The sequence below is a fragment of the Camellia sinensis genome, chromosome 7, assembly GCF_055761805.1.
Source record: "Camellia sinensis isolate YWXY chromosome 7, ASM5576180v1, whole genome shotgun sequence".
In the NCBI taxonomy this organism is placed as follows: Eukaryota; Viridiplantae; Streptophyta; class Magnoliopsida; order Ericales; family Theaceae; genus Camellia; species Camellia sinensis.
The window spans coordinates 189,005,616-189,077,704 of NC_138967.1; the positions used below are offsets into that span (position 1 = coordinate 189,005,616).

General features: G+C 37.3%; 2 protein-coding genes, 1 long non-coding RNA gene and 1 pseudogene across 8 annotated transcripts in view; 3 read left to right on the forward strand and 1 right to left on the reverse strand.

Moving 5' to 3' along the window:
• LOC114275886 (uncharacterized) overlaps positions 1-2,118 on the forward strand; it is a 22,227-nt gene extending 20,109 nt beyond the window's left edge. For all 4 annotated transcript variants that reach the window (XR_014334842.1, XR_014334841.1, XR_014334843.1 and 1 more), the window contains 2 exons: positions 22-108; positions 1,969-2,118. This is a non-coding gene — a long non-coding RNA (uncharacterized LOC114275886). The remainder of the gene's footprint in view (positions 1-21; positions 109-1,968) is intronic.
• A 4,822-nt stretch (positions 2,119-6,940) lies between these two features.
• Positions 6,941-12,526, reverse strand: LOC145794878 (inositol diphosphatase DSP2-like). The gene is made up of 5 exons (XM_082877214.1): positions 12,222-12,526; positions 11,846-11,879; positions 9,228-9,285; positions 9,089-9,132; positions 6,941-7,353 (listed from the first exon to the last, which is right to left on the reverse strand). Exons 2-5 carry the CDS (start codon positions 11,861-11,863, stop codon positions 7,249-7,251), a joined length of 225 nt encoding a protein of 74 aa, XP_082733340.1. The 5' UTR covers positions 11,864-11,879; positions 12,222-12,526; the 3' UTR covers positions 6,941-7,248.
• A 9,038-nt stretch (positions 12,527-21,564) lies between these two features.
• Positions 21,565-53,634, forward strand: EMB2729 (Alpha amylase family protein). 2 transcript variants are annotated; one of them, XM_082880211.1, is made up of 21 exons: positions 21,565-21,965; positions 22,823-22,894; positions 23,162-23,226; positions 24,023-24,700; positions 25,409-25,581; positions 25,694-25,783; positions 26,287-26,362; positions 26,575-26,682; positions 39,763-39,853; positions 40,055-40,156; positions 40,305-40,407; positions 46,474-46,611; positions 46,738-46,809; positions 46,930-47,034; positions 50,369-50,446; positions 50,523-50,630; positions 51,223-51,303; positions 51,581-51,709; positions 51,910-51,995; positions 52,124-52,178; positions 52,917-53,634. In XM_082880211.1, the coding sequence occupies exons 1-21, from the start codon at positions 21,670-21,672 to the stop codon at positions 52,947-52,949; spliced, it is 2,739 nt and encodes a 912-aa protein (XP_082736337.1). In that variant the 5' UTR covers positions 21,565-21,669; the 3' UTR covers positions 52,950-53,634. The 2 variants fall into 2 exon arrangements, with proteins under 2 accessions (XP_082736337.1, XP_082736338.1); XM_082880212.1 differs by having other exon boundaries at positions 51,605-51,709.
• Positions 53,635-54,945: 1,311 nt separating this feature from the next.
• On the forward strand, positions 54,946-55,515 carry LOC145795534 (aquaporin PIP1-3 pseudogene; annotated as a pseudogene). The gene has a single exon (XR_014336610.1). The product of XR_014336610.1 is annotated as an aquaporin PIP1-3 pseudogene (transcript).
• The last annotated feature ends 16,574 nt before the right edge of the window (positions 55,516-72,089 follow it).

The window sequence follows — 72,089 nt, forward strand, 5'->3', positions numbered from 1 at the left end:
TTTGATGGGTTTTATTCGCAGAAATCTGTAGAAATTCGAAGTCGTTTCGCTTGAGACATCATCCCCGGGAACAAGTTTTCCAGCTTCGGTGCTTTCCGGCACATCCCCGTGAGTTTACTCTCTCTATCTCTCCTAGAAATGTTTATAGATATATGAATCTATAAACATATGAATTTGTGATCAGAAATGGTATGCTCTCTCTGTGTCTCTCTCTTATTTTGCTTTCTATGAATATCTATGAAAAGCCATGAAATTATTGTTGTATTTTTGTTATCAAAATCAGACCAAATTGAATAAAAGATTCTGCCATGAATACTTTTATCCCATGAATACTTAAACTTCCATCAAATTTTAGATTTTAGATTTTAGATTTAGATTTTAGATTTTTCAAACTTTCCATTGTTTTTTCAATGTGTTGGGTTAGTTTTTTTTTTCAATGTGTTGGGTTAGTCCATCATAAATCAGATTTTTAAGGCAACTAACTATCAAGTATTCCAAAAATGGCATTAGATTTTTATCAGCCCATAAATCATTAGTTTATACTAAAAAAATTAAGTCCTGTTTGGTTGGTGAGAAAGTGTGGGAAATTGTAAAGAAAGTGAAATTTGGGTTTCCTTTGGCTAATAATTGGTTACTATGTTTAGTTGCTTTGAAAGTTGGGATTGTGTTTACTTTGAGTCTTATGGGTAGCTTTTTGATAATGAAAAGATTTGGACTCATCAAGGCAACTAACTATTAGAGTGTTGATGATCTTAATTGAATTGGGTTGTTGGACTATTTGTCGATTTGTTCAATTTTTAGGTATTTTTCTTAATTGACTTGGGTTATTTGTTCGATTTGTTCTTAATTAACTTGGGTTATTTTTAGGTATTTACATTGTTCTGAAACACACAAGTTTGGTTCAACTTGATGCCATTTTAGTTTATGATATCCTCTTTCTGTAATTTTGATTTTTAGTTTTATTTTGTGGAGAAATTGTATCATTTTTTTTATTGTTATTGGATTAAATGGAATTGTATCTCTTTCAATAAGCCTATGTTCTTTTGTCTAATCTTTTGTGATTATTTAGCAGTAAGTGTTAAACTCAAGAATTTTAGTTTTATGATTTGGGTTTGGTGTGATTTTAGGGAGAGGATCAGGGTGTGATGTTTTTACTGGGGCATTTTTTAAGTGGTTCTTTTGGGACTCTTTTTAGGTTGCCAAGTTGCAAAAGTCACCCGCAGTTTGGCCCTCATTTTGATTTTTGTTTTTCTAAACCGTAAATCAAAACACCTAGAATATATTGGAATCATGTTGTTGTGCAGTTTATACATAACCCATTTGGTTTAGCCAATATCTATTGGTCCAATTTGAGTTAGAATTTGGTTGAATTGAGCCAAATGTTTTAAAATGGCTAACTTGGAAACACTCACAAGTCTACTATGGTTAACACTCTGGTTCTCTCTTTCATTTATTCATCTAATATCTACATTTGTATCATTTGGTGGTAATATTTGCTATGGAGTTTTGTAGGTATTCAAGGTGATTCTCAATCATTGTGATTCTCTATCATTTGTATCATTTATTCATCTAATATCTACATTTGTGTTTCTTTTGTCTAATCTTTTGTGATTATTTGGCGATCAAAATAGATGTGTGTGTGTTATATTTTCTGTAGTCAATTTCTTAGTCTCTACCATTTCTATATCCAAAAACTAATCTCTTTTTTTGTTTCTCTAAAAAATAAAAAATTAAATGATGAGCTTATCTGAGATTCTACTATTCTCTCTTACCCAATTCGAAAACAACCTCAGAACAGAATGATTATGTAGTTTTATCTGTTTGGTATATTTCCACTTTTTTTTTTTTTTTTTTTTTTTTTTTTTTTTTCTATTCAATTTTTTTTTTTTGTTTGGCCCAATTATGATATATCTTAAGGCATGGGTTATATTCTAATTCTAACGATAGCCAAATTTTTGTTTGGCCCAGGAGTGATATATCTTCAAGTTTGTTGGTGGAATTGAGGTCTTGATCATCATTTCTGTTGGTGGAATTTATCTTGCAATTTATGTGTTAAGCTTTATTAATCTGGGTTTGAGTTGTTTGAAGTGTGATAAAATTACCGGTTTTATTTGTACATATCAGCTCCAATTTTGTCATTTTTGTTGCATTTGTGTTTGTGTTCATAAAAATTAATTCAAAAACTTGGCAGAAAGGTTTATGTTTATTTATGTGTGTAAGAATATGTATTTTACCTTTCAAGTTTTATTTTCCCCTTTTTTGATAAATTTCTTGACCCACAACAATGGTGGAAACAGTGTTAGAGAATACCCTAAAAGTTCCATGGTCATCTTCTCCATTTATTCATCAGATCCAAAGCTCACAGACCCGTGGGACTAAAGGAGGGGTGGATTTTGCGAAGGTCCTCTCAGCTTTTTAAATTTTTTTATTTTATTTTTTATTTTTACATAGCCGTATTGTTTTTTTTTTTTGGATAGAGGATATTCACTCTCTTCAGCTATATTGCTGGATGGATGTTGTTGTGGTCGTTGCTTTATTGTTCCAGTCCCTTGATCTAATTTCATGGTGTGTTCATCTGAGCAAACCAAATGGATAGTTGGAGTTATTTGATATATATATATATTTTTATCAGTTGTTCATAGCATTTTAGTGCACAACGTCAACTTATTACAGTCTTTGGGGGAGAGAGATTGAGGTAATAGAGAAGAGGGGAGAGAGTGGGTGAGAAAATTGAGAGATTGTAATTTGGGGAAGTGCAATTTATCTTGGGAAGATTTTTTTTATTAAAAATATAAAAAATGCTACATATTCTTAAAAAAAATACAACTTTATAACTCTCACTCACCTATGATTGATCCAGGAAGGAAAGAAAAAAAATAAAAATATATGATTGGTTTACATCATTTTGGGAGTCATGGAGGTTCCTAATTTTGGGGATTCTTGAAATTTATTTGAGTTACTAATAAATTGGTGTTTCATTTAAGTTTCATGTCTTTATTTAAGAATTTTTCTCCTTCCTGTGAATTCATTACCTACTCTTTGAAAAAAAAAACAAAAAACAAAAAACAAAAAATTTGAATACATTCTTCTTTAATTTTGATTTATATTTTAATCTCATAATTAATTATATCGTGCCTTTAGGTACGGGCATACGCCAGAACCCATATAAAGAAGGAGAAATAGCATTTCAATGGTAATTTTAAAAAATATTATTACTTTCATGGGAAAGTTTATACATTTATTTTTTAATGTTGCAAAGTTTTTTATTAACTTAAAAATGTTTTTCTTAGTTTCCACTTTAATGATATTTCCCTTATAAAGAGTACCATGTCTGAATTATCAGTTTAAATCATAATTAGTGTGTTTGATTTTAGTTTTCTGAATTCAATTTTTCAAATTAAACTTTTTATTTTTCGTTTTTTTTTTTTGTTTTTAGTGAATATTTTTAAAATTTTAAGTAATTTTTTTTACTTTTTTAGATGTACCTTACTTAAATGTATCCAAACTAGCGTATGCCCGTGCCTAAAGGCACGGTGTAAATAATGTTGTGATCAAAATACAATTGTAATTCATACGTATCATTTTATAATTTAAAATTTATGAAGTTTGTAATATTTGTTGACAAAAATATTAAAAAAAATAAAGAAATAGTATTCTTTTTAAAAAATTGTAACAATTTTACTTGTATCATACGCTTTATAAAACTCGAATAAAATAACAACGAAATAACCCAAAACTCCAGTGAAGCAGCTCACAGAGAAGCACTGAAATACTCCCACTGCCGACAAACAAATAATTATTCTGTTGTTCATACCCATTGATATATAAAATACTACCAAATAAATAATTATTATGTTGTTTCAAAATTTAAATTTTGTAGTTTGTTCAACAAACAATAAAAGCTAAATAAATTAAGATTCTAAAAATAAAAATAATAATAAATACAGTATTGTGATTTCCCAATAGATTCGAACCAGGTAAGTCCCCAGGGTTGGTTTGGAAGTTTAAAAATATATTACTCATAAAAATAATGTGTCACCTAGTGTATATCCATTTCTAAATTAATTATAAGATTAAAATATAATTAAATTTAAAAGTACTGATTTAAAATGTAATTTATCAAATTTATTGAGTTTGAAGTGAATTTTGTAAAAGTACTCAAACATAAATACACCCCAATAAAATTAAAATAAAAACTGAAAAATATAATTTATTATAAGAATTTGAAGTCAAAATTCTATTAATAAAAAAACTCTTCTTTTTAGTTTTTTCACAAATCACACAACTCCCATTATTTCTCCTCTCTTTCTCAAAATTCACTTTTATGATCGTTTTTTTAACATAACCCAATCTATAGCGATCCCGGGTTTACCCTTGTTATACCGTGATCCGGACATGTGTCCGTGGATGTTGGTAGTTGTTTATTATCTTGTTTACATCCTTTCTTACTTTGTATTTGAGTTATAGGATGTGTTGGGCGGGTTGGTTACAGGTTGGTTGAGTTAGAAACCAAAACTAGTTGCCCAGATTTTTGGCCTGTCCGCTCGAGCGGAGGTGTTGGCGCTCGAGCGGGGAATACATCCATCCAGTATCTTGTTGTGCAGTGTTGTGAGCTCGAGCGTAGGGTTGGGAGCTCGAGCGTAGGCCTGGTTCTGCAAAAGTGCTGGGCGAGTGCATTTTGCGCTCGAGCGGGAGGTTGGCCGCTCGAGCGGAAGTCTGTGAGTGGCCGCTCGAGCGGGGTGTTTTACGCTCGAGCGGAGACCTGGGTTAAAGTCCCGAATTTGTGACTTTCCAAATCACTTTTTCACTTTCTCTTCTCTCTCTTACTTTTCCAAAAACACCATTGTTGAGTCTCTCACTCTAGACTCTACCTTCTCTCTAGGTTTTGATCTAGTAGGAGTGATTTACTCACCTTTGGCCTTTACAAAAAAGTTGTTGATCGTCGAGGGCTTCATTTTAATCTGAAAATCTCGGGTTTTGGAGCACGTTGGGTTTTGTCGTCTTCTCCTTTGGGACTCCGAATTTGAGGTAGGGATAACCTACTCCTCTCTATGGGTTTTGTCTTTAAATTTTGGTATTTTGAGATGTTGGGCTTGGTTTGGTAATTTTGTGAAAGTTTGGGGCTTTTGTGTAATTTTACAAAAGTTGGGGTTTTATTCATAATAAACCTAGATGCATGTTTGGCATAGAGAAATGGAATGAATGTTAAATCATTGATGAAAATGGGACCTAAGGGTTGAAATGGTAATTATGGAAAATGGCCTAATTACATTGTTTAATTAATTGGGATAATTAATTGGTGAGAAATGAGGAAATGAAATGTTGATTGAATATCCATTTGTGCATTTATTTTCTGTTTTAGAAATAACTGCTTTGGGCTATCGGTGGAGGATAGTCGAGATTGTTGTAGACAATGCATGATGATTAGGTAAACGGAAACTAATCAATGGAATGTGTCATGGAACTTGACGGTTGATAGAATACATCAATTGTGTGTATTGTGTGATTGTATATAGAACCAATGTGTTTATATACGTTATGTGTAGAGGAGGAGATAGGGGATGTACTCCGCGGTTTAGGGGAAGATAGGGGATGTACCTCTAAACCGGATAGGTATTGGGAGGAGATAGGGGATGAACTCCGTAGACAGAGCTCATATGCTTGTCTAGAGAAGTGAAGATAGAGCTCATATGCTTATCTTTGTGAAGTGTGGATACAGCTTGTATGCTTATCTGTGGATATTGTTGATATACATATCTGTTGTAGAATGTGGATATAGCTTGTATGCTTATCTGTGGATATTGTTGATATACATATCTGTTGTAGAGTGTGGATACAGCTTGTATGCTTATCTGAATGTGAGATATAGTTTTTATACATATCTGTGGAAATGATGATAGAGCTAGCATGCTTATCTGTTGAAAAAGGGAAAATGAAAAGTAATTGGGACTTGTAAGTCGTTGACATAAATATGTAATTTATGTGATTGTATCAGCGTTGACCAACTATCAATTGCTAATGTTTTAGTCATTGTCCATGGTTGGTTTAGTGTATTTCTACTGGGCTGTGGCTCACCCTATATGGGAATATCATTTTCAGGTACAGGAAGCATGCCACCTCCAAGGACATAGCTTGGGAGGCTAGAGGCGGACATAGCGTAGTTGTTTTACTTTTGATGTATTACATGTAACTTCAAGCCTAGGGCTTAATGTGTAAACGAGTTAGTACTCTTTTGTTGTAACCAAGTGTTAACTTGGAAAGCTGTAAGCCCGTAGGGCATTTTGTTTTGATGTTAACATGTAATACTTATGTAGTGAAACTCAATGAAATAAAGGTATGTGGTTAGTTTATATGTAAATGCTTGTCTTATCTGATGGGTTAATGTTATTATTTTGAGGGCGTTACACAATCTAAACCTAATTTAAATTTGGAGTTTAAATTTATCTACACACAGAAAAAAAAAACAAACAAACAAACAAACAAACAAAAAACATTTTCTACATAAACATAACTCATAAATTCAATTTAAACTCAATTTTCATACAAATTTAAATTCACCATTTTTTTTAACAGAACTCAATTTAAAATTTGAGTAATTTATCCAAAAAAAAAAAAAAAAAAAATCAACATTTTCTACAAACATTTTTCAAAAAGAGTGGATTGAAAAAAAAAATTTAAACCCACTTTTTTTTGTGTGGTGTTATGCTGAGTGACCCCCTAACCTCTCTACACTGTCTCCCACTCATTCTCTCTCTCCATCTTTCCCACTTTCTCTCTCTAATGTCTCCACAAAGGTCTATCTTTCTCATTCTCTCCCCTCGTAGGAAATCAACACTCATTCTCTCTCTTTCTCATTATCTCCTCTCTTTTCCAATTTGAATGTTTAAAAAAACAAATCTTAGAAAACAAATAGAACCCCAAATCTTAGAAACAAACCAAATTGAGGTATATATCAACTGTGATTCCATTGAATATATGGATTAAGGTTTAGAAAACACAAACCCAAACATCCCTAAAACCAAAATTCCAAAACATCCATGCCCTGTGGGGTACCAAAAGAGGCTTTTAGCTCATACCAAAATAACCAAAAAAAAATAAAAATTAAAAATCAATCCACAGCAAAAATCATGGCCTTATTAAATATAGTAAAGACCTTTGGTGAGAATTTTGAAAACAAATGCCAAATCTTCCAACATTTTCGAACCAAAAGCAAACCCCCCATGTCCAATTCAAAACCAATTGATTATTTTAACAAATCCAAACACACACAAATCCAAACCAAACTTGATTCCAGTTATTTTTCCACCCCAAACTGTTGATGAGGGACTTTCTTCCATCTCTTTTACAGCATGCCTATCATAAACAAAAACTCAAATCGAATGTCTGCCACAAATAAAAAACAACAAAACTACATTGCAATTAACAAAGTAAGAAAAAACAGTTACAAATACAGAAGAAAGGCATCTTTAAATCTGCGTGCTTCTGGTTCATATAATAACATAAGCACAACAACAAATCTCATTACTCTTTAAACCTCAGCTCTACTACAATTAAATTCCCAAAAGAAGCACCCTATCTGCGCAGATTTCCAAACCCTCAGTTTGATAGTTGAAAAATAAGGATTTTTTTTTTTTTTTTTTTTTTGGAGTTATCCTCTTTCAAATTTTTTCAAAATAAAAAACACAGCAAGCTAATGGAGGCGACACAGTGATGGAGGCTAACCAGAGTGTATAAACCCAGATATATAAATTTTGAGGGCCAAACTTAAATTATCAACAATTGAAGTATTTGCATGTGAGAGTATTTATCCAGATGATTCATCCCATCGGAAAAAAGGAAGTGATAATTCCACATATTGAAGCCAGAACAGATCATTGAAAATGAAAGAATAAAAAAGTTATAAAAAACCTACTCAGCTGCATTTCCCTTCCAACTATTTTTGCATGACATATAAGCAAATTTGGCAATACTGTAAACCCTCTGGAAGGGGGTTTCCAAGGTTATTATTGATATTATAGGCCAGAACATTGCTTTAAAACGGCCACCAACATAAGAAACCCTCCTTAACTGTAGCTTGATTGCTTGAGACTTAATGTCTAACGTAAGTGGCAACTTTGAAGGCTTCATAAGCATTAGATGATAAAAATTTTAAAACCTTGTGTTGCATTTGGATGGATGAATTTGAAATTAGGGGATTTGAGGTCAAGATAGACAAATCTATGATCTATATCCCATAAGGATCCTTGTGCTACTAAAATCTTTGTTGGGGAGAAATCCAAATAACTATTATTGCAGTATTATTTCAAAACCATTCATATGAAGCTTTTAAATCATTATTAAAATCTATAACTTAATATTATATATCTAAATTGGATACAAAATATTTAAATGATCAACACCATTTCCCTTGATTTGAAATCCACGAATCCAAATGCAATCATAAATTGATTTAACCATTATTTTTATATTTTTTTTTAACCTCATTTTTTTGACCAACTATTTCTACCAGCATACCATTTGCAATCAGGCTCTATCTATTCTGGTGAAATCCAATTAAAAAGGAAAAAAAAGAAAAGAAAGGTACCAAATTAGACATTAAAGGCAAAAGGTATGCATCTAATGTTGTCACATAGAAACCCCAAAACCGTAGCACCACATACAACCTTTTCTCAAAAATAATAACAATATTTCATTCTTCCCGTTTCCTCAGCAAGAAAATTAAGTTTATGAATATTTCTATGGTGGCAAGTGTCTTTATTTCAAACACACAAAATTTATAAGATACAAATGGAAGTGAAGCTGAAGAGAAGGAAACTATAACCAGTTAAATAGAGATTAAATCTTTAAGAAGAGTTTGTCAGGAAGTTATATTAGGTTATGAAGTTTATAAAAGAAGAGGAAAAAAGGGGTGTAATCTGATGTATTTTATTTGGAAATCACTTTTTTCTTTTTCTTTGAATCAGAAGTTCCATGGCAGAGTTGTGAAACTCTGATTTTCTTCTGAATTCTGTTTTCTGTAAATTATAGTTCTTTTTGATACTTAAAAATTAGTTATTGAGTTGCAGAAAAACCAGAGTACAGCACATACCTTTCCTCGCTTGCAATGGATCAAAATGGGGTGATTCTTTTCATCTGCATTGCAGGCAAAGAGAGAAAATAAGCAAAGACAATTAGTTACATTCTATATTGGCAGAAATAAAGTGTAAAGTATTAAGAATTTATGATACCAAGAACAACTTTTAGTGCTTCACGAATAGTATCCTCTGGAATGTTTACGAAAGGTTCCTGGATACACAATTTCAAATATCAGTTCTTCCATTTGGAGAATTTGATGCAATCATGTATTTGGTGAATTTAGTATTTGAAAAAGAATAAAACAAATAAAAGGAAGTGTTATATGCAATTGCTGCCTAGATTTAGTATTTGGTGATTGCAATCATGTATTTGAATTTAGTATTTGTGTAATTTAGTATTTGATGCAATCAGTTACGAATAGTACCCTCTTCTATTTAAAAAAGAATAAAAGGAAGTGTTATTTGCAATTGCTGCCTAGATTTGATGCAACATAACTGAGATACAAATAAGAGCAGGATCACTATACTAAGAGCATCTCCAACCCTAGTCTCTTTTTTTCATCAAATTTTAGAGAAATTTTGGTTAAAAGCTTGATCTAATATGGAACACTCAAACCTTACTCTCTTTTATTTCATTAAATCTTTCTGAAAAAATCCAAACCTATCCTAAAGATCTGTTTTAACCATTTTTAATGAAAGAAACGCATATCCAATAATTACTCTTTTTGAAATTTCATTAAAAATATGACTGTTGAATATTTGGTGATTTTTTTTTACAAATCCCTTGATTTGATTTAGATTTGATGAAATGGTTTGATCAAATTTGAAAATGGGTATACTCTCAATGGTATGTACAAATCTTTCCAGGAAAATAACTTGGGAATAAAATAAAAACAATGTGGAATGGAAGTGAAAGCCTGACTGTCATGACTGATTTTCCATCATAAAGCAAAATAAAATACTAACTGTAGGTATTCACCCAAAAAAATACTAACTGTAGGGAAAAGGATAAAGAAACAAAGAAAAAGAAAATCAGTGGATCATGAACCCTGTCAGCTGTGTCCAAAACCTGCCCAGTTTCAGCACTTTACCACTGCAATGTTGAGCCATGAGTAGCTGCCAACATCCTTCCATCAGCAGAAACCACCACTATACTTCTTCACACAGAGATACCCAGAATGGCACATTTTACATTATTACATCAAGTGAAACCACCATTTTGAATGACTATCAAGGTTTATAAACCAGTTTTTGGAGTCTGTTCAAATTATGTCAAATAAATCTTTGATGTGAAACCAAATCCTAGATAACGCTTGACAGTCCATCTCCATTTCTCTTTTATTTTTTCTCTAAATTTATTGACTTTCAAAACTCAGTATCTATAGAAATAAATATTGGCACGGTTGTTGCCAATCTCCAACTAAATTCAGAAATCATATAGATTCAATGAGAAGATTACCCCTGCAGTTCCTTGGACATGTTAACACGTCATGTGGGGACTTTCTCATTGGTCAACCAATATTCTTGCTATAATTCCCCAAATAGCGACATCATCTCTCATTCAATTGATAAGCAATAAACGCAAACCATTACCATGAAATTTGACCTTTTATTAAGATAATAATAATTACATTGGTAACAAACAACACAGGCCCAATACTTTCCAATTTGCTTAAAACAACACAGACCTAATAACTACGAAAGTTGGTCACTATGAAAGTTGGTCACTATAACATTATTGCAAACGAAAATTAAAGTAGCGTCAGAGCCTTCCTTGCTTACTATGAAGCATGGATACAAATATGAGATATAGATAAGGCGATACGACAAAATCAAAAAGAAAGAAAAAAAAAAAAAGACATAGAATACCAAGACTTTCCGAAAAATATTCTTGAATTTATTTTAATGATTATACTCTAATAGTATGCAAAATTTATTATAATTTTAATTTAATAGTGACCAAGACTTTCCGAAAAATATCTGATACTTCACAAAATTAACATTGGATACATTTATCCGCAACTACAGAGAAGTATTGGCATCCAGTAGAGTACGATACAGATTATAAATATAAAAATATAAAAATATAAAAAAAATTGATATTGGACAATTAAACATACTTGTTGTTCTTTAGAGCCAAAGATCCCAAATAATTGGAATTACAAAAAAAAAAAAAAATACATTTCAATAAATAAAAACATACATTCACACAGAGATACACATATATTGCACATATATGTATATATTTGATTGAATCAAAAGAAGAAGAAAAAATGAATACAAAAAAAAAAAAAGAAAAAAGAAGTATATTTTGTGTATATATAGATATATTTGTGTTAAAATCCTTTCACAGGGTTCATCATTTGGAAAAGTTAATCATGATATATAGATATATAGATAATTATCGTACAGTATCAAACACATTCTGAATCAACATTCAACAGTTAATCATGATATTGGGCCCATCTTGGCTCCACATGACCATTTCTTTTAACACCAAGAAAAGTGTTTCCCAGTGGATGATTATATGTCCAAGCATATTTATAAACTGAGTTCCTCATTCCTTAATATTTAGGGCTTTTCTTTGCATCCAAGTTCTTGTTTTATATGTCCAAGCATATCTATATCATCTCCATTTGATTTAACTGTCTCAATCAAAACCAAACAGTGAACTACGAATATATCAAGTTATTGCTGACTTTAGATTAGATAATTAGGTAACACAAAATTTTAGCAATAGAAGACAGCAAAAGGCATGGAATTGTACATACCATTGAGAGTATACCCATTTTTGTCTTAGAGCATCTGCAATCCTTATTAAGAGTATACCCATATTCAATTGCCGCCTTAGAGCAGATAAGAGCAGATAAGACCAAGACATACCCATTTTCAAACTTATGTATATAATAACACAACCAAAAAAACCTTATAATCTATTGTTTTCAATGGAGGTTGAGATGATGCTTTGATGATGATAAACAAAAACACCTACTGTATTAAATTTTTTAAAAAAATAACTGTATTAACTTGATCGTTCAAAGCATCACCTACTGTTTTCAATAGAGGTTCAGATGATGCTTTGATGATGATAAACAAAAACATTAATTTAAACCATTAATTTCCACCAACAAACAACAATTGGCTCACCGAGAGAGGCACCAGGGGGTTCGAAGCAGAGAGAGAAAGAGAAGACGACGGCGTCGAACAGAGAAAGAATCTGTGGTGGTGGTGAAGTTGGTCGTGGAACAGAGGAGCCAACTCGGTGACCCAGTTCTCAATCGGAACCCTATCTTGCGAGCAGCGAACACTGAGAGAGAAGGGGGGAGAGGGGGAGAGAGTTCTCAATCTGAAACCCTACCTTGGGCGCAGCGAGCACTGAGAGAAAAGTGGGGAGAGGGGGGAGGCAGAGAGAGATAAAGAGGGAATGGGGGAGGAGACGTCGGTAGGTGGGGAAGGGAGAGAGCACATAGGGTTTGGGCGGGAATAAATCATCATCCGAACCATTGATCTTTATCAAAATTGATCTCAGCCTTTAAATCTAAATGTATCTCACATACATTTTACACATTTTCAAAATCCTTCCTCCCTTATTATATAGATAGTAAAATATTTGTGAAGAAATATTTTTAAAAATTAATAAATACATAAAACTTTGAAAAATTTCATATTTTTTTTTTCTATTTTTGGTATTTAGTGATTTTTTAAAGATTTTTTTTACAAATATTATACTTTTTAAGTGTATTTATGTTAGCTGTGTCTAAAAATTAGAAAAATTGCTTAAAATATTAAAAAAATTCATTGAAAACAAAAAAATTTGAAAAATAAAATTTTCTGAAAAGTATTTTCTAAAAACCAAAACCAAACAAGCTGAATTTTGTTAACTAAAAGGTATTTGGGATGATCTAAATAAATATACTTTTTAATTTTTTACTAAAAGATTTACAAAAAAAAAAAGAAAAATAATATGACCCAAATAAAATAAATACACTTGTATAGTGCATGTGAAATAATCCCTAAATTAGAAATCTAATCACAATCAACTTCTTCTTCAAGATTTGCAGTAATTGGGGTAGAAGGTTCCCTCAAGTGGGAGGGCTGTCCCACAATCCCATTGTGGGTGCACAAATCATTTCTATTTTCTATAAAACCAAACAATAGAATTTCACCACACTCCATGCAGCAACTTTAACCACTTTTCCCGCGTCAACTCCTTCCCACCATACCTATAAACCATAACAAGCCTTTCATTACATACCATCCTCTCCAATCTCTCTCTCTCTCTCTCTCTCTCTCTCTCCACCTTCATAGCCATGAAGGTGATTACAATACTCCTCATAATAATAGCCATTACCATGGCTTTATCATCACTCACTCTCATCACCAAAAACACCGAAAACAAAGCAGAGAAACTGCCTTTAAAGAGCATGGACACTCCGGAGGAGAACAAGAAGCCTATGCGATCGAAGAACGTAAGTCGATTCCTTGTTCAACAAGAAAAGAACCCGAGACAAGCCAACAATTGCACCAGTCACCATGAAACTTGTTTCCTAGCGAACAATTCTACGTGCTGCAACAACAAATGTGTGGACACAAAAACTGATCATCAAAATTGTGGCAAGTGCAAGAAGATATGCGAGGTCACAGAAACGTGTTGCGGAGGGAAGTGCGTCAGGCTAGCGTACGATAAGAAGAATTGCGGGCGTTGCGATAACATGTGTGATGGGGGTCTTCTCTGTATATATGGATTGTGTGATTACCCTTGAAGAGGTTATTAATTTATTGGGTAAATTACAAATTTTTATGCCAAATTTTCATCTGAATTTTACTTTAATCTCTCATATTTTTATTGCAACAATTAAATATTCAAACTTTAATTAGTGTTTCAATTCGATCCTTTAGTCATCGACTCATCGTTAAAAAATTACATTGGAAAAAATCATACTAAAAATGACATTTCTATTTAAATTTTAAATAATGAAATGACAGGAGAATCTCATTGAAACACAGTTTGAAGTTTGAGGAAATAATTGTTAGAATTAAAAGGTGATGGATCAAAATAAAATTTGGATGAAAGTTGGAGGGTGAAAAATATAATTTAACTTTAATTATATATTGGGTTAAATATATGGTCAGCACTTACGTTTTATTTTAATCTCTAATGTTTTTCAATTTGGCCCTCCACTTATATATTCAGTTTGAGTTTAAACAGTCCCATCCGTCTAAATTTTGTCAAAATTTGAATAAAATTTGGACTAACGGTCAACGGTGTTAAGGACTATTAAAACACAAATTGAATAAGTTGAGAAAAAAATTAATAGAATTGAAATTTAAAAATTTAAAATAACACAGAATGCATGTTTTGATAACCAAAAGTGTATTTTATCCTTTCTATATTTGAATATCAATAAAAAAAAAAACCACTCTGGTGGTTCACAATCTTATACTTTTTTTTTTTTTGATCGGCAAAGAAAAATTTTATTAAAAATATAGGTTGAAATTTCATTAAAAATTTCACAATCTTATACTTAATTACTGCTTTCATTATAATCCTCAAGGATTAGCACAGGTGTATACCATATTAAAGATATTTAAAGTGTACTAGATTACTATTGTTGCCTTAAATTTGTTAGGGTTTTCATTGAAAGAAGGAATTAAATAGAGAATAACGTTTTACAGTGTTTTCAAAAAAGTTTTTGGATTATTTATTTTCTAGGTAACTTTATTCATAATTATAAGCATGCATGTGGCATTTCTTAAGATTTGAATTAACTTTTTCAAGATTATAGGAACAATTTTTTGGACGACATAAAAACATATATATAGATAAAACAGATTAGTTTTTGAAAATGTAATTTATGGCATAGTTGAGGATTAAATTTAAGATTGATTAAATTTAACAATTAGTTTATAATTAGTCCATCCATAAGATTAACAAACAAATATTAGTCTATACTGGAAACTATAGGGTCTGTTTGGTTGCACAAATGAAATCATTACATTTTCAATTAACTAATTCAATTTTTTTTTTCAGTTCATAATTGAACCCATTCAAGCTTCTTCTTATTATTATTTTTTAAATGCCAAACACAACATTTTTATTTTTATTTTTATTTTTTTTGAACCAAAAAAAAAAAGATGCTCCATGGAGACATCATACCATCTGCAGGCCCTTGTCCTGGGACGACCGTTTGCCGGTTAGATTTAACCTAACTTATAGGAAAGAACCCATCACCGAGACATCCAAATGAACCTTAGTATCGATTGGAGTACAGTACAGAATCTCCACATAGAGAGTGCGCCCCCAAGATTTGATCATGACTAGAACAGAATGCATTGTCCACTAGACCACCACCCCTCGTGTAAACACAATATTTTTATAACCTCCCAATTTTAGACTATATTGTGAAAGAATAACTAGTGCCAGAATTTTGATAAAAAATAATAATCAATTATCAATATTTCAAAACTATTTTAATACTATCATCCACATCACTACAATAAAATTAGTTTAGCATTCAAATTTATAGAACTCTAAAATAAAACAAAATAAAAATAAAATAAAAAATACCAATAAAATACACAGGATGGGATGTTAAAATGATGACTTGATAATTAATGTTCTAAAAAGATGGCTTACTTTTTAATATATAAGCTACATTTAAATTTTAATTAATTAGTTGGCATTTTGGCAAGCAAAAGCTAGCTTTTAGCAAGTCAATCCCTTCATTTCCTCCAATAAACTTTGCTAATTAAAGGGTACAATTTAGGCACATGCATGTACAACGGAATAGATAAAGGAGAAGTGAAGCTTTGTTCACATACAAATTTTTTGAAGCTCAAACTCTGTGGAATTTTTTATACAAAAATCACATAAATAATTAACAGCAAATCTATTAATACACGCTATCTTTTCTCAGTTCATATGATTTTTTTATTTGAATATTAACTAATGAACAAAATTATATAGTTCAAAAATAAACTTTTGAACAAAAAAACTTATAATCTAGATATATCAACTTTCAAACCAAAAGATTTTTAGAGATCTATTTTCCAACCATGTAAATTTTTTGGTAGTTAATATGAATTAAAACTATATAGTGTGTGAATTGAGAACAAAATTATGTGCACAAATAGAAGCTGCCTTAATTCTCAAATACTTTCTCTTCCAAAATATCATTTTAACTGCTAGCTTTACCACCAAATTGGGTCCCTCACATGTACATAATATGCTATGACTGCCATATTATTATTAGTACACAAATTTAGAAATTTAAAATTTAATACAACTGATTATAATTTTTTATACTGTTGGTAAACCACCCAATTGGTAGCCTTTTTTTTTTTTTACCTTACGGTGTAATTAAGGAAAAAAAATGCGAGAAAAATTTAATATACTTAAAGGGTCAATATTATAAATAATAATAAAAAAAAGCAATAAAATGTCACATGTTATTGATGTAGCATAGCAGCTACTAGTAGATTTATTGTTAGAGCAAATTGAAAATATTATTTACTTGAAGGACTAAAGTGAAAAAAAAAAACTTTTGAGGGTCAAAATGAAAATATGCTAAAACTTAAGGAACATAGTGTAATTCATCAAATACAGTGTTTTGTTTGTTTTCAAAGCAAGTTTTCATTCCCTCATTCATTTGTACTAGGAGTGAGCAGTGGATATATCGATCGCCCAAATCAACCGAACAAACTCGAACCGCCGCATTTTGGACGGATGTGTGATGATGAGCGAACGGTTGCGGATTCAATTTTTTCGATTTGCCTAATTTTGGACGGATAGTGGATTTGAGATTCCTTTGGCCGCAACCGAATTGTCAAACCACGAGCACGCTTAATAATTTATAAGACTTTGTGTTTTTAATTTATTTAGGCATTCTATTTATGCTTTCAATCGAATAAGAGTTTAAATATTTTGTTGAATACATTCGGTTGAAAAAGAGTTTTCAGCTTAAATATATTTTTTTTAATTAAAAAAAATAAATGTATTATTTATCTTTATTTTTTTCTTTTTCTTTGTGAAATCTAACTCTAAAAATAATAAATAAAAAATCTGATATATACTGCTTGGTTTTTGTTTTCAAAAACAGATATAGATGTAACAATACAAAGACATACAATCTCTACTACTGCTCTGTTCATGATTTTGGTGGCTTGAATTGTTTTTATACTTTAAGATCCACAAATTGTAACACTTTATGTGGATGAGACATGTTGTAATTGTAACATATGGATGAAACATGTAGTGACTGTAATGTTATAAAGTTTCAAACTTTCTTTCTTTGAATGAGAGTGATTGTAATATTTTTTTAAGTGATTGACTGTAATATATATATATATGTGTATATATATATATATATATTTTATGAAGTACACAAGTTGAATTATATTGAAAATTTATAAAATTTTAAACTGCTAAACCGATTCGCATTTACCCGCTAATCTGCCAATCCGCTCAATTCATATCTGCCGGATTGGCGGACTGATGCAGATTGGTTTTCTCAAATCCGTTAATCTGACGAACAGATGATGGATTGAAGATTTCGTGACTATAACCGATCCGCGCTCATCTCTACCTGTACCACTAACTATTGGTCACCACCATATCCTTTCAACCCATCGATGGCTACTGCGTACCATGCCATCTAATCCATTGCCTTTTGCCTACTACCATTGCCAATTAATTATGGTCATCCTCACTGACTGTTGGTTACCATCACATCGTTTCAACCCACCAATGGCTACCACACACCATGTCATCCAATCTATTGTCTTTTTGCCTACCATTATTGCCAACTAATTTCGGTCTCCCTCATCGACTGTTGGTCATTACCACCTTCTTTCGATCTACCGTTGACTACCACACACCATGCCACACACTGTCTTTTATCTACCACCATTGTCAACTAATTCTGGTCACTGTCATCGCCAGTTGATTACCACCACCTCCTTTTAACCCACTGTTGGCTACCACGCATCATACCATCCATTGTCTTTTGTGCACTACCATTGCCAACTAATCATGTCCACCATCTGTAGTCGGTTTTCACCATTGTCATCAGCTAATACTGGCCACTGTAGTCGTCGCCCCCGATCACCTTGACTACAGGCCATCTGTAGCGATTTTGATTTTTCTTAAGCCATTATTTAGTATTATTATTTTATTTTATTAATCATGTGATATATAATTATATATAATTAATCCAAGTATTTATATATTTATATTTGTTATATATATAAAAAAAAATGTTATGTATATATATTTAATCTTTTATTTATATTTATATATATTATAATTATGTTGTATTATATAATGGCCCTGTTTGGTACAGCTTATTTCAGCTTTCAGCTTAATTTAAGCTATTTTGATGTATTTGGTTTAGCTTAACAATGCACCCTATAGCTTTTTGTAAGTCAGAAATCAGCTTATTCTTTGAGTGAGGCAGGAGAAGCTTAATTTATAAGTCAGAAAGCTTAATTTATAAGTCAGAAATCAGCTTATGTTCATAATTATAAATTATAAGCTGTTAAGGCATAAGTTATAAACACTTTCACATAGCTCTACCAAACATGACCAATATAATATATTATAATAGTTTATTAGATTATATAAGTGATAGAGCCTCATTAAACAAAAAATGAGAGGTGTAGCAGCGGAAAATTGAGAGAGAGAGAAAAAGAGAGGGATGGCGGGGAAGAAGAGGAAAGGAGGGAAAAAAAAATTAGGGTTAGGGTTTTGTTTTGGTGGTTTCATTTATCATGCTTGGTTTGAGTTTTCAGAAAATTCTACTATCTTATTTTTCGTGTTTTTTTGTTTTTACTGAATTTTTTTAATATTTTAAACAATTTTTTTTACTTTTTAGATACACTTAACATAAATACACCTAAAAAGTAAAAAATTTGTAAAAAAAAACTTTTAAAAATTCACTAAATATCAAAAATATAAAAAAAAAAACAAAAATTTAGTACATTTTTTGTATTTTTATGTATTTATTAATTTTTTAAAATATTTTTTCACAAATTTTTTACTTTTTAGATACATGTAACTAAGGCGCATCTAAAAAAGTAAAAAAAATGTTTAAAATTTAAAAAATATTCACTAAAAACAAAAGAATACGAAAACCAAAAAACTCAGTTTTCAAAAAACTTAATTCAAAAAACTCAAACCAAACACAGTCATTAGTTCTTCAAATATTTTTTTGATCTTTAAAAAAAATTGTGAGTACAAAACTCAATTCCCTTTATTTATGTTTAATTCGTTATTTTTATTTATTTGATGTTAGTTTGATTTTGTTTTTACATAAAGATAATAGATTGATTTTAATTATTTTGATTAGTTGTGTATATAAGGTTGAGCGTTTTTAGATGTTTAATTGATTTTAATTATTTTGATTAGTTGTGTATGCAAGGGTTAGAGTTTTTATATGGATTTTTTTTTTTATGGTTCTAATCACCCTCATTGATATATAAAATTAAAATAAATTAGGAACCCATAGATAAATTTCTTATACTCCACCATGACTCCATGAATTGTTATTTTATTTGAGTGTTGGTGAGAAAGAGTGTATAAAAAAAAAAAAGATTATGAAATTTATTTGAATGCCTTAGGCTTGGCATTGTTATGTTATTCTTATGAGTGAGATGCTTTGTATATGTATCTTGTTGCCTCGTTCTCAAGAGTAGACGAGTACTTTGATTTAAGCGCGCACATATATGCTAACCATTCGGGAAGTGTGGGTCAAACTCGAGACGATATCCCCGTGCAAGTTTGGCTTCGGAGCGGTGTTAGGTATACGGGAGGCACATGTGATATATGTGTAGACTGGAAGTGGAGGCCAAAGTGGTGGAGTTAAGGTACAAAGAATTTAATTATGAGTTTATTGTTATAGTGCGAATTGTATTGATTTGTACATCTTGAAAAAAATAGTAAATGACCTCGATAAATTATGAAATTTGAGCAGAGGCATATATACGTGATTCTAGACAACTTTTGTGTTTTAATTTTTTATTAAAAAGATCGATTAAAACTTATAATCTGATGATCTTGGTTATTGTAGTTTCGATTCATTTTAACAATGCAGATTTTAAAGGCTGTTTTAACTTACGAAACGAGCTCATTTTTATTGGTGTTGTGTAAACTGAAGTAAAACATTATTTTGCACACTTTTTATGTTTTGATCTTTTCTGAAAAAATCATCTTATGACAGTTTCTATTCGTTTTCAGTTTCAAATTTTTTTATTGAATTCCGTCTAAATTCTTCTATCAATATGTTCAGTTTCTATTAATTTCGTTCGCATTGTCTTTTATGAAATTGATTATGTACAACTTTTGTTCTTTGAGTTTTGGTCAATTCGAATTATTTAAGCATGAAATGTTGTATTTTTTACTTATTCAGCAAGTTACTTATGATTAAATTATACTAACATTATTTTTTGTAGGATGGTGGGTCTTATTAATTTTTTTATGGAGGGCTGATCCACCATATTTTTATTTTTATTTTGTTTATTTTATAATCAATTTATATTTCGTTGTGTATGAGCAAGAAACTAAATGCCACTGTATTTCGGGAAACACCCATTCGTATCAATGCAGTTTGAACTACTTGTTTTGTCCCGTAATAAGAATTAAATGTATTTTTATTTGCGTTTGGTGGACACGTGGGTGTTAAATCTTGTTCTCATACTAGTATACTTGTATACTGACCTGTTTTGTCTATTTCATTTGTAGGATTAGTTGGGGCTACGGCGATGACGTGGAATTATTATAGTTGTTGAACTTGTTTTTTGGATTTATTTTGTTTTCTTGAGCTTAGGATTGATATTAATTTATATATATATATTTTTTATGACTTTTGTATTAGGATAATTTAGCGTGGTTTGTAACCGTACATTATTTAAATTATTTTGATTATTTATTATTACTTTAATATTAGAGGTATTGGTTAGTTATTAAATTATAGTGGATGGTTTGGTTGGCGTTTAGTTTTTTATTTCGCCCCTAAGATTTGAATGATGAAACATTAATTGAGGTTTAATCCTAATTTAATATTTAATTGTCTAAATTTTGAGGCGTGGCACCGTCACAAACTTTTTACCATTCACCATAATTTCTGATAGCTCACCAAAGGCATAAATTTTATTTTGTTCAAACACATTTATGTACCAAATAATTAAAAATATCATTTTTTTTAAAGTAAAAAAAAAAAATATTGGCAATACAATCAAAAAACCAAACATTATGTTCTCATGTTTCAAAAAAAAAAAAAAAAAAAAAATTGTTTTATGAACAATTTGCGTAAATAAAATTTAAGAATTATGAAAAAAATCTATACTTTAGAGTGGAAAAAAAAGATATTTTAAAATTAAAACAAAGTTATTTATACACAAAAAAAATAATAATATGAAAGTGAAAGATATTTCAGAACTTTTTAATTTTATTTATTTAAAAAATAAAACTATAAAAAAATTCAAAAACACTACTAAAACAAAATGTTCCTCCTCTTCGTTTCTACCAAATTCCAAACAGTATCAGTACCCGCCTCTTATCTCAAACCGAGCTCGAGCCCTCTCATCTTTGTTCTAAACAATGTCTTCGTTAACACTTCCGATTCGAATTTCTCTACCTTCCAACGACTCTTTTTTCAACGTTCAATCGAATAAAAACGACAAAACTCACCCCAAACTCCTCTTCTTCCCCAGCAACAACAACTATAAATTGAGATGCTCAGCCACCGACCAACCACCACCGCCGCCGCCACCACGGCGACGACAATCGAAGAACACGAAAACCAAGTCCGACGCTGAGAAAGGGATTGACCCAGTTGGGTTTCTTACTAAACTCGGCATTTCCAATAAACTCTTCGCCCAGTTCCTCCGTGAAAGGTAATCAACATCTTTCATACATCACACATGTATTGATATAGAGAACTATAAATAATATAAAACCCACTATTTGAAGTTTTTAGTCTCTTCCATTTTCATTCGTTTTCTCAGTTACCAAACGGAGAGGTTATCACACTCACTTTAGCATTAGTTTTCAATTTGAATAATTATCCCCTTCAATTAAACTATTGGTAGTAGTTTGGGTTAATTTAAACCCGTACAACTATTAAAATCGTATAAATATACCATTTTTTAAGGTGGTCTAGACGGTTAAAATGATATATTTTTATAGTTGAGAGGTCAATTTTTATAGTTGAGAGGTCAAAATGTACGGATTCATATGGTAAGTTGATATTGGCTAATAGTTGAGGGGATCTGGGTGTAATTAATCCTATTAGTTTACTCAGAGTTAATACTTTTGTAATTTCACACCTTCCCACACAAGAAATATTTGTGATTCGTGATTTGCTTAATTTCGTTGTAGAGAGATAGTGGATTGCTACAATTGATTGTGTTTTTTGTATTTATTGAATATTTTAAAAGTAATTGATCGTGTTTTGTTGCATTTATCCAAATATTTGTGAACTTACTATGGGCAAAAGTGAATCAATAGCCTAAATTAGTCACGTATGTGCTGGCAGCTATGATATTTGGTTAAAAATATTAACCTCGTTAAATGTTGTAAAGTGAACCGATGTTAATAGTTTAAGGGCCTACTTTTGCAAATTAATAGTTCAAGATGACAGTTTGAGGGGGAAAGTGAAATTTTCATAAGTATTTTTATTGCATGATTTTTAAATTAACAGTGGAGGGTGCTTGAAGACGAAGTTTTCATTGTTGTTCATTCTAATCTACAGGCATAAATCAATTAAGGACCTGAAAGATGAAATTTTCAAACGCTTCGTGAATCTGAAGCAGATAGCTTCTGGGTTAGTTCATTCTCCCAACCTTCCTCTTCTCTATTTTGTTATTGAAATTTTAAAGTTTAGATTAGAGTTAAGTTTGCTGTGCGTGACTTGTTTCCATACTTCAAGCTTAGTATTTTATAAAGAAAGGATCACTAGAGGCAATGTTGGTTAATCGGCTACCATTTGTTTGTAAAATTGTCTATCAGAATGTTTTTATTTTCTTCTTTTTTATTTGGTGAGAATGATTATGTTTTCTAGTTTTGTTCTGATTCTGTTTTTCTGTTGTAGATTTGAATTATTAGGCTTGCACCGCAATGTGCAACATCGGGTGGATTTCATGGAGTGGGCTCCAGGTTCGGTATAACTCATTAATATTGATTAGTAATTTTTTTCTTTATTAATCTGCAGTTTTTGAACAGATCACAAATTTTAAAAAGTTTTAGCTATCTGATCTAGTTTTGCTTTGTTGAATTCCGGATTATATTAACAACTTGCTATTTGAATTTATAAAGATCACATGGCTAAATAATGCAATATGCAATATGTTGGAGAACTACATGAAAATAGTGCCAAACACCCAAAGTCCAGTAGATATACATTCCAATCAATGGAAATAGCCAAGACAACATATAGTTTGCAAAGATATTTACATGCATACCACTTAATAATGCTTATGTAGAAGGAAGAAGAAAGTGAAGAGAGAAGAGAATGTGTGAGGAAGCAGCAAATAAACTCTGGAAAAGAAAAAAAAAAAAAAATTCAATAGCCAACCTCCATAGAGAAATGTTTATAGAATTAGGTTGAAGAGCATTACCATATGTCAAGTCACTTAAATGGTCTTGTGACTAGCTCACGTCCATTAAGCACCACATCATATGCTAGAAAATAAAATAACCAAAATTAATCCCAAAATAAATAAAGGAAACTAAACCCTAACCTAACATTTCTTAGTTTTTTATTTTTTTCCCTTCTTGTTCCTGGTTTTATTTTTATTTTATATTATAATTCTTTGTGGCAAGTCTTGATACTTTAACCATGATTTGGACTTGATGCAAGCAGTACTATTATCATCATCAAAAGCCAATTTCCATTTCACGTTCGTTTTGAATTCTATTTGTTACATATGAAGGTTTAATTTGTTCAATACAGGTGTTCGCTATTGTTCACTGGTGGGTGACTTTAATGAATGGTCACCAACGGAAAATTGTGCAAGAGAGGGCCATTTTGGGCATGATGATTACGGATACTGGTTTATCATTCTAGAAGATAAATTGAGGGATGGAGAAAAACCAGATGAATACTATTTTCAGCAGTATAACTATGTGGATGATTATGATAAAGGTGACTCAGGTGTTACCGTTGAGGAGCTCTTCAAGAAAGCAAATGATGACTACTGGGAACCTGGGGAGGATAGGTATATAAAACATCGTTTTGAAATTGTAGCTAAGTTGTATGAGCAAATATTTGGTCCTAATGGACCTCAAACAGAAGAAGAATTGGAAGAAATACCTGATGCTGAGACAAGGTACAAGGCATGGAAAGAACAACATAAAGATGATCCGCCCAGCAACTTACCTCGATATGATGTGATTGATGATGGAAAAGTATATGATATTTTCAACATTGTGGATGATCCTGTATCACGAGCAAAATTTCGTGCTAAGAAGCCTCCTCTTGCATACTGGTTAGAGAGTCGTAAAGGAAGGAAAGCGTGGTTAAAAAAATATTCACCTGCCATCCCTCATGGAAGCAAATATAGGGTATATTTTAACACTCCTGATGGGCCTTTGGAGCGCATTCCTGCATGGGCCCCTTACGTTCTTCCTGGTAAGCTGACTTTGCCAGGTGGAAATCAGCTGTTGCTTCACCATTTTACTTTTCAGCAAGACATGTGGTTGTGTGGTTTGTTCTCTCGTCTGCTCTTACTGTTTTGACAGCTGATGCCAGAGGGATATGTAAATGACACTAAATAAATGAATAAAAACAACAGAAAACCTGATTAAAAAAAGAAAAAAAAAACAGAGAATATTTAGTTCTCAATCCCTAGCTTAACCATTGGTTTCTTAGAAAGCATACTGCCATGTCGTTTTACCAATAGTTCACAGTCTATTCCCTATTACATTTCACTTTATGTGAAAGATCCTTTTATCCGGATGCTTATTTGTATACTGCTCTAATTGGCTTCAAGCCTTCAATATTGGTGGAGAAGTTGGGTCTGTCAAACACGGACTTGAATGGTTATGGTACTCAAAATTATTACTATGAGATATTTGCTTGCAATAACTATTAAGGCTTAATTTAAATCTATAAGGCAGTAAAAGGAGTTCTATTGCTTGACTTGCTTAAGGCTTTTTTTTTTCTCTTCTTTTCTTTTCATGGGGACATTACCAAATGTTGCCACGTTGGTTCCTGCTAATCAAGGTGTTGCCTATGGTTTTTTTTTAGGATAATTTACTTTTCTGTTTGCATTTCATTTGGTAAATATCAATGTGTTGCATTGTATTTGCCTTGATTAACTGTGATGATTATATCCAGACGCTGATGGAAAGCAAGCTTTTGCTGTCCACTGGGAACCACCTCCTGAATGTGTATACAAATGGAAACACAAGCATCCAGAAGCGCCCAAGTCTTTGCGTATTTATGAATGTCACATTGGAATCAGTGGATCAGAGCCAAAAATTGCCTCATTCAATGATTTTACAGAGAAGGTAACTGATTGTTGCCTTTCATTTCTATTTCTTCAATATTGTGATATGGTCTTACTTCACTCTGACATATATGTTGTCACCAAATTGTTTATAGTTCTTTTCTTTGTCATAGGTCCTTCCTCATGTAAAAGACGCAGGATACAACGTGATCCAGTTGATTGGACTTGTTGAGCACAAAGATTATTTCACCATTGGCTATAGAGTGGGTTGAATGTTAATTATATTCTGTCTGTTCTCATATCGAACACTGGATATGATTCAAATTTGAACTCATTTGAGTTGCTGCAGTCACATTTGTCCATTTGTCTTTATGTTGATGACATAAAGCTTGATTCTTACTGGAAAAATCTGTTGATTAAACAAGATTCAAAACGGAATCTTCTTGTTGACGTGCTGTTGAGTTTTCATTGATGTTGCTGCTTCTGGTTCATTTTGACTTTTTAAGCCATCATAATAGATGTCTGAATTATATGACATGTATGATATTCTTATCATTTAAACTATATTGTTGCATCAAGTAAGAAATTATGCAAGTATCTGTTTTCACGATCTATAATGACCATGTAGATTGCTATTTTTAATGATATCACATATCTTCGTTTACAACCATAATTTTATTTATTTTTTATTTAAATTAATAGTTCTATAGATGTGTTCTATATGTCATTTCTAAGAACATGATTCAATACCTCAATGACAATGCAGGCAACCAATTTATTTGCTGTTAGCAGCCGCTATGGTACACCTGACGACTTCAAGCGCTTGGTTGATGAAGCACATGGTTATTATTGAAACTTTGACTTGGTTCATGCTTTTGCCAGTTGTTGACTAACTTTTTACATCTCTATTAATATGTTCTGACAGCATTATTTAAAATCCATAACTGCCATACATAATGTATGTTGCACTGTGACCTGTGTTGGTTTAATGAAAAAGATATTGAAGCATGAAAACTGTTTTAAGTTGACATTACTTTCACTTTTCATTTGGCAGGACTGGGTCTGCTTGTCTTCTTAGACATTGTCCATTCCTACTCAGCAGCAGATGAGATGGTTGGATTATCGCTTTTTGATGGATCAAATGATTGCTACTTCCATACGGGTAAAATTTCATTATGCATTGATATATATATTTATAAGTAATATTAAAGGGCAGTTGATTGGTCATATATTCTTGTCTCTTTAAATATTTTAGTGTCATATGTCTTGCACTGATGTTGTATTGTTGGGAGGATCTTCATTTCTTCTCATCCATGTTTTCCTTTTAGTATCATGAAGATATGGGACTTGTTTATTAGGCTTTGGTGGTTGGGGTGAGGATTTTTCATCTGTGCTATGTATTAGTGGCGTCATGGTAAGAAATTACTTTTAGATACATTTTGTGGTACTAATAATTCTAAGTTGATAATTGGTGAATTCCACAAATGTAATTAAACAACTAGGGTATTTTGATATTTTATTCCCAAATTACGTGCAAGCGTAGGAAGGTGCCCTCATGCTTATATGCTGCATATCCCTTTGTATACCCACTGTACCCAGGTGATGTGGGACTTGACTTCACACCATCCCTCACACCTAGCATGCAAGGTTCAGGACACACACTACCCATTCCACCGGTAATGTCCAGCTCTGATACCATATGAGTTTGGGAAAAGAAAACATAATAATATTGCAATTAACCCTTAATCCACTTTACAAGATTTGGTGATTACAAAATAAATAGGATGATTTCCTAATAAATAAAAGCCGCAAAAATACGTAAGTACCCCCACTTAGAAAATATGAGGAAGAAGAACTCCGAAAATATGAGGAAGAAGGAATATATTTCTGTTATATTCAAAACTTCTTATCTTACAAGACCAAATGACACTCCTTATATAGGAGATATTACAAACATCATTATAACCCATTATATGCCACTTACATATTATATATTACCACTATCTACCACTATCATATTCTATACATGCCACTATCTGCCACCAACACCACTATCATATTATATACATGCCACTATCTTATTATATACATTAACACAAATTTCCAGCACTCCCCCTCAAGCTGGTTTGAAGATATCTTCCATAGCCAGCTTGCTAGTCAGCTTATCAAATTGCTTCTTATGTAGTCCCTTCGTTAGCACATCAGCTAATTGTTCACCTGTTGGAAGGTAGGTCATACAGATTATGCCAGCATTGATTTTCTCCTTGATGAAATGTTTATCCACTTCTATATGTTTTGTGCGATCATGTAGAACTGGATTATGAGCTATAGATATAGCTGCTTTGTTGTCACAATAGACCTTCATAGGTGTCGGGTGAGAAAGCTTTAATTCTTCAAGAATTCTTTTAATCCACATTACTTCATAGATTCCATGGGCAACAGCTCTGAACTCTGCTTCTGCACTACTTCTAGCTACCACATTCTGTTTTTTACTCCGCCATGTAACTAGGTTCCCACCTACAAAGGAGCAGTATCCGGATGTTGATCTCCTGTCTGTAACACTTCCTGCCCAGTCTGCATCTGTGTATACTTCAACTTGAAAATGTCCATGTTTCTTGAACAGTAAGCCTCTCCCTGGAGTTCCTTTCAAATATCTTAAGATCTTATAAACGGCCTCAAAGTGCTCTGCCCCTGGTGAGTGCATGAACTGACTTACCATGCTGACTGCAAAGGCAATATCAGGCCGCGTATGAGACAAGTAAATCAATTTCCCTACAAGTCGCTGATATTGTTCCCTCTCTTTGACTTCTTCAGCCTTAGCAGCTTGTAACTTCAAGTTAGGCTCGATCGGAATCTCCACCATCTTACAACCAAGCATACCTGTTTTTCCAAGGAGATCAAGAACATATTTTCTCTGATTAACGAATATACTGTAAGTGTGGTAGGTAGAGTTGAGTGTGTTAGGTGAGAGTTGAGTGTGGTAGGTAGATGTAAGTGTGTTAGGTGAGAGTTGAGTGTGGTAGGTGAATATGTTTTTCTCTTCTATATATAGGAGTCATTGTATATATCAATATATCAATCAATAATACATCAATTTCAACATGGTATCAGAGCAGGTTTAGAACCTATAATTTTTCGCTTCACCGGCGGACGGCAACCTCACCTTAGCCGTCCGCCGGACCTCAACCTATTCCGTTTATTTTTTACACATACCTTCCCATCATTGCACAAATACTCTCTCTCATTACCAATCTTTCATGTTCTACACATACCTTCCCACTGCCGCATTGCCTCCTTCGCCTCTCTCTCTCTCTCCACAGAGCATGGATTCATCAAATGATGGTAAAGTAGAAATGTTTTTCTTGCCATGGATAGTGCAAAGAGGCCACATGATCCCAGCCATAGACACAGCAAGGGTATTTGCAGCTCATGGAGCTAAAGTGACCATAATCACAACTCCAGCGCATGCTCAGCTCTTCCAGAAATCGATCGAGAGAGACCAGTCATTAGGTCATGAAATCAGCTTCCACACCTTCAAATTACCCACCGCCGAGTTCGGCTTGCCTGAGGGATGTGAGAATCTCCTCGCCGGCTCGCTTGGCATGATGGAGAAGCTTTGCTTGGCCATCCAGAAGCTTCAACAACCCATCGAGCAATTCATCCGAGAACGAGAGGCCTCGCTCCTTGCCACTGCTGAACAGAACGCACCAGAAATAGGGGGACCCACCATCAGAACCGCTCTCAGTCACCATAGACGCACTGTCACAGCCGCCGTGTCCAGCACCCAAATCAAGCACGAACAGAACCCCTTCGTGATCTCCGCATCGCTGTCGGCTCTGAATCGCATTAGCCCCTTCGAATCCATTTTTACTTCCAACCACACCTGGGTCGTACAACCCATGACCCGATTCGATTCCAATCGATCTGACTCGTCCAATGGAGGAATATGAGAAGCATAGATTAAGAGCCGCTTCACGCGATCGATCGGCTCAGGCAGAGCTTTGAACTCTGATGCCAGAGATTGAAGCTTTTTGACTGTCAATGAGGGGCAGAAGAGGAGGGAATTAGGGTTTGGGGAAGTTGGAATCACTGCACAAACCCATCTCTCTTTTCTCTCTCTCGGCATCACAAATCCCATTTTACTTTTCTTTTCTTATTTCTTTATTTTTTCTTTTACTTCCTTTACCACCACGCACCGACCCAACCATATCTCTTTTGCAGGACACAAACCCCAACCTACATTCTCTTTCTCTGAAATCCCATCATTTTTTTTTTATTTTATTTTATCTCATCATTCACTACCTTTTGCACACACCCATACTCCTTTTTATTTTTTAAACCAATCTTTATTTATTTATTTATCTTTTTTTCTTTTCATCCACTTTACACCACGCCGTCTGATCCCACTATACCCTTTATTTATTTATTTTATTTTATCTTCCTTCTTTCAAAAAAAAAAAAAATATATATATATATATATATATCCATTCACATCCAACACGTCATTCCACCCATAATTTATATATTTTATTAAAAACAACCAAACCACAAAAAAAAAAAAAAAAAAAACAAACAGAAAAAAAAAAAAAAAAACAAAGCATGTTCTTTCTACCATCGGGTTTGCACAACACATTTATTTTCTTCATATCAGGGGATCAACCCCGATCACAATTTTACACCCAAAAAAAAAAAAAAAAAAAAAAAACAAACAAACAAACAACCCACAACAACCACATCCACAGGCGGGATTTTTCTTCTCTACTCTGCTGCCGGTCTCTTCTTCTTGCCTCCGTCCTGGGCGGTCCTTGACGGTGTTGCCTCCGTGTTTCCCACTCCACCGAGCACGTTCACTCCACCCTGCTCCTCCACTACAGCATATGGTGGACCTCCAAATCGGAACATCACGGTAGCCTTCCGCTTCAGCTCCTTGTTTTCCGCCTTCAGCACACTTATCTCTGCTCGCGCATCCTTATACATGCGCTGGAGCAGAGCCAGTTGGCCGTTTAAATGCTGCACCTCATTTGTCCTACTCTGCAGCCGGTGCGACAAATTTGTGACTGCCGTCATCGTCTCCACACAGGACTTCAAAGTATACTGATTGGCTTCAATGTCAGTTTGCACTGCCATTTTTTGCTCCACAGACCGCATAGGAAAGTTCAACGGAGCAAACCCTGGGGCGCTTGGTTGAGGTTCACTGGCCCCCGCACCAATTATCTCTCTTGTTGACTCATTAAGGTCTGGAAAGAGAGTGAGCAGACCACGGGAAGACGAAGCCATTTTCTGGAAAACATAGTGTTACAGAGTATCTCTCTCAGAAATCTCTCTCAGAAAACAGAGTATTACAGAGTATCTCTCTCAGAAATCTCTCTCAGAAAAACGAAGAGTTTTTCAGAGTTTTTCTAGCAGGTTTTTGTCTCTGCTTCCAAGCCTCAGCCTCCGCTTTGGTTTATAAAGACCATGACAAAGAGGCCGACACGCGTTCTGTCGATCACGTGCATCGCCGCGTGTCTGGCGCACCTTTTGATGGCACGTCTTTTTATGGATTGGGCACGCCTTTTGAAAACATGGGCACGCCTTTTGATGGCACGCCTTTTTATGGATTGGGCACGCCTTTTGATGGCATGCCTTTTGAAAGATTGGGCACACCTTTTGAGGGTGCGACTTTTTAGGGGTCCGACAAGACTCTGTAAACTGTCCCTACTTTGATTCCGGTTAGCTCCTTCAAGGGTCCGACAAGACTTTGTAAACTGTCCCGACATTGATTCCGGTTAGCTCCTTCATGGGTCCGACAAGACTCTGTAAACTGTCCCGACATTGATTCCGGTTAGTTTCTACAAGGGTCCAGCAAGACTCCGTAAACTGTCACAGGCTTTATCTGCTACCACGGTCTGCCACAACCATACAGTGTACTCTACAACGTTATGACACAACCATACAGTGTCCCCTACAACGTTATGACACCACCATACAGTGTCCTCTACAACGTTATGACACAACCATCCAGCGTCTTCACCAACGGTCTGACACGACCATACAGTGTCTCCTATCCTCTTTTATTTTATGTATTCGTGTATTTTCTTGTTTTGTTACTCTCTCCAAACTCAAGTTGGTTAGTTCCTATCCCCCTTGAGTTTGAGGGGGGCTGTAAGTGTGGTAGGTAGAGTTGAGTGTGTTAGGTGAGAGTTGAGTGTGGTAGGTAGATGTAAGTGTGTTAGGTGAGAGTTGAGTGTGGTAGGTGAATATGTTTTTCTCTTCTATATATAGGAGAGTCATTGTATATATCAATATATCAATCAATAATACATCAATTTCAACATATACCTTCCTTGGATCTTGCAAATTCCATTCCGAGGAAATACTTGAGGGCTCCCAGATCCTTAATGTGAAATTCTTTTGCGAGTTTCTCTTTGAGGGCTGCTAACTTTGCTTCATCATTACCAGTTAAAATGATGTCATCAACATAAACAATCAAAATTGCAATTTTACTGTTTTTTGAATGTTTATAAAATATTGTGTGATCTGCTTGACTCTGCGAGAAGTCACAACTGATAACTGCCTTTCCAAAGCGTTCAAACCACGCTCTTGGTGATTGTTTGAGTCCGTATAATGACTTGTTCAATCTGCATACTCTGTCGCTTCCAAGTCTTTGCTCAAATCCCGGCGGTAGGCTCATGAACACCTCCTCTTCAAGATCACCATTGAGAAATGCATTTTTAATGTCAAGTTGATGTAGAGGCCAATCTGAATTTACTGCAAGAGATAACAGTACTCTGATGGAATTTATTTTAGCAACAGGAGCAAACGTCTCCTGATAGTCGATCCCATAAGTTTGAGTGAAGCCTTTAGCCACCAGTCTCGCCTTGTATCTCTCAACGCTTCCATCTGCGTTACATTTTATCGTAAACACCCATTTACACCCAACTGTTTTCTTGTCTTTGGGTAGATCAACTATCTCCCAAGTACCACTTCTCCTTAAAGCATTTATCTCCTCTATGACTGCTAATTTCCAATTCGGATCATGCAATGCTTCATGTATATTCCTTGGAACAAACAAGTGTGAAATCCTAGATGTGAAAGCTCTATGGTTTTTAGACAGTCTTTGATAGGAGAGGTAATTTGCAATAGGATGTTTAATACAATTTCGGACACCTTTCCTAATTGCTATAGGAACATCAAGGTCGGAAATAGAAGGAATAGGATTACCTAAAATTTCGATGCCAGAACTCGGGTGAACATTCGGGTCATTAGGATGGACATTCGGGTCATTATTCCTCAGATGAAATCGCTTCCTAGTATAAACCTGAAGCTCAGAATTTAGATCATTTTGTATGTAAAAATTTATGTATTATTGATTGATTGATGTTGTTATGTTGTCTATTACAAATGGTTCCTTATATAGATGTAGGTGTAGTGGATGGTGGTAGTGGTGTAGTGGGTTAGGTTTAGTGGAGTAGGTGAGGTGGTAGTGGTGTAGTGGGTTAGGTTTAGTGGAGTAGGTGAGGTGGTAGTGGTGGTAAGTGATGGTAAATTCTAACAGCCCCCCGCAAACTCAAGGAGGATAGAAACTAACCAACTTGAGTTTGGAGAGAGTAACAAAACAAGAAAATACATAAAAATAAAAGAGGAGAAGAGACACTGTATGGTCGTGTCAGACCATTGGTGAAGACACTGGATGGTGGTGTCATAATGTTGTAGAGGACACTGTATGGGGGTGTCATAACCATGTAGAGGACACTGTATGGTGGTGTCATAACGGTGTAGAGGACACTGGATGGCGGTGTCAGACCGATGTAGAAGACAGTTTATGGGGTCATGTCGGACCGTTGTAACAGACACTGTTGTGACAGTTGTTGTGACAGTTTACGGAGTCTTGCTGGACCCTTGTAGAAACTAACCGGAATCAATGTCGGGACAGTTTACAGAGTCTTGTCGGACCCATGAAGGAGCTAACCGGAATCAATGTCGGGACAGTTTACAGAGTCTTGTCGGACCCTTGAAGGAGCTAACCGGAATCAATGTCGGGACAGTTTACAGAGTCTTGTCGGACCCTTAAAAAATACACTGTATGATGGTGTATATAGGCTGCCCAAATATATATATAGATATGGATATATATAGTGAGCCCTCAAAAGTCGCGTCCTCAAAAGGCGCGCCCACTTCATCAAAAGGCGTGCCCGACAGAAAGCGTCGAGCCATCAAAAGGTGAGCCGGAGACGCGGCGAGGCACGTGAGCGACAGAGCGGCGTGTCGGCCGCGTCGTCTGTGTCAATATAAACCAATGCGGAGGCGGAGTAAACCAAACCAGACTGAAACCTCTGAACTTGTTATTCTGAAACAATCTGTAAATACTTTGTATCCAACCCTTCTCGGAAACACTCAGCAACCCAAAAAACATGGCCTCTTCTTCCCGTTCAGCTACCCAGAATATGGCCTCTTCATCCCGTGGTCTACTCACTCTCTTTCCCGACCTCAATGAGTCAACAAGAGAGAGAACTGGTGCGGTGGCCAGTGAACCTCAACCAAACACCTCTGTGTTTGCTCCGTTGAACTTTCCGATGCGGTCGGTGGAGCAAAAAATGGCGGTGCAAACTGATATTGAGGCCAATCAGTATACTCTGAAGTCATGTGTGGAAACCATGACTGCGGTCACAAACTTGTCGCACCGGCTGCAGAGCAGGACAAATGAGGTGCAACAGTTAAACTCCCAGCTGGCTCTGCTCCAACGCATGTATAAGGATGCGCGAGCAGAGATAAGTGTGCTAAAGGCAGAAAACAAGGAGCTGAAGCGGAAGGCCACCGTGATGTTCCGATTCGGAGGTCCGCCATATGCTGCAGTGGAGGAGCAGGGAATAGTGATCGTGCCCAGTGGAGTGGGAAACACGGAGGCAACACCGTCAAGGGCCGCCCAGGACGGAGGCAAGAAGAAAAGACAGGCGGAATAGGCGAAGAGAAGAAAAAATCCCGCCGTGGATGTGGTTGTTTGCAGAAAAGAAAACAAAGCCGTTGTTTTTTTTTTTTTTTTTTTTTTTGGTGTAAAATGGTGATCAGGGTGAGCCCCGACATGAATAAAATGAGTTTGTGGAATGATGAATGTTTTTTTGTTTTTTTTTGTTTTTTTGTTTTTTTTTTTTGAAAAAGTAAGGGAATCGAATAATAAAAAAAAATATGGAGATAGTGATGAAATGATAAGCATGGTGATGATGAATATATAATAAGGAATAAAAATAGACCACCAATTAAGTTTTATAATAAAAAAAAATAAAATTTGGGCGGTGGAAAATGTGATAATGATTTTGGGTGGAGAATATTTTAGAATGAAAAAAATGTATATATAATAATAAGAAAAGTGAATTGGGTGGCCCGAGGAGGGTTCAATTCATTTGCTTATTTATTTAGTTATTTTATTTGTTTGGGGAAAAAGAGTGGATCACATCAGTTTATTTATTATAATAACAAGAAAGTGGGGTGGTGTGTCAAGCAGGGGCTATGAGGAATTTTATTTTATTTGTTTTGGTATATGTTTTTTTTTTTTTTTTTTGATAAAATAATAATAATAATAAGATAGTAATGGCGAAAGCATGTGACTCGGTTGGTTGGAAAGTAAAGAGTGGAGGGTGTGGAGTCTGACAAAATAAAGAGTGGGAATCATGAGATGGGTTTTATGTGTAAAGAAAAGAAAAGTGGTGTTGGGTCAGAGTGATGGGTGAGACATGGGAGTGAACAAAGAGAATAAAAAATTATAGGGCGAGGAACAGGAGGATATGGGAGAAAGACCAGAAAAAGGAAAAAAAATTAAAATAAAAGAAAAAGTAGATCTCCAAAGCGTGAAACCAGCTGGTCCTCTAACTAAAATCTCCAAAGAAGGTGATGGATCTACAACTGCCATTACAGGCTGGCAGAGGGTTCTCAGAAGTGGGTTCCTTGTTTGTCTTCCACTACGCTGTCCAGTTTAATTGTCTTGAGGATGGAAATCAAACTATATGCCTGCTACTCAGAACTGGGTGTAGCGAAGCAGCTACAAAAAGATCGTACCAAGAGTTGCAAACGAAAAATATACTTTCTCAGAGTTGAATAAGTCCCTCTGGAACTGGAGCTGCCATGGGGATGCCGGAGCTGGAGAACTTGGCCTCCGGCGAACAAGTTGTGCAGCTGCCACTGGGAGGGGTTGTCGCTTGCTGGCTGTCGATGAGGAGCCACGTTCACGGTCTCTCTTGAGTATGGACTGTGTGAGATGTTGAACAGTGGGCTTAGAGAGAAGCTCAAGCAGTCCAAGTAGCTTCAACAGTGGTCTAAGATTCAAACACAGAGGAATGGAGAGATCATACTCTACCAACGTTAGGATCACTAGAGGGCCGGCGGGCGGCCAAGGCGAGGCTGCCGCCCGCCGGTGAAGCAGAATTACTAGCTTCTCAACCTTGCTCTGATACCATGTAAAAATTTATGTATTATTGATTGATTGATGTTGTTATGTTGTCTATTACAAATGGTTCCTTATATAGATGTAGGTGTAGTGGATGGTGGTAGTGGTGTAGTGGGTTAGGTTTAGTGGAGTAGGTGAGGTGGTAGTGGTGTAGTGGGTTAGGTTTAGTGGAGTAGGTGAGGTGGTAGTGGTGGTAAGTGATGGTAAATTCTAACATTGTAGTACTTCTCCCCCTAAACAAGAATCTTCTTGACTAGGCACCATAGAACTTGGTTCTCCTAAGTGATCATTATCAGACAGATGTGGTTTTTGTGTAGGATAAATGACATTGGGGAGCGGGATAGAAATACCCCAAAAACGGTCTTCTACTCCACTTGTCTCCCCCTGAAGAGAAGTGTTGGGGAAATAGGATTTTGTTTCCACAAATGACACATCCATACTCACATGAAATTTCTTGGTTTGAGGATCGAAACACTTATACCCCTTTTTGTTTGAGGAATAACCCAAAAAAACACATTTTATAGCACGGGGGCCAAGTTTTGAACGAAATTGACTGGGAACATGAACATAGGCAGTACATCCAAAAACTTTGGCGGGTAAATCAGAAAACAACCTCGTGTCAGGAAAAAAAGTTTTGAGAGAATCAAAAGGTGTTTTGTATGTTAACACCTTTGTAGGCATCCTGTTTATCAAATAAGAGGCTGTTAAAATTGCTTCATCCCATAAATATTTAGGAACATGCATGTAAAACATTATAGCACGTGCTATTTCAAGTAGATGTTTATTTTTTCGTTCTGCAATGCCATTTTGTTGAGGGGTATCCCGACATGTAGATTGATGAAAAATCCCATTTTTTTCCAAAAACTCACCCAACTGCTCATTGAAATATTCTGTTCCATTATCAGAATGTAAAATACCAATTTTGGTTTGAAATTGGTTTTCAATCATATTGTAAAAATTTGTGAATAAATTTTTCACGTCAGATTTTTTATTCATCAAATAAATCCAACATAAGTGGGTATGGTCATCAATAAATGTAACAAACCATCTTTTACTAGAAAGAGTAGTGATTTTAGAAGGGCCCCAAACATCACTATGAATCAAATAAAAAGGTTTGGAAGCCTGGTAAGGTTTTGGCAAATAAGTAGAGTGATGAAATTTTGCAAAAATGCAACTTTCACAATGAAAAGAAGAACAATCAATCCCTTTAAATAATTCTGGAAATAAATGTTTCAGATAAAGAAAACTAGGATGTCCTAGCCTATAGTGCCATAGCATTATTTTTTCTCGAACAGAGATTGAACTAGTACTATTAAAGCTTTGAGCTTTTTTATTACTAACAGGTACTTCATCAAAGTAGTAAAGACCTTCAAGCATCCTAGCACGCCCAATCATCATCCCCGAGTTCTGGTCTTGAAATTCACAATGGGATTCAAAAAATGTAACACGACAATTAGAATTCTTAGATAGTTTACTGACAGACAAAAGGTTACAGGCTAAGTTGGGGACGTGAAGAACAACATTGAGATTAATTTTCTCAGTTAGTTTAATAAATCCTTTTCCTGCAATAGGTGAAAAACTACCATCGGCTATTCTGATTTTGTCATGACCAGAACAAGGGAAATAGGTACTAAATAAATGGGAAAAACTAGTCATGTGATCGGAGGCACCGGAATCTATGATCCACGGAGAGAAGTTTAGGCAAGAGAAGGCTTTAGGATTTCTACCTGTTTGTGCCAACAAAACACTAGGAGTACCGGATGAGGAGTTGGATTTTATCAGCTTTAAGAGTTGATCAATCTGCTCTTTGTTGAAGGGACCTGAATTGGCTTCATTAGCGGTAGGAAAGCCACGATTCTTCTCTACTTGTTTGCTGCTTTTCCAGTTGACAGGTTTGCCATGGATCTTCCAACACGTTTCACGTGTATGGCGAGGCTTGTTGCAAAAATCACACCAGACCCGTGGCTTATCATCAAACCTGCGCTGGTAATTTGCAGCCTTGTTGGCCGCAGCATCACTAATTAAAGCAGAAATTTCAATTGATTCACCAGTACCTTTTTTCTTAAGCATGACGCTCCTTCGGCTCTCTTCCCTTCTGACTTCGGCAAATACTTCGCCAATGGATGGGAGAGGAGGTTTGCCAATAATTCTTCCTCGCACTTCATCGAACTCAATGTTGAGGCCGGCAAGAAACTTGTAAATACTGCTGTCTTCCACAGTTTTCTTGTGGTGGTTGCAGTCGTCAACCGATTTCCATTCGTATGTGTTGAAGATGTCAAGATCCTGCCACAACCTTTTCAACGAATTGAAATATTTGGTGACGGAATCATCTCCTTGACGAATCTCTCCCAACTTCAAAGTTAATTCGAAAACTTGAGATTGATTTCCTAGGTCAGAATACATCTGACTAACATTATCCCACAATTCTTGTGCAGTAGTATAGCACATGTAATTAGAGCTTATATCCTCCTCCATGGAATTGACCAACCATGTCATAACCATGGAGTTTTCAGCGTCCCAACTGTCGAACAGCGGATCATTAACAGCAGGAGCCTTCTTGTCACCAGTGATGTAACCGATCTTTCCTTGCCCACGGATATACATCCGGACAGATTGTGACCAGCGGAGAAAATTATCACCATTTAGGCGGATGGTGGTGATTTGGACAGAGTGAGAGTTGGACGTTTTCACTGGAATGGCAGCGGCAGGGGTTGAAGTGGTTTCGGACGTGACTTCCGACATGGCTATGACGGTTTTAGGGCTGCTGTGTTTTTTGTTGCTCTGATACCAACTTAGGAAATATGAGGAAGAAGAACTCCGAAAATATGAGGAAGAAGGAATATATTTCTGTTATATTCAAAACTTCTTATCTTACAAGACCAAATGACACTCCTTATATAGGAGATATTAGAAACATCATTATAACCCATTATATGCCACTTACATATTATATATTACCACTATCTACCACTATCATATTATATACATGCCACTATCTGCCACCAACACCACTATCATATTCTATACATGCCACTATCTTCCACCAACACCACTATCATATTATATACATGCCACTATCTTATTATATACATTAACACAAATTTCCAGCACCACCCTTGACATAAATACAAAACTAAAAAAAACACTGTAGTACATTAAAATCGTGGTTAACAACCACGTTTCTTTAAAATTTGATTGTTAGTAGGCTCCTCCTTCAAATCCAACAATTTTTTACTTCAAAATTGAAAAATGAAAAAGCGCGGTTACTAAACACATTTTCAAGAAACGTATTTAGCAACCACATAATTTGGAAAATAAGTTTCAAAATACTCCTCTAATTTAAATATTTAAAAAAAAATGTGTGTTTGGAATCCCTTTTTATCTTGTGTCTCCAATCTAGAAATTTGCACTATTGTCCAATCTTATTTCCAACTTGCTGCCTGCATCTTTGCTTGTATAATTGTGTGTAATGTCTCTGTTCATACCATATGCTTGCTTTGAATGTCTCTTTGGAAAGGGGGTAAGTTTTATACATGTTGAGATTTCCTTCCTACAATTAGCCTTATATGGAACTTCAGTTTTTTGCTCCAAACTTGCAAGTGTGGTCCTTGCCATTTCCTTCATGGAATTTATAAAGCTGCATATGCTGATGAAAATTAGTAGTGGATTCTTTCTGGCTTTAAAAGCCATGGGTTGTGGCTTTTACTGTTTGTGGTTTTGGACCGCCGAAGGAACTGAATTTGGTTTAATGGGTTTGCAAACTGGGCTATTTTCTGTTTATCCTTTTCCTATTGATGATCTGAACTTTTCCTGGATCATTAGGTAAACGAGGGTATCACAAATTTTGGGGTACCAGAATGTTCAAATATGGAGACATTGATGTGCTGCATTTTCTTCTCTCAAATCTGAATTGGTAAATGTGAAGCATCAGCAATTTTTCATCTCAAAAATAGTGAAGTTGCATATTTGTGGCATTTATTTTTACCTTATGTTGCACTTTGTTAACTGTTTTATGCTGTTGGTTGATTCTATGGTTGAACTCGTGTTGGAGTTTGCCTCTACATGATCTTTTAAGTCAGTAGTGTGCATTTCTTGTGCAATGATTTTGGAACAGGTGGGTGGTAGAGTATCAAATTGATGGTTTCCAGTTCCATTCACTTGCATCGATGATTTATACACACAATGGTTTTGCTTCTTTTACGGGTGATATGGAAGAGTAAGGCATCTATGGCTTAAGTACTTTATCAAAGAACATGCAACCACTTTTACATAGCAAACAGAATTTTTGGAAACTTGGTCATGATTTGTTAAGAATTTGTTTTGAAATGATTACATCTATTTTTACTGGGGTTTTTTGGTTGCAGGTACTGTAACCAATATGTTGACAAGGATGCTTTAATATACCTCATTTTAGCAAATGAGATATTGCATGCTCTTCACCCCAGTATAATAACAATTGCTGAAGATGTAAGTAATTCTTATTATATGCTTTTCGTTGTAATAAATGTGTAAAAGTTTAATACTAACATAAGAACACACATCTGATAGTAGTACATGTTATCATGCCTCTCGATTGCAAGTATGTCCATGATGGTTTGGTGCATTAATCTCCAGACATTTTTATTACGTGCTTGATGAAATCTATGCCAAGGGGTCGATGATTGCTTTATCTTTTCATATGTAATATTGATGCATCACTTCATATTTTTGAATCTATCCTTCAGTGCTGAGATGAATCTTACATTAACTTCTCCAAATGCTTCACAGCAGTTTTACAAAGTTCTCATTGTTAGAATAGGAAATAATTAGTTGTATTCTTATTCATTCATTTTTTGATTACTCAGACTACACCTGTAATTGCTCAATTATCAATATAAAATGGAATGAAGTCTAACTCATTCCCTAATTCTTTCTCTTCTCTAAAACTACATGGTATCAGAGCCAAAACCTTAGCCCATCCCTCCTTACCTTTCTTCTCCTCTGTCGGCAGTCCTCTCTTGAGTCCAGGAGTCCCGACAGCAACTGTAGACCCTCCGACAGCCACTGTCGACCCTCACCCAGCCCAAACCAGCCTCCGACAGCCTTACCCAGGCCTCCGGCAGTTTGCTTGGGCTCCCCGACAGCCTATTCGGCTTAGGCGGCAGCCCCTCTGGCCTCCTAGGGGCTTGTTGGCAGCTCCACTGGCCCTCTTGGCCTCTGTCGGCTTCTCTCCTGCCTCCTAGGCTGTTTTCGGCTTCTTGGTATCATTGTTTCTCTCCTCGTGACTATCTCCTGTAATGGTTTCACCCTAGACTTTGTTTAAAACACAAAAAAAATTTAAAAAAAAAAGAGAAAAAAAAGGAAAAAAAAAATGATGATACATTAAAAAATAAAAATAAAATAATAATATATATTCTTTTGTTGATCTCTTTGTGGTCATAGTGTTTGTTATTCCTCTACCATCTTCTGAGTTTGTGATTGGCACTAGGTTTGAGGGTTACTTAGTAGCATATTCATGGCAAATTTCACTAGTGAGTCCACAATCTCTTAGCCACCTAAGAGCGAGAGTTCCCTTATCTCTTCTATTATGACTAATAATCTCAACCCTAGCCTTAAAATCACCATTTCTCTATTCAATTGTTAGAACTATCTAGCGTGATTGCAGAGCCTGACTATTTTTTTGAAGAGCAGAGGGAAGATGGGGTTTGTTGATAGCAGAATCCGGGCACCCCTCACCACATACCTGAGTTATGATCAATGGGAGATCACTAACTCCCTTATTATGGGTTGGTTGATACATTCTATGGTCCCGGAGATTGGAGAGGGCTATCTCTCTATGGACACTGCCCAGGATATTTGGGAGGCCGTGACTACCACTTACTTCCAGAAGGGGAACTTCTCACAGGCTTTCGAGTAACGTCGCTCCATTGAAAGGTCGGTACAAGGTGAGATGATGATCCTCCAATATTTTATCTTCCTTAGCAATAGGTGGAAGTGAATTGATCACCTTCAGCATTACAAGCCTGTCTGTCCCACTGATTCTGCTGGTTACTAGACATTTGTTGCGCAAGAGAGGGTCTTCAAGTTCTTGGAAGGCCTTAATATGGAGTATGATCCGGTTCGAAGCAGAGTACTTGACATGGATGTGCTTCCTTCTCTCCAAGAAGCCTTTGCTTTTGTGCAGAACGAGGAGAGTCGCCGCTCTGCGATGCTTCCTTCTACTACTCCTGATCGCTAGGCCTTGGTTTCTGCACCCCCTCGCGATGGAGACTGTGTGACCCGTGGTTCTCGTTCTTCCTCTGTGATTACTGCCGTCGACCTCGCCACACATGAGAGACCTGTTGGAAGTTGCATGGGACTCCTCCTTCTGGTGGCCGAGGAGACCGTCCTAGTACTCGAGGGGGTAGGTCTGGTCAGTCTAGAGGCCGAGGGGCTAATGCTTGGGCACATTATTTAGGCACTGTTAAGCCACCATCTTCTTCTCCAGTTGTCTCCCCTGCTACTGATGTTTCGGGATTATCTACCTCGGATTTTGAGATTGCTCTTCGCCATTTGCTGGACCGTCGAGCCTCCACTTATGCTACAGGTGCACCCTCTTTTTCTTTTGCCTATTCAGGTAACTTGACTTCCTCTCCGTGTGCATTGCTCTCTCATACGACTGTACTATGGATTATTAATTCTGGTGATTCCGACCATATGTCTGGCTCCTCTAATTTATTTTTAGAGGATAACCCTTTATCAAGTCAGGAAAAAGGGCATTATGCTGATGTTACTATGTCCTCGATGTCCGGAAAATGTTTAATTCATGCTACCTCTTCCCTCCCTTTGTCCTTTGTCCTCCATGTTCCAAATTTTGGTGTTAATCTTTTATCTTTGAGTCGTATTACTCGTGACTTAAATTGTAGCGTGACGTTTTTTTCCTGATCATTGTCTTTTTTAGGACCTCATTACGAGGAAGAGGATTGGATATGGTGGCGAGGAACATGGTCTCTACATTCTGGATCAGACCAACAAGTTGGCTTACTTATCTATTCAGTTGCCATCTACCAAGGAAGACATTTGGCTGTGGCACCGTCGTTTAGGATATCCCTCTTTTTTATTACTTAAGTATTTATTTCCTTCTGTTTTTGAGAAAAATTATGTGTTAGATTTTCAATGTGAGTCTTGTTAACTTGGAAAACAACACAAAGCCTCTTTTGCTCATTCTCTTAATAAAAGTTTAGTTCCATTTTCTTTAATTCATTCTGATGTATGGGGTCCATCCCATTTTGTGTCTTTAATCGGTAAAAATGGTTTGTTACCTTCATCGATGATTATTCCAGGGCCACTTGGGTCTATTTGATGAAAGATAAAAGTGAGGTCTTTTTTGTATTTCAAAACTTCCATAAAATGGTTTGTACTCAATTTGGGGCGGTTGTCAAAATTCTACGTTCTGATAATGAGGGGGAATATATTGACTGTGGCCTTGCCACATACTTCGCCACTCGTGGCATTATTCACCAAACTTCATGCACTAATATCCCTCAACAAAATGGTGTTGCAGAACGAAAAAATCACCACCTCCTTGATGTCGCCCGTTGTCTATACTTTGAGATGCGGGTTCCTCGATCCTATTGGGGGGACGCGGTTCTTACTGCTGCTTATTTGATTAATCGTCTTCCTACCCAAGTTCTTCAAAAACAAACATCCTTCAAGTTTTGTTCGGGTCTACTCCTTCCGGGTTCTCCATTCCTCCTAAGACTTTTGGTTGCGTTTGCTGTCCATAATCATTCACCCACTCGTGGTAAATTGGATCTCAGGTCTCTTAAGTGTGTTTTTCTGGGTTATTCTGCCACCAAAAAGGGTTATAGGTGTTATCATCCTCCCACTCGCAAATGGTTTGTCTCCATAGATGTTACTTTCTTTGAGTCTCAGCCCTATTTTTTGACCCCCCCGGTATCACAGTCATCCCTTCCGAGGGAGCCTTGGTGTGAAGAGATTCCCGGTCCTGTTAAATAGATAGCGAATGATGAGCCAACAGTTGTTGAGGAAAAGGAAGCATGCAAAGTTTATATCAGGGACAAGGACAGACAACAAGTCACTTGGATTCAAGAGACTACTTTTCTTCCTCTACTGCCAACTTCTTCTCTGGATGAGTGTCCAGGGTGACCCACCTCTACTGAGAGTTCAGGTAATTCTGATTCTAGTGCTTCTATTCCTGGTTTTTCAGATCTTGATGTTCCCATTGCTAATAGGAAGGGGGTTAGGTCATGTACTCAGCATCCTATTAGTAATCATGTCTCTTATTCTCATCTGTCTTCCTCATATAAAGCTTTTCTGTCTAAAGTGTCTTCTGTGAGTCTACCTACCAATTTTCAGGATGCTCTTTTTATTCCTGAATGGAAGTATGCCATGATGGAAGAGATGAGAGCTCTTAGCAAGAGTGACACTTGGGAGTTAGTGGAGTTACCTAGCGGCAAAAATCTAGTTGGGTGTAAGTGGGTGTACACGGTAAAACATAAAGCAGGTGGTTCCATAAAATGATACAAAGTAAGACTGGTTGCAAAGGGCTTCACTTAGACTTATAGGGTGGATTACCAAGAGACATTTGCACCGGTTGCTAAGATGAATTCTGTGAGAATTTTACTCTCTCTTGCTGCAAATTTGGATTGGCCCCTTTATCAACTTGATGTGAAGAATGCCTTTCTTTATGGAGATTCCTCCTGGTTTTGCAGATGCTAAGTCCAACGGTAAAGTATGTTGGCTCCGAAAGTCACTTTATGGGCTAAAGCAGTCTCTTAGGGCTTGGTTTGAGAGGTTTACTCAAGCTATGCTGAAATGTGGGTTCAAGCAAAGTCAACCTGATCACACCTTGTTTGTAAAACACTCCTCACATGGAAAGACCACAACTCTTATTGTCTATGTTGATGATATTGTTCTGACATGAGATGATGTTGAGGAGATTCCTTGTTTGAAAGAATACTTAGCCAAAGACTTTGAAATCAAAGACTTAGGCTATTTGAAGTACTTTTTGGGCATTGAAGTAGTTCGGTCCAAGGATGGCATTTTCATATGCCAGAGGAAGTATATACTTGACTTGCTAAAGGAAACTAGAATGCTTGGAGGTAGACCGGGCCAGAAACTAAGTGAGGATCAAGAGGGAGATCCAGTGGACAGGAGAGACTAGTGGGCAAACTCATATACTTATCCCACTCACGTTCAGACATTGCCATTGCCCTGAGCATAGTGAGCCAGTTTATGCATGCTCTTAGAACTTCCCACTTGGAGGCTGTTATGAGAATCTTGAGATATCTGAAGTCTTCTCTTGGAAAAGGTCTTTATTTCTTAAAACATGGCCATCTCAGTGTGGAGGCATTTACTGATGCAGATTGGGCTAGATCAGTCACTGACAGACGATCAACTTCCGCATACTGCACATTTGTGGGTGGCAACCTAGTCACATGGCGAAGTAAGAAACAGAATGTGGTGGCTCGATCTAGTGTTGAGGCAGACTTCAAGGCTATGACTCCGGGTATATGTGAGTTACTATGGATTAAACTATTGTTGGGAGACTTGGAAATCCATTAGACTGACTCTATGCGACTATTCTGTGACAACAAGGCCGCAATCAACATAGCTCATAATCCAGTTCAGCATGATAGAACTAAGCATGTGGAGATTGATAGGCATTTCATCAAGGAAAAACTCACTAGTGGCACCATATGTATTCCATTTGTGAAGACTGGGAACCAACTAGCTGATGTTCTCACCAAGGGACTAGGGAGCAAATCCTTTCATGGCATTCTCAACAAGCTGGGCATGGGAGATATCTTCGCACCAGCTTGAGGGGAGTGTTAGAATAGGAAATTTTTAGAATAGGAAATAATTGGTTGTATTCTTATTCATTCATTTTTTGATTACTTAGACTATGCTTGTAATTGCTCAATTATCAATATAAAAGGGAATGAAGTCTAACTCATTCCTTAACTCTTTCTCTTCTCTAAAACTACGCTCATGTGGGTAATTTTTTCATTTTTTCTTTTCAGATGGAGACATAAACACTAAAATGATTATTAGTTATGATGTTATATGAGCCCGTATCAGAATATTTATCCATGAACTTTATGACACAAGTCTGCTAAGTAGAAGCTTTTCATTACCATTGGCTTCCATTACCTGCTAGCATTTATTGCTTACGGTTTGACCAATTTCTTTGAGAGTTACCTAATAATGGGAGTAAATGGAAGTTGAGAATAATCAGGAAGGCAATGCTAACATCAAAGCTCAATAATCAGTTGGGGACTCTGTGGATAAGATATCTTGCAAGTTCTTTCTAGAACTTCAAGTCACACTACTTGTTGGTTGTTGCCTGTTATGGCCGTGGAAATTCATATCAGTATTTTTCGATTTCTATTATGCAAGCTTTTCTTCTTGTGATTATTTTAACATATCTTCCCATTAATAGGAAAATATTGAAATTGCTCATATTAAGTTATGAGGCCATGTGTGTGTGTGTGTGTGGTTTTTTTTTCCCCTGTGGGCATTTATGGTCTCTCTTGGCTTCTTATTGTTCAGGCAACACTTTATCCTGGGCTATCTGAGCCAACTTCCCTAGGAGGATTAGGCTTTGATTACTTCGTCAATCTTTCGGCATCTGAGATGTGGTCATCATTACTTGAGAATGTTCCTGACTCTGATTGGAGCATGAGTAAGGTTCGTCATTTAACCATCACAGTCTGTCTTTGTGTTGTTTGGAATTTAATTGTTTCCTCATTCAAATGTTGGCTATTTTATTCTTTTTGGTCTATTTCATCGCTTGTTTAATTCATTTTGTTCTAGATTGTGAGCACATTAGTGGGCAACAGGCATAGTGCTGATAAAATGCTTTTGTATGCTGAAAATCACAACCAGGTATCATCCCTTGTTTCACATCATGTGCCAGATCTGACATGGCAACATCTGCATTTAATTTGCTAGTTTATCAGTGATTTGAAAACTTACGTCTCTCATTGTTACTTTCTTGCTTGGCAGTCCATATCTGGAGGACGGTCATTTGCAGAAATATTGTTTGGTGAAACCATGGAGCATGCTTCTGACAAAAGGGCATTATTGTTTAGAGGGTGTTCACTGCATAAAGTATGCTTTTGTCATTATTTTGTTTCCTTACAACATAAAAAATTGTGCTTTTTTTGGGTCTGATTTAGGCACCTTTGATTTGTGTAGAAATTTAATATATAAAGAGAAATGATTGTATTATTGATTGATATATTGAATGTTACAATGATTCCTATATATAGAAGAGTAGGTGGTAGTAGGTGGTAGGTGGAGTAGGTGAAGTGGAGGTGGTAGTGGTGTAGTGGGTTAGGTTTAGTGGAGTAGGTGAGGTGGTAGTGGTGTAGTGGGTTAGGTTTAGTGGAGTAGGTTTAAGTGGGTGAAGTAGGTGATAGGTTTTAACAGGTGATAGGTTTTAACAGCCCCCCGCAAACTCAAGGGGGATAGGAACTAGCCAACTTGAGTTTGGAGAGAGGAACAAAACAAGAAAATACATAAAAATAAAAGAGGATAGGAGACACTGTATGGTCGTGTCAGACCATTGGTGAAGACACTGGATGGTGGTGTCATAACGATGTAGAGGACCCTGTATGGGGGTGTCATAACGTTGTAGAGGACACTGTATGGTGGTGTCATAACGGTGTAGAGGATACTGGATGGCGGTGTCAGACCGATGTAGAAGACAGTTTATGGGGTCATGTCGGACCGTTGTAGCAGACAATGTTGTGACAGTTGTTGTGACAGTTTACAGAGTTTTGCTGGACCCTTGTAGAAACTAACCGGAATCAATGTCGGGACAGTTTACAAAGTCTTGTCGGACCCTTGAAGGAGCTAACCGGAATCAATGTCGGGACAGTTTATAGAGTCTTGTCGGACCCTTAAAAAGTCGCACCCTCAAAAGGTGTGCCCAATCTTTCAAAAGGCGTGCCATCAAAAGGCGTGCCCAATCCATAAAAAGGCGTGCCATCAAAAGGCGAGCCCAAGTCATAAAAAGATGTGCCGGACATGATGGCGAGACGCGTCACCACATTGGCTTGCGCGCCCGTTTTGGCGTCTGGCGTCAAGTGGCGCGCGATGCGCGTGTCTGCCATGTCTATTTAACCAAGACGGATGCTGAGGCTGAGGCTGAGGCTGAGGCAGAGGCAGAGACAAAAAACTGGCTAAAAACCTCTGAGAAACTCTTCGTTGTCTTGAGAGAGATACGCTGTAACACTCTGTAACCAACCCTTCTCTGAAACACTTAGCAACCCATAACATGGCCTCGTCTTCCCGTTCAACTACCCAGAATATGGCCTCTTCGTCCCGTGGTCTGCTCACTCTCTTTCCAGACCTCAACGAGTCAACAAGAGAGACAACTGGTGTGGCGGCCTGTGAACCTCAACCAAACACCTCTGGTTTTGCTCCGTTGAACTTTCCGATGCGGTCGGTGGAGCAAAAAATGGCAGTACAAACCGATATTGAAGCCAATCAGTATACATTGAAGTCATGTGTGGAAACCATGACTGCGGTCACAAACTTGTCGCACCGACTGCAGAGTAGGACAAATGAGGTGCAACAGTTAAACGCCCAACTGGCTCTGCTCCAACGCATGTATAAGGATGCGCGAGCAGAGATAAGTGTACTAAAGCCAGAAAATAAGGAGCTGAAGCGGAAGGCCACCGTTATGTTCCGATTTGGAGGGCCGCCATATGTTGTAGTGGAGGAGCAGGTGGGAGTGAATGTGCTCGGTGGCGTGGGAAACACGGAGGCAACACCGGCTAGGACCGTCCAAGACGGAGGCAAGAAGAAGAGACCTGCAGCAGAGTAGAGAAGACAAATCCCACTGTGGGTGTGGGGGTGTGTGGTGGTGGTTTTTTTTTTTTTTGTGTAAAATTGTGATCGGGGTGGAGCCCCGGCATGAAGAAATGACAATTGTGTGGAATGTTTGTGGTGTTATTTTGGTAATGTTGTTTTTGTTGAATAATAAAAATAAAATAAAAAAAAGGGATAAAAAATAATATTTGTGGATGGGTGACTGGAGTTTTTTTTTTTTTTTTTTTTTTAAATAGATATATATTCTATAATGGGTGCTGGCAACAGCACATGGTGGGGGGGAGAGGAGTCTGACAAAAGAAAGAGTGAGAATCAAGAGTGAGGCAACATCACATGGAGAGGAATAAAGTGTGTTTTCAAAAAGGATGAGAGAGAGAGAGTGGGTGGCTGTTCTTGTGACAGATTGTGGCTTTGATGCTTTTAGGCGTGCAGTTTTGACAGCACGCTTTGGAGTAGAAGTTGAGTTTTTTATCTTTTATAATTGGGTCCTTATTTTTGTACTCTACAAGAATCTTGTTGCTGTAGAATTCAGCCATTTGCCAACTTTCTTCCACATGTGCAATAGGCATGCTCATACCTGTGGTCACTGGCTTCCCTGAATTAATTTCTTGAAAAACAGCAGCCATTCCTTCCTTTGGGCGTGATGATGCAGAATGAGGAGAGTCTGAACTAAAGAGTGATGCTGTGTACCTGCCTTTGCCAGCTAGCCTTCATGTGCAGTGGGCAGTCTTGGCTGCTCAGAAGAGGAAGCATTTGCTGATGGAGAAACCGACGGGTCTTGATGTGGAGAAGCTTGATCAGATATTGGAATTTGTGGCAGCGGATGGAATTTGTGGCAGCGGAGTGAAGGTATGTGTAGAAAATTCTAGCGGACTAGGTTGAGGTCCGGCGGATGGCTAAGGTGAGGTTGCCGCCCGCCGGTGAAGCGAAAATATTAGGTTCTAAACCTGCTCTGATACCATGTAGAGATTTAATATATAAAGAGAAATGATTGTATTATTGATTGATATATTGAATGTTACAATGATTCCTATATATAGAAGAGTAGGTGGTAGTAGGTGGTAGGTGGAGTAGGTGAAGTGGAGGTGGTAGTGGTGTAGTGGGTTAGGTTTAGTGGAGTAGGTGAGGTGGTAGTGGTGTAGTGGGTTAGGTTTAGTGGAGTAGGTTTAAGTGGGTGAAGTAAGTGATATGTTTTAACAGGTGATAGGTTTTAACAATTTGCATAAGCCTGTCATTGCATTTAAAGTGGACCCTCTCAGTGCAAATGTGCCTCAGTGCAGTGTATTTCTTCAATTTGCAATGACTTATCAAGCATCTAAAGCCTAGTTATCTAAATTGGCCTTTGTAGTTTTTGTAATATGTTAGTTTATTCCAAAACAAAAATCGGCTATGATTTGTTAGTAAAGGGCCCCTGGATATGCCTTTTTCTGTAAGTCTAGTATCAAGGTGCTCCCTTTTCTTGTATATTGAGAGAGAGAATTCTAAAGCATATGATGCATCACATCTTTTTATTTTTTCACCCTTCTTTTTTCAGTTGTTACTTTGTTACTTTTGTGAGTGTATTTGATTCTATATATTCTGAATATATTTTTTTGTTCGGGACTAGATGATCAGATTAATTACTTTTACGATTGGTGGCCATGCTTACCTCAACTTCATGGGCAATGAATTTGGGCATCCAAAGGTGAGGTCTTTCCCCCTCTCCCTTCAATATCCCTGAAGATCTGAATACAGGCAATTAACTTCTTTCGTTGTTTCAGAGGGTAGAGTTCCCAATGGAAAGTAACAACTTCTCATTTTCACTTGCTAACCGCCGCTGGGATCTGTTGGAAAATGGAGTGCATTCTGAATTGCTTTACTTTGATAAGGTATCGGTTTCATCACTCAAATCTTATTATTGATATTGCATGTTTGTTATGACCATTTGAGCTCTACTTTATTGTGCTAAGTTGGGTTCAATTCTATCAGATATCCCACTAAGAAAATGTTTTTGTTGAACAATGCCAAATTTGTTTAATTCTGTTTGTTTGGCATCCCCTATTTTAGCACGTCTTTTTATCTTATTTGGGTCACATCACCTCTCTACCACTTTGTACATTTTTTTGTAAAAAGTCAAAAAATATTTATTTAGATCATCCCAAACAACCTTCTTCGGCACACTCGTGGAGTTTGGTCGAAGTCGTCGCGATACATTTAAAGCTTCAACACAGTCACTCCTTAGTATATTTATACTTGTCTGTCAATTCATATCTATATCTAGTCAATTTCTCACTAATCTGCCATATTGAGTCTTCTCTTGTTGCTACTGTTGACATGTCCCAATTAAAAGATGGTATCTATGATTAGTGAGATAAATTTCATTAAGAGTGTTCATAGTGATCAAATTAAAAAGAATTTTGTTGTGGGTTTCACTAATAGCAAAATGAACTACTTTTCCCTATCTCTCTCTCTCTCACTCAGGACATGATGAACATGGAAGAAAATGAAAGAATTCTTTCAAGAGGCCTTCCAAACATTCACCATGTGAATGATACTACTATGGTACAGTTATTCTCTCCTCTGTATCCTTTTCATGTGTTGAGAGTCTTATTCCTCAATAACATCACCAATGCAGGGAAGCAGTTGTTGACAGTATTAGTAATACCGTGGATGTGAAATTGAGTCTCTTAAAGTAAAGACGCTTTATGAATCTTCCTCTTGTAGAAGTTCTCATCTTAAATACCCATATATTTTTTTCTTTCTAATTATTGCTAAATTTGTTTTTAAGTGCACTAATAAGAGCATAACTATGTTATTCGTTTATATCTCTTAAATGTAGCGGCAATTTATTCCTCTGGTACAGGTGACATCTTACTCAAGAGGTCCTCTTTTGTTCATATTCAATTTTCATCCCACAACTTCATATGAAAATTACAGTGTAGGTGTCGAGGAAGCTGGAGAGTATCAAGTAAGTGACATTTTGCCCCTTTCTTATTGATTCGCTAATCTAAAGCTTCTAATTATTTTAGCCTTTGATCTGAAGACTTCATGTTTTCATGGTTGCTTCTTTTTTTCCTTTCCTTTTTTCCAAAGAGTTCCTTTCTCTTTCTTGCATAAGAATCTGGGGTTCGATTCATTTTTCATTCCACTAGTTTATGATTGACACAGGTCATACTGAATACGGATGAAAAGAAGTATGGTGGTCAAGCACTTATTGCGCAGGACCAATACATTCAAAGAACTATTAGTAAAAGGTAATTGTTTGCTTCGTTTGTTCTTTTCATGCATTGCACATTCCAGCATCTTTGGTTCACTACATTATTTTGTGGTTAATTTCTACTCTTCATTCTTTTCTAACACATTTTTTTCCCCTTTTGGGCAGAATCGATGGTCTCCGAAATTGTTTGGTAGTGCCACTGCCTTATAGAAGCGCTCAGGTTGGTTAAAGTTTTATTTGGACTGGGAATTATTCTAGGATGAGCTATTCTTGTTGTTTGAGGAAAACATTTTCTAAACTAAAGCTTTACCAATGTCATCACACTACCACTGCCACCACCGTCACCTCCACCTCCACCTCCACCTCCACCATTCTACTTTCACTACCACCACCACCCCACACACCACCACTAACACCGCCACTAATACGAGTGCACATTAATTTCAAGATCGCAACCAAACACATGAAAATGTTTTTGCCGTTGGAAAATGTTTTCCGATGAAACAAACTAAGTGTTAGTGGCCATGATCTGTTAGATTGGCTTTCGAGAATATGAAGTGTGACTTTTGAGACTCCAATCTCATTATAGGTATGAGCATGCCAACTATGGAAAAACATTATTCTTGTAATTGTAATACCCTAAGAAACTCTTCATGTCTAGATAGCATAACAACGAAACTTTCACTCAATCACTTGTGTTTCAACCCCTTAAGCTGTACATAATATAAAAATCAGTGCTTTCTCCTTTGTTACTGTGTCTCCTTCGTAGGTCATAGATGTAATGCCCTTGTGGCTCACATATGCATTCATCCAATTAGGAAGATCAGGGTTTATTTCAGAGCAACATCGCATTTTGATCAATTAATCTGAATGCAGTTGTAATTTGAATTTTTTTTTTCCAATTATATAGATTACATGATTTTTGAATTGGGACTGAATCATTTTTCTTTCCCTGCAGGTTTACAAATTAACCCGGATTTTGAGAATATGAACTGTCATACATCCTCAATCTTGCAGTACCGTGTGATTTTTTGAGGCATTGAAGTCAATATCATGATCTAATGAGTTGGTTTAACTTATGTCGGCTACATTTTTTAACCCAAAAGATTTGAAGGGCAAATTTTCATAGAAAAATTAGATGATTTGGTCACCAACTTAGCATGCAAGAAGGGAAGAAGATCCATTAACTTCGATGCTCATACACATCCTTGGTCACTCATATTCTGAGGCATACACTTCTGGTTGTGTTGTGGTTGATCAATTTCTGTCTCTGAAGCTCTGTGTCGTTCTATCTTTATGAAAGTGTGTAGATTGAACAATTACTAGTGTTTCGTCAGGTCTACGTGTGACTCAAAGCACGTGCACATTTGGATACAAAATGGGGGTTCTTGAACCCCTGCAGTTTAAGGACTTTCATACAGACGTCCTATCATGCTGCAATGTAAATGTGATTGTTGTTTGATTTATAAGGCTGTTTTTGGTTCAGGGGTGAACATTCTGTTGCAAAGAGACTTTTAAATCTTGTAATTAATCTGATTCAAAGAGGGTCTTGAACAGTTGCAGTTTGCAAGCTTGATCACATTTGAGAAATGTTTCCAGAAAGTTTTGTATTTTACATGAGAACTCTGAGATCATGATTAGAGATCTCATTAATCAGCATAACATTTGCTTTCAAATTTCTTGAGTTATATTAGCTCACTACTGTTCCGTTTGTGTTCAACAGAAATATATACATATATATATATATATATATATATATATATATTTTATGTTTGGTGGTGATGGTGTCGACACGAAGGTGGAGATGGAGGTGGTGGTGTAGTGGTAGGGTGGCGGTGGTAATGGCTACGGTAACCGTGGTGATGGCGGTGTGCTGTGGAGGTGATGGTGGCAGTGGAAAGTTGGTGATATTGATGAAATTTTAGTTTGGAAAATGTTAAAACCTACCACTACCACTACCACCTACTCCACCCACTTCACCTACTCCACCTACTCCACCCACTTCATCTACGGGGGTGTTTGGTGCAGCTTTTTTAAGCCAACTTATGGCTTCTGGCTTTTAAAAAGTTATTTTGGACTGTTTGGTTAAACTTATTTCAAACAGCTTCTGATTCTAACAACTTATTTTAAGTCAAAAAAGCTGATTCTGAGAAGCTGCTCACCCCTTGCTTCTGATTATCAGCTTCTGCTGTGGACATGTTAATTCACCGTTATACTCTTAGATTTTTTTATTTTTTATTTTTTTAAAAATAGAAAAAGACTTAAATGGACTATTAAATATTATTATTATTTTTTATGAAAAATGTAGACAAATAGTGAATAATAAAAAATAAAAATTAATTGAAAAAGTTACTTCACAGCTTATTTAACAAACACTACTCAGCAACTTAAATCTATAATCCAACAGCTATACCAAACAGATTAACCGCTTCTGATTAAAGTCATAATCTATAATCTGTTAAGCTATAATCTATAATCTGTTTTAACAGCTACACCAAACACCACCTACATCTCCTATATAAGGAGCCACTCATATTTGTAATTTATACAATATATATCAATCAATAATACAATCAATATCTATACAATTCTCTATTTCTCTTTATACATTAAATTTTTACATGGCATCAGAGCAGGTTTAGAACCTAGTATTTTCGCTTCCCCGGCGGGCGGCAACCTCACCTTAGCCGCCCGCCGGACCTCAACCTATTCCGCTGTCATCTCTATCAATACATATAGCTTCCAGTTCGCTGCCACCAGAGGCGACTTCTCTACATACAAAGATCAACCATTCTTATCTCTCTCTAGCTGGGTCTCTCTCCACAGACACACAGTAGCCACACACACACACAACATGCATAAACTCTCTTTGAGATGAAGAGGGCAACCTCTCTCTCTCGGCAACTCTCTCTTCGGTTTCTCTCTACACCACCTTCTCAACCTTTTCTTTCTACTACTGTTTAGTTCAGTCTCTAAAGGGAGAGAAAAACACAGTTCTAAAAAAAAAAAAAAAAAACAGAGCAACAATGGAGGGTAAGGAAGAGGATGTGAAGCTTGGAGCTAACAAGTTCACGGAGAGACAACCAATAGGCACAGCAGCTCAGACAGACAAGGACTACAAGGAGCCACCACCAGCTCCCTTGTTTGAGCCAGGGGAGTTGAAATCATGGTCCTTTTACAGGGCTGGGATTGCAGAGTTCATGGCCACTTTCCTCTTCTTATACATCACTCTTTTGACTGTCATGGGTGTTGTTAGGGCACCTACCAAGTGTGCCTCTGTGGGTATTCAAGGGATTGCTTGGGCTTTTGGTGGTATGATCTTTGCCCTTGTCTACTGCACTGCTGGTATCTCAAGAGGACATATTAACCCAGCAGTGACCTTTAGATTGTTTCTGGCAAGGAAGCTGTCCCTAACAAGGGCTGTTTTCTACATAGTGATGCAGTGCCTTGGTGCCATATGTGGTGCTGGTGTTGTCAAGGGCTTCCAGCCATCTATCTATCAGGCAAATAATGGTGGGGCCAATTTTGTGGCACATGGTTAGAACCTTTTCAGAGGACTACAATGATTTAAATGTTGAGCCCTCGTTTGGAGAGACCAATCTCGACTTTGAAGGCAGAGAGAGGAGTACTAAGGAAAGCACACCCATTCTTCTTTTATTTATTTGTAAGAAATAATGTATAGAGAAAGAGAGAGAATAAATTGTATGTATTATTATTGATTGATATATTGATTTCTATTACAATGATTCATGATTCCTATATATAGAAGAGGGTGAGTGTGTAGTAGGTAAGGAGTAGGTGAAGTGGAGGTGGTAGTGGTGTAGTGGGTTAGGTTTAGTGGAGTAGGTTTAAGTAGGTGAAGTAGGTGGAGAGTAGGTGGATTTTAACAGCCCCCCGCAAACTCAAGGGGGGATAGGAACTAACCAACTTGAGTTTGGAGAGAGTAATAAAACAAGAAAAATACATAAAAATAAAAGAGGATAAGAGACACTGTATGGTCGTGTCAGACCATTGGTGAAGACACTGGATGGTGGTGTCATAACGTTGTAGAGGACACTATATGGGGGTGTCATAACCATATAGAGGACACTGTATGGTGGTGTCATAACGGTGTAGAGGACACTGGATGGCGGTGTCAGACCGATGTAGAAGACAGTTTATGGGGTCATGTCGGACCGTTGTAGCAGACACTGTGTGGTCGTGTCAGACCGATGTAGAAGACAGTTTATGGGGTCATGTCGGACCGATGTAGAAGACAGTTTACGGGGTCATGTCGGACCGTTGTAACAGACACTGTTGTGACAGTTGTTGTGACAGTTTACGGAGTCTTGCTGGACCCTTGTAGAAACTAACCGGAATCAATGTCGGGACAGTTTACAGAGTCTTGTCGGACCCATGTAGAAACTAACCGGAATCAATGTCGGGACAGTTTACAGAGTCTTGTCGGACCCTTGGAAAAGCTAACCGGAATCAAATGTCGGGACAGTTTACAGAGTCTTGTCGGACCCCTAAAAAGTCGCACCCTCAAAAGGTGTGCCCAATCTTTCAAAAGGCGTGCCATCAAAAGGCGTGCCCAATCCATAAAAAGGCGTGCCATAAAAAGGCGTGCCCAATCCATAAAAAGACGTGCCATCAAAAGGCGCTCCCACTTCATCAAAAGACGTGCCCGACAGAAAGCGTCGAGCCATCAAAAGGGGCGCCTGACACGCGGCGATGCACGTGATTGACAGAGCGCGTGTCGGCCTCGTCGTCTCTGTCTTTATAAACCAAAGCGAAGTCTGAGGCTTGGAAGCATAACAAACCAGTTGAAACCTCTTCGTTCTCTGTAACATTCTGTAACCAACCCTTCTCTGAAACACTCAGCAACCCAAAAAACATGGCTTCTTCTTCCCGTTCAGCTACCCAGAACATAGCCTTTTCTTCCCGTGGTCTGCTCACTCTCTTTCCCGACCTCAACGAGTCAACAAGAGAGATAACTGGTGCGGTGGCCTGTGAACCTCAACCAAACACCTCTGGTTTTGCTCTGTTGAACTTTCCGGTGCGGTCGGTGGAGCAAAAAATGGCGGTGCAGTCGGATGTGGAGGCCAATCAGTATACCTTGAAGTCATGTGTGGAAACCATGACTGCGGTTACAAATTTGTCGAACCGGCTGCAGAGTAGGACAAATGAGGTGCAGCAGTTAAACGCCCAACTGGCTCTGCTCCAACGCATGTATAAGGATGCGCGAGCAGAGATAAGTGTGCTAAAGGCGGAAAACAAGGAGCTGAAGCGGAATGCCAGTTTTATGTTCCGATTTGGAGGGCCGCCATATGCTGCAGTGGAGGAGCAGGGAGTAGTGATCATGCCCAGTGGAGTGGGAAACACGGAGGCAACACCGGCAAGGGCCGCCCAAGACGGTGGCAAGAAGAAAAGACCGGCAGAATAGGCGAGAAGAAAAATCCCACTGTTCCGATTTGTGTTGGTTGTGTTTTGTTTTGTTTTGTGTTTTTTTATTTTTATTTTTTTTATTTTTTTTATTTTTTTTTATGGTGTAAAATGCTGATCGGGGTTGATCCCCGGCATGAAGAAATGACAAGTTTGTAAAATGTTGTTTTTTTTTTTTTTTTTTTTTGGGAGTGTTTTGTTGAAAAAATAAAAATAAAATGAAAGAAAACAAGGGAGAAAGAAAATAGATAAAAAATATTTATAGATGGATTATATGAAAAACATCAGTGCGATTGTTTCAAAATAAAGTGGGGTATTTAAAAAAGAGGAAAAGTGACTTGGAAAAAATAAATAAAAATAAGTGATTTTTGAAATCAAATGGAGGAGAGAGAGGGACAAACCCATGTGATAAAGTGGAGAGAGAGTCGGTGAGTGGGGTGCAAAAGGTGAAGGAGAAATGATGGATTGAAAATGGTTTGGGTCAAAAGTGAACACTGTTAGTGGGGAACATGAGTGCATTGATTATTTGATATAATAATAATAATAATAATAATAAAAATAAAAAGTTAGAACAGTTGGAGAGAATGAGTGGAGTATGGTAAGGGTTTCATCCAAAGCCAAAATTCCTGCAGCGAATCACTTCGCAAATCCTAGCATGAGCTTTTTCTCTTTCCAGGCTTATTCATGAATTTCCTGGTGATTTCAAGAGCCTCTGGTGGCATTGTGGCAGAGAACACCCCAACCTGGATTTTTAGGTGGCAGCAACTGAGAACACCCCAACCTGGATTTTGGGTGGTAGCAACTGGAAAATATCATAGATCTGATTTTTAAAAAACCTCGTGACAGTATTTCATCAGCTTCATCCAAGACAAACATTTTGATGTAAACAGGGCGAAGTGATTGTCTCCGCAACATGTCAAACACACGACCAGGAGTACCAACAACAACATGAACCCCACTGGAGAGAATGCGCTGATCTTCGCGCACACTAGTCCCTCCAACACAAGCATGAACCTTCACACTTTGCTGGGCAAGTTCAAGAGTGGGTGGAAGAACCAAAGCTTGGCACTCAACCAAGCTATAATCTAGCTGCTGCAGAATTCCAGTTCCAGACTGTCTCGTCATATGAGGTGAAGAATTCTTCTCCATCAGCCTCACACATGACTACAGTTGCACAAATCTTTGTTGATTTTATCAGCGGAATAGGTTGAGGTCCGGCGGGCGGCTAAGGTGAGGTTGCCGCCCGTCGGGGAAGCAAAAATACTAGGTTTTAAACCAGCTCTGATACCATGTAAGAAATAATGTATAGAGAAAGAGAGAGAATAAATTGTATGTATTATTATTGATTGATATATTGATTTCTATTACAATGATTCATGATTCCTATATATAGAAGAGGGTGAGTGTGTAGTAGGTAAGGAGTAGGTGAAGTGGAGGTGGTAGTGGTGTAGTGGGTTAGGTTTAGTGGAGTAGGTTTAAGTGGGTGAAGTAGGTGGAGAGTAGGTGGATTTTAACATTATTTAATCACACTCACCAAGTTTGTTTCACTCTCATTATCACATCCATACACACCGGTATCATGTTGTCTTCAACTTTCTTTTATTTATCATTTTAAAATACACCGTTATCATGTTGTTCCCCACCTTCTTTATTTTATATATATATATATATATATCTTTTTTTATTATATTTTATTACTCAAACTCTCCTCCATTTGATTTTAAAATCACTTATTTTTTATTTATTTTTCCCAAATCACTTTTCCTCCTTTTTAAATAACCCCACTTTATTTTGAAACAATCACACTGATATTTTTCATATAATCCATCTATAAATATTTTTTTATCTATTTTCTTTCTCCCTTGTTTTCTTTCATTTTATTTTTATTTTTTTCAACACAACACTCCCAAAATATAAAAAAAAAAAAAAAACAACAACAACAACATTTTACAAACTTGTCATTTCTTCATGCCGGGGATCAACCCCGATCAGCATTTTACACCAAAAAAAAAAAAAAAAAAACACACAAAACAACCACATCCAAAAAAAAAAAAAACACACAAAACAACTACATCCACAGGCGGGATTTTTTCTTATCTACTCTGCCGCCGGTCTCTTCTTCTTGCCTCCGTCTTGCGCGGCCCTTGACGGTGTTGCCTCCGTGCTTCCTAGACCACCAAGCAAGTTTCCTCCTCCCTGCTTGTCACGACCCAAACCCGGCCCTATGGGTTTAGTACCGTAACCGGCCAGTAATCCGAGATTACCGAAGGCCTGCAGAACAGTAATACAGTAAAACAGAGTACAGGGCCTGGCGGAAGCCAATACAGTAAATAAATAGTGTCCATTGAGCTGTGACAGTCTGTATGCAAAAAGGCTTTTCATACATTATACAAAAACAGTACAGAACAGTATACACAATATTCACATCCATTCAACTAGGGACTCAACCCTACAGAACAGTACAGAAAACATTCCGTCTGTACAAAACAGTACGGTCTATACAAAACAGTAAAACAGTACAGAAGGGGGAAAAACAGACAAAACACCCCCAAGCCATAGCATGGCAACTCGGAACCTCACAGTGAGGCACAAAGGCTGGCTTGACAAAACTGGAGTAACCCTGACGCCTCTAGCTGCGGTCTGGTGCCTGAACACCTACATATATATATGAGCAGTGAGCTAAAGCCCAGTGAATAACACAATATGTAAAGAGGTTAAGAATGAATGTCCTTACAGTATGAAAACAGTTCATTTCAATCAGTCATTCAGTTGTTCAGTACAGTAAACAGTCATATGTGGTACATCCATTAGCATAACAGTAACAGTAGGTCTTAAAAGACCGAACAGTAATGATGGCCATCAGTCAGTAAACAGTAGTGGTTCCACAAGGAAACCGACAGAGATCTCTGTGACAGTAACAGTAACAGTAAACCGTAGATACTAAGGATGCCACAGTACAGTTCAGAAATAAAGGACATACATTCATTCAGTAAATAATACCAGTTCAGTAAACAGTTCAGTTCAGTATTCAGAAGATAATCAGTTGAACATATCTTTACACAATTGTTACTCACAGAGTTCTGGGCTACAGTATGCTAGAGCGTGTCTCCCCAGTTGCCAACCCTACACAGTTCACAGGTTGAACACACTAAGCTACACAGTTGGGAAATCTCATAACTTAATCCCTAATTTGCCTTGGTGTGTTCTACAATGATATCCTCATCAAGGTGCCTTAAACTAGGCCTAAGAATGCCTAGGATGGGATGAGGATGCAAAAATACACTTAGAAAACATTTCGCAAAGTTTGCTGAAAATAGGGGCTTCGCTCGAGCGAGACCTTCTACGCTCGAGCGTAAGTCCAAAATCAAAGGCTTCGCTCGAGCGAGTAATCCTTCGCTCGAGCGGTCTGCAAAACAGTAAAAGTACTGGATGCTGAAATTTTACGCGCGATGGTCGCTCGATGGTCGCTCGAGCGGAGCCCTGGACAAAGGTGCTCGCTCGAGCGGGGAATCCTTCGCTCGAGCGAGGAAGCCAAATCTGGAATTTCCAGATTTGCCTCCCAAGCTCAAACCAAGCATTCAACCACTCCAAACTCGACCTCTTGGGCCCAAAATCTGGAAAACATCATTAAATTCAATGTATAACAAGTTTCAAAGCTCAATTCATGAATTCAAGCCCCAAAGGTGAGTCAAATAAAACCATATTCAAACCCATTTTCAAGAATATGAAGAACATGCAAACATGCAAGGATTTAAACCAAATCAAAGCTTCAAAGCTTGTTCAAATGAGCTCATTCTTTTCAAAACAAGATGAAAACATGGTCTACTCTTGCAACATGGACATGCATGTAACCATTTACCATGAATTCAACTCAAAACTCATTAATTCAACCATGCATGCAAGAAATGAGCTTCAATTCACCATTAATGACCCAAAACATGACTTAGTTCTACAATGAAGCATGAACCATGCAAGAACTAGTTCAATAGCATCAATAAGAAGATAAGATCCTTACCTAGAGCTTGAATTAGAAGACTAGGAGCTCAAATATGCAATCTATACTTCAATTCCTTCAATTCTCCAAGCAAAATCAACAAGAACACTTCCCTCCCTCCCTAACTCTCTCTATGGTCGGCAATAAGGAGGGGAAATGGCTGAGGAAATGTTTTGATTCAATGTGTGCAAGGCTCTAGCATCACTAGGTAGTGTGCCACTAAGGGTGGCAATATGGTAAATAAACCGAACTCTTTAATTGGCTTATTTTAATCTAATTTAATCATACCTAATCAGTTTTCAGATAAATATACCATAAAATCACATTAATTATGGGGGTCACGGAACATTAATCGGTTTCTAATTCGGCCGCCGATAAGGCCTTCAATTAGCAGTTTAAACATATCAACATGAACAGATAATCAGACAATCAAACAGATAGAATGAAATTAACTAACATATACTCAGTCAATTCAGTTCCAGTTTCAGTCAGTCAGTTCAGTACTTTTAATCAGTTCAATTATCGGTCAGTTATCAGTCATTATCAGTTCCGTTTAACAGTAACTGGTGATCAATCGGTCATTAATCAGTAAACAGTATGAGGGTTGTTACAGTCTCCCCTCCTTATAAAGAGTTTAGTCCTCTAAACTCGAGTTACCTTCATTCTGGAAGAAAACAGGATTCAGTGGAAACAGTTCAGGATATCGTTTAGCCATGTCATCTTCCCTTTCCCAAGTGGCATACACGCCACCATGGTTCTGCCAGTCAACTTTCACTAACGGGATCTCTTTGTTCCTCAGTTTCTTGATCCGTCGGTTTACAATCTGTATAGGCCGTTCCTCGTAAGTGTAGTCATCACTCAACACTACGTGGGTAGGCTCTATTACATGGAAAGGATCCCGGAGATAATCTCTTAACATAGAAATGTGGAAGACGTTATGCATGTGCTCCATTTCAGGAGGAAGCGCAACTTGATACGCCACCGGATTGATTTTCTCAATAATCTCATAAGGTCCGACGTATCTCGGTGCTAACTTGCCTTTGACTCCAAAACGAGTCTGGCCTTTCATTGGTGTCACTTTCACAAAAACGTGATCACCCACTTCATACTCTCTGTCCCGTCTTCTGACATCTGCATAACTCTTCTGTCTACTCTGTGCAGTTTTCAATCTTTGCTGTATCAGTTTCACTTTTTCAGTTGTTTCATATACAATCTCGGGCCCAAGCAAAGGCCCATCTCCAACTTCTGCCCAGCAAATTGGAGATCTACATTTTCTGCCATACAATGCCTCAAAAGGCGCCATACCTATACTCGAATGGTAGCTGTTGTTGTAGGCGAATTCAGCTAAGGGCAAATGGCTTTCCCAGTCTCCCTGAAAATCAAGGACACACATTCTCAGTAGATCCTCCAGAGTTTGGATGGTCCTTTCTGTTTGGCCATCTGTCTGAGGATGATAGGCACTACTCAGTCTCAGTTCAGTACCCAGTGCAGTTTGTAGGCTTTGCCAAAACCTCGATGTAAACTTCGAATCCCTGTCAGAAACAATAGACACAGGCACTCCATGCAGTCTTACAATTTCATCAATATAGATAACAGCCAATTTGTCCGCATTATAGATTGTCTTGACAGGTAAGAAGTGAGCAGATTTGGTTAGTCTATCAACAATAACCCAAATTGAGTCCATACCTTTTCTGGAACGAGGTAATCCAACGATAAAATCCATCGTGATATGCTCCCATTTCCACTCTGGTATGGGTAAGGGTTGCAATAATCCGGCAGGTCGTTGATGTTCAGCTTTGACCTGTTGGCAATGAAGACATTTGGATACAAAATCAGCAATTTCTTTCTTCATTCCCGGCCACCAGAAATTCTGTTTCAGATCTTGGTACATTTTCGTATTCCCCGGATGGATAGACAATCTTGAGTTGTGGCCCTCTTGCAGAACTCTTCTTTTCAGTTCAGTATCATTTGGTACACACAGTCTTTCATGAAATTTCAGTACATTGTTCTCGAATTTGAATCCCGGTCTCGGTTTAGATTCTCTTTCTTCGATGATCTTCTTCAAGAAGTCATCCAGTTGCTGTTTCTCTTTAATCTCTTCAATCAGCGCCGGTTGAGCAGAAATAGCAGCTAAGGTTCCACCTTGTTCTCTCAAAACAATTTCGACTTCAGATTTTTCAAGGTCACAAAGCAACTCTTTCTGTCCTGTAAGCAAACAGGCTAAGTTTCCAATCGATTTCCGGCTCAATGCATCGGCAACGGTATTGGCTTTTCCCGGGTGGTACAAGATCTGTAGGTCGTAATCCTTTATCAGTTCTAGCCATCTCCGCTGTCTCATATTCAGTTCTTTCTGTGTGAAGAAATACTTCAAGCTCTTGTGGTCGGTATATACTTCACATGTTACCCCGTACAGGTAGTGACGCCAAATTTTCAGTGCAAATACTACTGCAGCAAGTTCCAGATCATGGGTCGGGTAATTCTTTTCATGTGGTCTCAGTTGTCGGGAAGCATAAGCTATAACCTTCCCATTCTGCATTAAAACACATCCCAAACCCTTATGAGAAGCATCACTAAATACAGTATAACCATCCGTACCTGAGGGTAAAGTCAAAACTGGTGCAGTCACAAGTCGAGTTTTCAACTCCTGGAAAGCAGATTCTCTTTGGTCGGTCCAGTCAAATGATGTCCCCTTTTGAGTTAACTGAGTCAATGGTAGGGCAATTTTGGAGAAATCTTTGACAAATCTTCTGTAATATCCAGCCAATCCCAAAAAGCTTCGGACTTCAGTCACATTTGTTGGTCTAGGCCAGTTCACTACAGCTTCAATTTTCTGCGGATCAACAGAAATTCCATTTTTGCTAACAACATGCCCCAAAAACATAACATGGTCAAGCCAAAATTCACATTTAGACAGTTTAGCATACAGTTTCTGTTCCCTTAAGGTTTGTAGGGCAAGTCTCAGATGATGTTCATGCTGTTCTATACTTTTGGAGTAAATCAATATGTCATCGATAAATACAACAATAAAGTCATCAAGGTACGGTTTAAAAATTCTGTTCATGAGGTCCATAAAAGCAGCTGGTGCGTTCGTGACTCCAAAAGGCATAACTAGAAATTCATAATGTCCATACCTTGTTCTAAAAGCAGTTTTATCAATGTCTTCCGGTTTAACCTTCAGTTGATGATACCCCGATCTGAGATCAATCTTAGAAAACACTTGTGCACCCTGTAACTGATCAAATAAATCATCAATGCGTGGCAAAGGGTATTTGTTCTTTACAGTTACCTTATTCAGTTCACGGTAGTCGATGCACAGTCTCAGTGAGCCATCTTTCTAATTAATTTAACAGCTTTCACTGACGAAATCAAATACGGAGGAGGTACTACTCCACTCCCATTAAACACAAATTCAGGCAAACCAGGTGGACGGAAAACAACTTGCTTGGTCACACAGTCAATAGTGGCATGATATTTTTGTAACCAATCCATCCCCAATATTACGTCAAAATGATCAATGTTCAATGGCAGTAAATCAATAAACAGATGCATATCCCCAACAATAATTTCACATGCGGGGTACATATAAGCACATGTCATGGATCCCCCTACGGGTGATGATACGGCTAGCAGATAGTTCATGGGTTCTAAGGGTCTATCCAATTTCCGTGAAAAAGCATATGATACATAAGAATGCGTAGACCCCGAATCAATCAGTACATATGCATTTTGAGTACAGATAGAGAGAATACCTGACACAACGGTCTCGGTATTCTGCACATCTCCCGGTACTAGTGCGAACACTCGGCCTTGCCTCATAGGCTCTTTCCCGGTAGCTTTAGGGTTAGGCTTTGGTGGAGCATTTGACACTGCTGCGCTTGGTGCAGCTTTACCACTGGCTTGTGGAGCAGAGGGGCAGTCTTTAACCATGTGGCCCACCTTGCCACACCTGTAACAGGCTCCAGATATTCTGTAGCAAACCCCTTTGTGCTTCTTGCCACATTCAGAACAGGGTGGTATGAAACCACTCCCTTGGCTGGTGCTAGTTGTCAACCCCGTATTCTGTTTCTTGTTGGCTGGGTTGTGCTTGCCTTTCTTAAATTTGAAACCCTGCCTTTTTCCAGGCCATTCAGTTGTTGGTGTTTCAGATTGTTTCACTGCTGCAATGTTCGACTCGGCCATCAACGCCCGGTCGAGAACACCTACAAAAGTCGGTAACTTCAAAACATTTATCCGGTCAAGTATTGCCACATTAAGGCCACCTTCAAATTTCCTGGCCTTCTTATATTCAGTATCCACCATATGCGGTGCATATCTAGCAAGCTCAGTAAATTTCGTCTCATATTCCGCAACAGTCATTGTGCCCTGCTTCAGCTGTTCAAATTCAGTCACTTTTCTATCCCTAACACACTGAGGGAAGTACTTTTCAAAGAAGGACTCCTTGAACTGAGCCCAAGTCATAACAGTGTTTGTTTCACGGATTAACATCCACCACCTTCTAGCTTCTTCTTGTAAGGTGAAGGTAGCTAACAGTACTTTGTTCGCTTCAGAGCACGGGAACACCTCAAATAATTTCTCTGTCTCAAGCACCCACGCTTCAGCTTTTAACGGTTCAAGGCCTCCCTGAAAGGATGGCGGTTTCATCTTGCTGAATTTATGGGTGAGAGCAATAATATCCCCATCATCCACGTTAACATTAGGTTCCGGCTGTACCGGAGGAGGAGGAGGTGGGGGCGGTTGGTTCTGTTGTTGTTCCAGTCTAGCAGTTATCAGTTCTATCATTCTTTCCATTCTTTCCATTCTTGCCTCGGTAGACGAGGATTCAGGTTCATTTGCATTGTCCATTTCACTATAAGCAGTTATAACAGTTTTAAACATAAGCAGTCATTTGCTTACCAGTTTAACACATTAGCAGATATTCAGTCGTAACGTAATCACACACTTAACATGCTCATGAGATGCCCTAATCACTTTCTAGGACACCCTATATCTCATTTGGACACGTGTGTGCGGTATAACTCGTGGTTAAGTATCGCTCTGATACCACTCTGTCACGACCCAAACCCGGCCCTATGGGTTTAGTACCGTAACCGGCCAGTAATCCGAGATTACCGAAGGCCTGCAGAACAGTAATACAGTAAAACAGAGTACAGGGCCTGGCGGAAGCCAATACAGTAAATAAATAGTGTCCATTGAGCTGTGACAGTCTGTATGCAAAAAGGCTTTTCATACATTATACAAAAACAGTACAGAACAGTATACACAATATTCACATCCATTCAACTAGGGACTCAACCCTACAGAACAGTACAGAAAACATTCCGTCTGTACAAAACAGTACGGTCTATACAAAACAGTAAAACAGTACGGAACACCTCAAATAATTTCTCTGTCTCAAGCACCCACGCTTCAGCTTTTAACGGTTCAAGGCCTCCCTGAAAGGATGGCGGTTTCATCTTGCTGAATTTATGGGTGAGAGCAATAATATCCCCATCATCCACGTTAACATTAGGTTCCGGCTGTACCGGAGGAGGAGGAGGTGGGGGCGGTTGGTTCTGTTGTTGTTCCAGTCTAGCAGTTATCAGTTCTATCATTCTTTCCATTCTTTCCATTCTTGCCTCGGTAGACGAGGATTCAGGTTCATTTGCATTGTCCATTTCACTATAAGCAGTTATAACAGTTTTAAACATAAGCAGTCATTTGCTTACCAGTTTAACACATTAGCAGATATTCAGTCGTAACGTAATCACACACTTAACATGCTCATGAGATGCCCTAATCACTTTCTAGGACACCCTATATCTCATTTGGACACGTGTGTGCGGTATAACTCGTGGTTAAGTATCGCTCTGATACCACTCTGTCACGACCCAAACCCGGCCCTATGGGTTTAGTACCGTAACCGGCCAGTAATCCGAGATTACCGAAGGCCTGCAGAACAGTAATACAGTAAAACAGAGTACAGGGCCTGGCGGAAGCCAATACAGTAAATAAATAGTGTCCATTGAGCTGTGACAGTCTGTATGCAAAAAGGCTTTTCATACATTATACAAAAACAGTACAGAACAGTATACACAATATTCACATCCATTCAACTAGGGACTCAACCCTACAGAACAGTACAGAAAACATTCCGTCTGTACAAAACAGTACGGTCTATACAAAACAGTAAAACAGTACAGAAGGGGGAAAAACAGACAAAACACCCCCAAGCCATAGCATGGCAACTCGGAACCTCACAGTGAGGCACAAAGGCTGGCTTGACAAAACTGGAGTAACCCTGACGCCTCTAGCTGCGGTCTGGTGCCTGAACACCTACATATATATATGAGCAGTGAGCTAAAGCCCAGTGAATAACACAATATGTAAAGAGGTTAAGAATGAATGTCCTTACAGTATGAAAACAGTTCATTTCAATCAGTCATTCAGTTGTTCAGTACAGTAAACAGTCATATGTGGTACATCCATTAGCATAACAGTAACAGTAGGTCTTAAAAGACCGAACAGTAATGATGGCCATCAGTCAGTAAACAGTAGTGGTTCCACAAGGAAACCGACAGAGATCTCTGTGACAGTAACAGTAACAGTAAACCGTAGATACTAAGGATGCCACAGTACAGTTCAGAAATAAAGGACATACATTCATTCAGTAAATAATACCAGTTCAGTAAACAGTTCAGTTCAGTATTCAGAAGATAATCAGTTGAACATATCTTTACACAATTGTTACTCACAGAGTTCTGGGCTACAGTATGCTAGAGCGTGTCTCCCCAGTTGCCAACCCTACACAGTTCACAGGTTGAACACACTAAGCTACACAGTTGGGAAATCTCATAACTTAATCCCTAATTTGCCTTGGTGTGTTCTACAATGATATCCTCATCAAGGTGCCTTAAACTAGGCCTAAGAATGCCTAGGATGGGATGAGGATGCAAAAATACACTTAGAAAACATTTCGCAAAGTTTGCTGAAAATAGGGGCTTCGCTCGAGCGAGACCTTCTACGCTCGAGCGTAAGTCCAAAATCAAAGGCTTCGCTCGAGCGAGTAATCCTTCGCTCGAGCGGTCTGCAAAACAGTAAAAGTACTGGATGCTGAAATTTTACGCGCGATGGTCGCTCGATGGTCGCTCGAGCGGAGCCCTGGACAAAGGTGCTCGCTCGAGCGGGGAATCCTTCGCTCGAGCGAGGAAGCCAAATCTGGAATTTCCAGATTTGCCTCCCAAGCTCAAACCAAGCATTCAACCACTCCAAACTCGACCTCTTGGGCCCAAAATCTGGAAAACATCATTAAATTCAATGTATAACAAGTTTCAAAGCTCAATTCATGAATTCAAGCCCCAAAGGTGAGTCAAATAAAACCATATTCAAACCCATTTTCAAGAATATGAAGAACATGCAAACATGCAAGGATTTAAACCAAATCAAAGCTTCAAAGCTTGTTCAAATGAGCTCATTCTTTTCAAAACAAGATGAAAACATGGTCTACTCTTGCAACATGGACATGCATGTAACCATTTACCATGAATTCAACTCAAAACTCATTAATTCAACCATGCATGCAAGAAATGAGCTTCAATTCACCATTAATGACCCAAAACATGACTTAGTTCTACAATGAAGCATGAACCATGCAAGAACTAGTTCAATAGCATCAATAAGAAGATAAGATCCTTACCTAGAGCTTGAATTAGAAGACTAGGAGCTCAAATATGCAATCTATACTTCAATTCCTTCAATTCTCCAAGCAAAATCAACAAGAACACTTCCCTCCCTCCCTAACTCTCTCTATGGTCGGCAATAAGGAGGGGAAATGGCTGAGGAAATGTTTTGATTCAATGTGTGCAAGGCTCTAGCATCACTAGGTAGTGTGCCACTAAGGGTGGCAATATGGTAAATAAACCGAACTCTTTAATTGGCTTATTTTAATCTAATTTAATCATACCTAATCAGTTTTCAGATAAATATACCATAAAATCACATTAATTATGGGGGTCACGGAACATTAATCGGTTTCTAATTCGGCCGCCGATAAGGCCTTCAATTAGCAGTTTAAACATATCAACATGAACAGATAATCAGACAATCAAACAGATAGAATGAAATTAACTAACATATACTCAGTCAATTCAGTTCCAGTTTCAGTCAGTCAGTTCAGTACTTTTAATCAGTTCAATTATCGGTCAGTTATCAGTCATTATCAGTTCCGTTTAACAGTAACTGGTGATCAATCGGTCATTAATCAGTAAACAGTATGAGGGTTGTTACACTGCTCCTCCACTACAGCATACGGTGGACCTCCAAATCGGAACATCACGGTGGCCTTCCGCTTCAGCTCCTTATTTTCCGCCTTTAGCACACTTATCTCTGCTCGCGCATCCTTATACATGCGTTGGAGCAGAGCCAGTTGGGCGTTTAACTGTTGCACCTCATTTGTCCTACTCTAAAGCCGGTGCGACAAGTTTGTGACCGCAGTCATGGTTTCAACACATGACTTCAATGTATACTGATTCGCCTCAATATCTGATTGCGCTGCCATTCTTTGCTCCACAGACCGCATAGGAAAGGTCAACGGAGCAAACTCAGGGGCGCTTGGTTGAGGTTCACGGGCAACCGCACCAGTTACCTCTCTTGTGGACTCGTTGAGGTCGGGAAAGAGAGTGAGCAGACTACGGGACGAAGAGGCCATGTTTTTGGGTTGCTGAGTGTTTCAGCGAAGCAGCGATTTCCGACTGGTACTTTCAGAGAAGGATTGGTTACAGAGTGTTTACAGAGTATTTCAGAATGCAAATGTTCGGCGGTTTCAGACTGGTTTGCACAGCCTCCGCCTCAACCTTGGTTAAATAGCCAAGGCAGACACGCGCATCATGCGTCGCTCGGCGCTCGACGACAACATGGGCGCTCCTTTTGATGGCACGCCTTTTTATAGATTGGGCATGCCTTTTGATGGCACGCCTTTTGACAGATTGGGCACACCTTTTGAGGGTGCGACTTTTTAGGGGTCCAACAAGACTCTGTAAACTGTCCCGACATTGATTCCGGTTAGCTCCTTCATGGGTCCGACAAGACTCTGTAAACTGTCCCGACATTGATTCCGGTTAGCTCCTTCATGGGTCCGACAAGACTCTGTAAACTGTCCCAACATTGATTCCGGCTAGTTTCTACAAGGGTCCAGCAAGACTCCGTAAACTGTCACAACAACTGTCACAACATTGTCTGCTACAACGGTCCGACATGACCCCATAAACTGTCTTCTACATCGGTCTGACACAACCATCTAGTGTCCTCTACAACGTTATGACACCACCATACAGTGTCTTCACCATCGGTCTAACACGACCATACAGTGTCTCCTATCCTATTTTCTTTTATGTATTCGTCTATTTTCTTGTTTTGTTACTCTCTCCAAACTCAAGTTGGTTAGTTCCTATCCCCCTTGAGTTTGCGGGGGGCTGTTAAAACCTACCACTACCACTACCACCTACTACACCTACTCCACCCACTTCACCTACTCCACCTACTCCACCCACTTCATCTACATCTCCTATATAAGGAGCCCCTCATATTTGTAATTTATACAATATATATCAATCAATAATACAATCAATATCTATACAATTCTCTATTTCTCTTTATACATTAAATTTCTACAGAAAATGTTTTTTTTCTTTGTAAAAGTGAAATATATTTTGCCTAATATACTTGTTTTTCTTGATTATAAAAAATATTTTTTGTTAACTTTTATTTTTTATTGTAATAAATATTAAAAATATATAAAATATTTTTTGTCTAAACAAATGGGGTACACATGTCATAGTCAGGCAAATGCGAATTTGTTGCATAATCTCAATTTTGTTTGTAATTTTGGATGTGCTTAAATTGACGGACAACCACCATTTGCCAAAAATCAATCTCAATCTTGTTTGTAATTTTGGATGTGTTTAAATTGATGGACAACCACCACATGCCAAAACTCTATCTAATGAGTGTGTATTATTTAAATATTTTTTTTGTCAAAATTACAAAGAAATAGAAAGTAGAAAAATTAAGAGGGTTGTTACTAGCATTCCATCAATTATTTTAGATGAGTGTTGTTATTAGTATTCATAAATTATTTTGGATCTCCCAATTTTTGACTTTTTTTTTTATTACAATAATAACCTCAAATAAAATTATTAAAAAAGACATTATTAATTTTGGGACATCCCATCTCACAATTAAACCTACAAAAAATATTTCAGACTACTAATTCAACATCACTAATACACCACTAATGATGTGGAATCATGCGGACCCCACCATTGATGTGATAGTTTGGCCTTTGTTTTTTTTTTTTCCCCCTTACATTGCTAGCTCACTAGAGCTGCCATTAGTGCTACCATTTTAGAGCATTGAATCAATGCTGTTAAACCTACACACCCACTACATAATGAATTAGGGTTTATGAGAGCACCCACCTCCATCACTACCCATCCATCTTTCCCAAATCCCACATTCAAAACCTACCCACATTCAAAATCTTAAAAAGCCTTTGACGGTAATATTTCAACGATAACAGTGACAACCATTTGACAACCTTGGGATAGAGATTGAAGTTTGATTTCTAATTTCTTTTGGTACAAGTATAACAATCCAGGAAGTGAGGACTCCTAATTAAATGCTGCCAAAATTGCATACTTAAATTTGTCAGACTTTTAAGTTTGATCGGAGTATATTGTG

Excerpts from the sequence above, each read along its gene's own strand:
- LOC145794878 (XM_082877214.1), bottom strand. Across the intron at positions 9,133-9,227 it reads AGCACTAAAAGTTGTTCTTG|ATGAAAAGAATCACCCCATT; the intron begins GTATCATAAATT and ends CCTGCAATGCAG. Across the intron at positions 7,354-9,088 it reads TCCATTGCAAGCGAGGAAAG|GCATGCTGTAAAAGAGATGG; the intron begins GTATGTGCTGTA and ends TGTTTATGATAG.
- EMB2729 (XM_082880211.1), top strand. The coding sequence starts at position 21,670 with ATGTCTTCGTTAACACTTCCGATTCGAATTTCTCTACCTTCCAACGAC. Across the intron at positions 50,447-50,522 it reads ATGAATTTGGGCATCCAAAG|AGGGTAGAGTTCCCAATGGA; the intron begins GTGAGGTCTTTC and ends TCGTTGTTTCAG. Across the intron at positions 51,710-51,909 it reads AGGAAGCTGGAGAGTATCAA|GTCATACTGAATACGGATGA; the intron begins GTAAGTGACATT and ends TGATTGACACAG.